This window comes from Lynx rufus, unplaced genomic scaffold (assembly GCF_022079265.1).
Source record: "Lynx rufus isolate CCGP_SWC_20201006 ecotype Redwood Valley unplaced genomic scaffold, mLynRuf1.p SCAF_5, whole genome shotgun sequence".
Lineage (NCBI taxonomy): Eukaryota > Metazoa > Chordata > Mammalia > Carnivora > Felidae > Lynx > Lynx rufus.
The window spans coordinates 62,016,876-62,088,964 of NW_025814867.1; the positions used below are offsets into that span (position 1 = coordinate 62,016,876).

The 72,089-nt window shown below is 37.1% G+C and overlaps 1 protein-coding gene across 5 annotated transcripts; it reads right to left on the reverse strand.

Annotated features, from left to right (window-relative positions):
• Nucleotides 1–12,385: 12,385 nt before the first annotated feature.
• Nucleotides 12,386–58,735, reverse strand: MECOM (MDS1 and EVI1 complex locus). 5 transcript variants are annotated; one of them, XM_047099729.1, is made up of 14 exons: nt 58,672–58,735; nt 55,071–55,287; nt 49,328–49,475; nt 47,858–48,011; nt 42,084–43,440; nt 39,552–39,639; nt 34,493–34,519; nt 28,652–28,818; nt 27,518–27,595; nt 23,441–23,610; nt 21,404–21,548; nt 17,196–17,432; nt 16,184–16,367; nt 12,386–12,575 (listed from the first exon to the last, which is right to left on the reverse strand). In XM_047099729.1, exons 1-14 carry the CDS (start codon nt 58,718–58,720, stop codon nt 12,441–12,443), a joined length of 3,156 nt encoding a protein of 1,051 aa, XP_046955685.1. In that variant the 5' UTR covers nt 58,721–58,735; the 3' UTR covers nt 12,386–12,440. The 5 variants fall into 5 exon arrangements, with proteins under 5 accessions (XP_046955685.1, XP_046955683.1, XP_046955687.1 ...); XM_047099727.1 differs by having other exon boundaries at nt 47,858–48,014; XM_047099731.1 differs by lacking the exon at nt 34,493–34,519 and having other exon boundaries at nt 42,084–42,468.
• Nucleotides 58,736–72,089: the final 13,354 nt, after the last annotated feature.

Sequence of the window (72,089 nt, forward strand, 5' to 3'; positions counted from 1 at the left end):
AACCTAGAGCCTGCTTCAGTTTCTGTGTCTCCGTCTCTCTCTTTGCTCCCCCCGCCCCGCTCTCTCTCCCTCTCTCAAAAATAAACAAACAATAAAAAAAATTAAAAATAAATAAATAAAAGCATTATCCTCAGTGCTAAATACATACTAAGGATTCAATAAATGATAATTATTATTTTAGGTAGTATTCGAATACTGTATAGGCAAAACCATCACTAAGCCTTAACTCTCCCTCTAAAACATAATCCAACCGAGACACTTCTTTACCTTTTCTACAACTTGTTCTCTGGTTTATCTGGTTTTCCTAATTTCATTCTTTTGTTGCTCATATCAGCGTGCCTGAAGATTTTTATACACTGATCCTTTTAACTACTACACAGTTCACCTAGACCATTCATGGAGGGCTTCTTTCCAATATTCATGTCTCCATATGAATGTCCCCAGCTAGAGAGGCTTGTCCCAGACAAGATATGTTTTGTTTCCTATGTCCCTTAGAGCCTAGAAGCATTCAAAATAAATATTTGCTATTCAAAATGTACATATGCTACATTGTATAATGTCATGTAACTTTATTTATTTTTAATTTATTTTTTTAATTAATTTATTTTATTGTTTTAAATTTAAATCCTAGTTAGTTAACATATAGTGTAAAAATGGTTTCAGGAATAGAATTTAGTGATTCGTCACCTACATATAACACCCAATGCTCATTCAACAAGTGCCCTTCTTAATGCCCATCACCCATTTAGCCCATCCCCCACCCAATACCCCTCCAGCAACCCTCAGTTTGTTCTCTGTTTTTAAGGGTCTCTTACGGTTTGTCTCCCTCTCTGTTTTTATATTATTTTTACTTCTCTTCCCCTATGTTCATTTGTTTGGTTTCTTAAATTCCACTATAAGTGAAATCATATGATATTTATCTTTCTCTGACTTACTTCACTTAGCATAACACACTGTAGTTCCATCCATGTTATTACAAATGGCAAAATTTCACTCTTTTTGACCACTGAGTAATATTTCATTGTATATATATACCATATCTTCTTTATCCATTCTTCAGTTGATGGACATTTGGACTGTTCCCATACTTTGGCTATTGTTGATAGTACCGCTATAAACATTGGAGTGCATGTGCCCCTTTGAATTAGCATTTTTGTATCCTTTGGATAAATACATAGTAGTGTAATTGTTGGCTCACGGAATAGTTCTATTTTTAATTTTTTGATGAACCTCCATACCGTTTTCCAGAGTGGCTGCCTCAGTTTGCATTCCCACTAGCAGTGCAAAAGGGTTCCCCTTTCTCCGCATCCTTGCCAACATCTGTTGTTTCCTGAGTTGTTAATGTTAGCCATTCTGACTGGTATGAGGCGGTATCTCATTGTGGTTTTGATTTGCATTTCCCTGATGATGAGTGATGTTGAGCATCTTTTCATGTGTCTGTTAGCCATCTGGATGTCTTCTTTGGAAAAGTGTCTATTCGTGTTCTTTTGCCCATTTCTTCACTGGATTATTTATTTTTTAATGTCATGTAACTTTAAAACAAAACCCACCAAAAATTTTTATTGTGTGCTAACTGCCATCTTTTCATGTATTTCTCTAATCAACAGAGAGTCAATTATTTTTCTATTATTTTCTTGATAAAGGATCCAAGGATCAATGAGTTTGCATATTTTGCCCAGTGTATTTCAAGGCATACAGACAGATTTGAAGTGCATGAAAGAAAATCGTTCTCATTTTAATTATTCTTAAATTTTTCATTATACTCAAGAAGAAAGTCTCAAATTAGAGCTAATATTTTTCTAACATCTATCATATTTCCAAATATCCCCCTTTTTGAATAAAGAGCAATTAGACAGAGAGACCATGGTCCTAGGCAGAGGCCACAGTGTTGTATTAATCAAAATAGGTTAAGCTTTGCTGTGGGCAAAAAAGACATCGACGTGTCTGGACTAATGAAAAGTATATTTCCTAATCAAAGTTTAGACCTTAATGGATATAATAGTGTTTGGAATGGAATCAGGTCTGTGACACCATTTCTCAGGAACCCGGGCTGAGGCTCTACTATCTTATGTCAGCAACATGTAGAACCTATAGCTTTCTTCTTTGCCACATCAGAGGAAGAAACTAGAGAGCGCTGCGTACTGTCATTAAATTATTTGGCCTAGAAGTGCCACGTGTACCTCCCTCACAATCCATTAGATAGAACTGGTCACATGGGCATCTCTAACAGGAATGTGTGCTTTTCAATATGTCCAGGAAGTAATATGTCAAACCCAAGGGTCTTGCTAGAGCCTAATAATATTGTAGTTTTTCATTGTGCTTATTTTTATGACAAAGTGATATTTGTGGAAAGTGGCTTTCTATGGATATGTTCTTTTAAAATCAAATGATCAACGTGTAAATAAATAAGTCAAGATGACAAAAATGCTAAGTAAACAATACTGATGGTATACAGATACAAGAAAAAGGAGTGATATATAAACGGTTATATATCGGGTTATATATCGGGAATATATATATCGGGAATCACTGTTCTTCCACGAGATCACACAGCTAGTTTGTGGCAAAGATGCTAAGACGTCAGATCTCTTTGACTCTACCTTTGAATGTTATCCATATTGCTGTTGCCTTTGCAAGAACTGTGGTAGCCAATTAAGCCTAGGAGATAGTCCTGAATATTTTCTGAACGCTAAAACATGAATGAAAAAGATCCCACTTTCTCTAATTATTCTTTAATTTTTATATCTTTGGATGGCATTTTAGGAAAAAAATTGAAAGGAGCTGGAAGCCACTTTTCAGTTGATTCTCCAGAATGTATTGGACTTTTCAGAAGAATATGAAGAGGAAAAGTATTGATTTTAAGTACATAAAAGAACAATAAGGAAAATGTCACCACTTAAATAACAGTGGGCTCTAAATTAGTAATGCTATGGGGGGGGGCTGCATACTTCTCTGAAAAGAACATGTTGAAATTCAGAGCTAAACAATGCAAGTCTTTATCCTTGTTGTTCAAAAGAGGTTTCCAAGGCCATAGAGCTAATTGAAGATTTCTGCTATCGCGATGAATTTATTTATCCAAAATTCTTCATTGAGGTTTCCAATGTATTCTTCTGTTATTTTTTCTTTCCAGTCTGTCAAATGGAAGACCTTAGTCCACACTTTTGTTTTCAGCAAGTGAATTTTGATGAAAGACTTGGTCCTTGACAAAAACACAGCAAAGAAAAACCAAACAAAAAAAGGCTGGACTCTCCTCTTGCTCTTCTCCCAGGTAAACAGAGCCCTCAGATTGCTGCTACCCTCCCTGCTTCAGATGTCCCAGCCTTGCCATTCAGAGAGGGACTCCAGTCTGTCCCCTTACATTCTGTTTTCACCAACTCTCACCTCTTCAGAAAATATCTCCTCTCCTTGCTACCACAGACAAAAGGATCAATTAACTAATTCACAATAATACAGACTGAAGTCACTTAATATGACCTTCCTCCTAGAAAAAAATCCATTATTATCTTAAGTGAAAAGAATGTGACTGTTACAGAGGGAGATGATTTCAATGGTGGCGGTGAGGAGATATTTTTTGACAAGGTCAGGACACCAGCTGGCCTCCTGCTGGCCTTGTTAACTTTGCTTCTTTGGGGAAATCTCTGATTCTTTGTTCTCCCAGTATATTTATCCTGACTTAAAGATGCTTTTGCCTAAAAGAGATGATTGGAAGAAGCCAACATTTTATCCCACAGAGCAATAATGTAGAGAAAGCATTAAAAGTCAATTTTGCCTTCTGTGATGTCAAATTGGAGCAGGGTTTTGACACAAGATGCCTTTGACCACTTCTTTCTTACATATATGAGCTCGACACCATTCAGCTAGTTAAAAGAGCCCATTTCTGATGAGTAGTTAGAGACTGAAATTGAAATGAAATAAATAGAGGTGCCTGGATGGCTCCGTTGGATAAGCATCCAACTTCGGCTCGGGTCATCATCTGACAGTTCGTGAGTTCGAGTCTCGCATTGGGTTCTGTGCTGACAGCTCAAAGCCTGGATCCTGCTTCAGATTCTGTGTATCCCACTCTCTCTCTCTCTGCCCCTCTCCCACTCATACTCTGTCTCTCTCTCTCTCAAAAATAAATAAACATTAAAAACATTTTTTATAAAGAATTGAAATAAATATAAATCAATATATAGGGAATGGGTACTGTAACTCTAATTTTTAACATGCACAATAACTTTATTGCCTTACAGACATAGTTTCTTTTTATTAATGATACGTAAAAAACAAGTTCAAATAGAGTCCAACATCTACAGCATGGTGTCAATTTGGGCATATTTGGAAATAATCTAACCCTTGAACCCATTGTAGAAATCCTTGACCCAAGCTCCCTTGTTGGACACGAAGATTTTACCCACTGTGCTCATAACCTATTCCTTACCGAGACATGGTTCCCACTGCAGTGTTCCAGAAAGCAGTGGGTTTGGACTTCGGATCAGCTATGTGACCTTGGATCTCGGATAAAACCATCATCGCTCTTTATAGATCTCTCTGTTGTCATTTGAGAGGGAGCAGGTTGGCGTCAACCAACACTCAGTTGGTATGAAAGCACCTGTGTCACTCTCTTAGAGAAGACCTCTTTTTTCTTCTCTTGGCACTATTTACTTAATTTGGAAGAAATTTTTTGCTTGTTTTTATAATAATGTTTTTCTTGTTTCAAAAGAAACACATGTTTATTTTTAGATAATGCAAAAATGGAAATAAGCAAAGTAAAAGACAAATAAAAATTCATGCATGATTCTACTAAGTAGTAAAATATTGCAGGATATAGCTTCAGCCAACTGTAACCTGATTGTTCATTTAAGATCTTAGGACTATCTGTCCATGTACTTAACTGTGGGCATGCAGACACAGCACAGTTTAGTTCAGTAAGTTTCTTTCATTTGCCTTCTATGCTGATAATAATTTTTGATTATTAATGTTTTAATGAATATCCATGTATACAAATATTAGTGTGCAGTGCTAACTAGTTTCTTAGGATGAATTCTTAGAATTGAGAGTCTCAATTCCAAAATGTGTGTTTTTTTAAACATAAAAGTAATTCTTTCCTGTTAAAAGCATTAAAACAAAAGTGTATATTATAAAAAGTTACTTTTTCCACTTGTCTTAGAGGTAGCCACTGACATTGGTTTGATGTACATCCTTTCAGGAAACTTATTTATTTATTCATTAATTTGATAAAAATGTATAGAGTAGTCACAGAGCGCCATACTCTGTATTAATCACTGGGAATATAACATTGATCAAAGTAGACATAGTACATTCGTGGATCTTAAGATTTTAGGAACAACCATCTTAAATTATTCATGCATTGGGGCGCCTGGGTGGCGCAGTCGGTTAAGCGTCCGACTTCAGCCAGGTCACGATCTCGTGGTCCGTGAGTTCGAGCCCCGCGTCAGGCTCTGGGCTGATGGCTCGGAGCCTGGAGCCTGTTTCCGATTCTGTGTCTCCCTCTCTCTCTGCCCCTCCCCCGTTCATGCTCTGTCTCTCTCTGTCCCAAAAATAAATAAACGTTGAAAAAAAAATTATTCATGCATATATATACAGTTACAAACTATAATAGGTACACCAAATATGTAACACATTCCTTGATGAGAGACTACAACAGGACTGTTCATTTACATTAATAGGTGGAGGAGAGTAGAATGTATCGAGAGAGGTTTTTCAGAAGTAGTAGATAACTTAAAATCTGAAGAGTAAGTTAGTTTAACCAACTAAGAATGTGGGGGGCTGGCTCTAGATTGAGAGAGAGACAAGAGGGCATGTTCTAAGTTCACAGAGTGCCCTGTGTGAAGTCCTTAAAAGTGAAGTTGAACTTGGTGACTGAAAGTCATTCAGCACCTTTGAGATAGGTCAGTGGGGCCAGACTAGAGAGGTAGCCAAAAACTAGGTCATGGGGGGGCTTGGAGGCCACGTTGATGTGTTGTGTCTATTCAAAACCCAGTGGGAAGCTGTCAGAGGATTTCTCCAGGAATCTAGAGCATGCGTTGGGTTTAGCCAGTCCTAGGTCAGATATGGTCTGTGGGTATTTAGCACCATTCCCACTGGTATTACTGGGGCCTGGATGTGGGAAAACCTCATTCCCCAGCTGGCTTCCAGTGAGGTGTGATGGAAACCACTGGTGGGAGGTGGGAAGGCAGCAAGAAGGGTGACTCCTCGAGTAGTAGCAGCTGGGGGTATAGACATGCAGAGGTGTCAGCAACAGCAGTGGAGGCAGGCACATTAGGAGATGCAGCAGCAGGAACAGCAGCCATGCTTTCATGACGCTGTGGGGGGGAGGGGGAGGGGCAGGCCACTTCGGGGTCTCTGGTTTACATTCTACCCTTTCGTTTTGCTCTTCCAGAGCTTCCAATGTTTTTATATGCAACCGTTTGCATTAAAATTTTAGAGTGGTTTCTGCTTTTCTTTCTAGACATTGATTTACTGTGCTTTTAATTCAAACACTTTCGTTTCTTACTGACCATGATTACTGCATGCATCCCATAGAAATGAGCAAATCCTTTTATGAATCAGTCTCTAATTACGGTTAACACATGGCTGCTTGACTACAATTTTATTGCCAATCTTGGTAGAACTGTCAGTAGGAACCATGATTGGATAAAACAAAACAGAAAAACACAGTAACAAAAATCCTTACTTTAAGAATTTTCTGGAAGAATTATTCCTGAGAGGATTGTAGGTCCTTTGGCTTCTGGAACAGTCCTAATTTTGCATGTGCTGTCAGGTTATCCCTCTGGTAACTCTTAAAATCACCAAATCCTACGTCCTTCCCTGAAATTATTGTTCCTTACATGTAGTTAGTTTCCCTATCATTAAGTAGTATGAATATATTTTTTTACATCCATCATTTTATTCCCACTTATTTGTGAGGAGCTTCTCAATTTAGCTTTATGGGAACTGGCTTTTTGTGTCCCATACCTTTAGATGCATTTAATGATGCTCTGGATCATGTAGGGTTATAAGTAGGGCCAATTTCAAGCTCTATCCCTGGAATTTTAATCTGGACCCAGAGTGACAAGAAAGACTGAACATAGTTGATTCATCTTGACGATGACAGCCTAAGAGGTGGCCCAGGGTTCTTGCTATTGCGTACCCATTGGTTCTGGATTATTTCCTAAACCTGATTCCCCAGCTTTCCCTGTAACTGTCACGAGCTCTTCCACATCCACTTCTCTGAAACTCTGTATCAATTAAACAACAATTCCCCATTCTTTCCTGGCACCAGCCTCTGGCAATCACCATTCTACTTTCTATCTCTATGAGTTTGAGTATTTTAGGTACTTTATATGAGTGGAATCATGCAGTATTTGTCTTTTTGCGACTAGCTTATTTACCTAGCATAATATCCTCAAAGTTTATCCATATGATAGCATATGTCAGAATTTCTTTCTTTTTTAAGACTGAACAATGTTCCATTATCTGTATATGCCACATTTTGTTTATTTATCCATCGATAGATACGTGGGTTGCTTCCAGTCTTCAGCTACTGTGAACAATGCTGCTGTGAACAGGAGTGTACAAATATCTCTTTGAGACCCTGCTTTGAATTCCTTTTGGGTATCTCTCCAGAAGTGGGATTGCTGGATCATATGGCAGTTCTATTTTTAATTGTTTGAGGAACCTCCATGTTGGTTTCCATAGTGCCTGCACCAATGTACATTCCCACCAGCAGTGCACAAGGGTTCCAATTGCTCCGCCCTTTCATGAGTCTTTGTTGTTTTCTGGAATTTTTTTATAGTAACCATCATACCTCCTTTTTCTAAATACATGCTGCCCAAGGACAGTCTCTTCTATTCAGAAATGAGTTGTGCGAAATATAACAGACAATTAAATCCTAGCCTAAATCTCTTGGGGAAGAGCTGGCTGGCTCTCCAAACTTCTTAACTGCACTTCTACATTTGCTTTCTCTCATGATGAGTCTGCTAACGATTTTAGAAAGGGCTTAATTCATTCCATGTTAATAATTTCAAAATGTAGGTTTGGGGTAAATCATTTTTTTTTTTTCCAAAAAGGGTAAGGAGGAAACTCAAGCCACCTGCTACGAATTTGCAAACAAGATTACTCAGGCTCTTCTCTTGCTAAGGAATCATTTAGGATCATTCAAAAAAGCACTGGTATTGCTGGTTTGACTTGAGATAACCTGAATAGAAAAAGCTTGGAACCTAGTGCTTGGCACTCACCTTCCAAACTCTTTACAGCCAAGACTCAGACGCCTAAATGTCTCCCGGGCACATTTGCATCTCTGACAGCTTTACTCTCTGTGGGCACATTTCTTTGATTTGGAACATTCCTTTTTGGATTTTTGTTAGCTGTGCTTCAATCAGGAGGTCTGAGACTCTTAGCTAAGAGTGGGATAAGGAGCCAGACACCCCTGGAACCTCAGCCAGCCAGTTCCCAGCCTATTAACTTTGAGCGAGGTCCTCGAACTCTCTGAGATCCAGTTTCCTCATCTGTGAAACAGGAGTAAGGCTGCCTGCTTCAGGCCTTCTGGGATGACTGAGGTAACGGATGTGCATATTTTCAGCGGGACATTGACATAACAGGCAGTTAAAAATGGATAACTCATTTATTCTGTACAGAAATAAAAGTGGTTGATGGTCATTATCTGAAAATAAAAAAACCATGAATGTGCCTATTCTTTTTATTTATTTATTTATTTATTTATCTTTGAGAGACAGAGTGCGTGAGCAGGGAGGGACAGAGATAGAGGGAGACAGAATCCCAAGCCGGGTCCACACAGCACAGAGTCCGACGTGGGGCTTGAACTCCCAAACCGTGGGGTCATGACCTGAGCTGAAATCAAGAGTCAGTACACTTAACCGACTGAGCCACCCAGGCAGCCTTCAATGTGCCTACTGTTCAAATGTGCTTTCTTAACTGTCCTTAAATTTTTTGAGAGCTCTCAACAATTGTACTGAATAGCTCGTATCTTCAAAGGGCTAAGCTTTATTTTTCAAAGATACGTATTTGTTCAGGAACTATCTATTAATATTTTTTTGTGGAAAATGTCCATGTCTACTTCTGTAAAGTCTAGAGTAGATTTCCGTTACATTCTAAAACTTTTCTCTTAGTATAATGTTTGTGTATGTGTGTCTGTAGATTCATATGTGTATACACATATACACATAGACACATGCATATATTGTGTTTCCTTAATTCCTACCATGAAATTTATAAATGCCTTGCAGGTGTCAAAGTTTTAGCAAAGATTTCCAAAACTGTATTTTGATTTTTGACAGTCACAGAAACCCAATGTGGCAGCAGCAGAAGCAAGTGTTATTACCCGGGTTTCATAGATGAGGTTTCGAGAGGTATGTGACTTGCCCGAGACCTCAAAGCCAGTGAAGCAGTGGACCCCAACCTCAAACCCAGGCCTTCAGTTTCCAAATCCAATATTGTCTCCACCATATCTCACCAGCCCCCACAGGGGCACGTGGTGCAGGACTGCTGGCGAAATAAATGGAGACAACAGCAGAAATGTAAGGCTTGAAAGCCTTTTTGGAATTTGGAGCCACTACGTATTAGCAAACAACTGAAATGTCATGCTCGAAGCCTAACAAAAATTTAGTAGCGTTGAGAATATTCAAATTGGTTCAGAATTTATAGGTATATTCTTTAGAACAAAGGAAAATGCACAGCATGTTCCAGATCTGTGCTTTTCTTATGTCCCAAGTACTAGATCCTTCTTTTCCTTTTTTTACAGACCAGATTTATAGCTTAAGTAGATTTCCTGAATGCTTTTTTGTATACATACTTTATATTTAAAAAATTAACATTTATACCCTATATATCTAATTCCTATGCTACTGACATTTAGAAAAGAACGTGATTCTCTTTGTATATGGCATTGCGGCTAAGAATGCGTAAATGAATGAAGAAATTAGTCTGTATCTATTTCCATGTGTCATACTTATTCTTCAAGCCTTGTTAAAACCTCTGCAGTGAGCCAAAAATGAAATTTCCATATTTTAAAACAATTGGCATTAGATTTAAGGAGCAAGACCAATTCATAATTGCTTCCCCCACTGGAGAATTTATCATATGGATATACCACTCTTCACATCCCAACCATATATGTACACATATGAACACACAAAAACCATTTTGTGCATGGAAATTAAAATACCATTGCTTACATTAGTGAAATGCAGGAAACCTAAATTTTCAACAAAATTGAAATGGTTGAAGAAATTATAGTATATCGAACTTGATGGACTATGGGGCAACTGTTTATTATTTTGAACTTGTAACAATACGTATTGACTTTTTTTTTTTTTTGCCACAGTAAAGAAAGAACATTATGCCTACACTCTTACTATAACTATAAAAAATGATATTTTGCATGCAAAGACTTAAAAGAAACATGGAAAAGTTAAAAGGTTTTTTTTTTCCATCTTGTGAATTAGTTAACAGTGTTTGTGTAATTAAAAACAAAATTTTAATTTTGAGCCTGAATGGCTCAGTCAGTTAAGTGTCTGACTTCGGCTCAGGTCATGATCTCACAGTCCGTGAGTTGGAGCCCCTCAACGGGCTCTGTGCTGACAGCTCAGAGCCTGAAGCCTGCTTCAGATTCTGTGTCTCCCATTCTCTCTCTGCCCCTCCCCCACTGTGTGTGTGTGTGTGTGTGTGTGTGTCTCAAATAAAAATAAACTTAAAAAAATTTAAAAAAATAAAAATAAAATGGGTGCTGTGGACATGTAGTAAAACCAGGACCGTGTGGTGTCGCACATGAACCCTGACTTTGCTCCACAAAGAGAAAGTTCGGAAGAATGAGTCAGCAATATCCCAATTCGTGGTGGGTCAAGGTCTATTCCTACATCATCTCGAAACAATACACACATGCTCTACACTCCATGTATCTACCAGGGCATCAAGTCCCCAGATATCTTTAAATCATTCGATCCCTAGAGAAACTACAATTGCACAAGGAGGGAAAATATCACACAGTGGGAAAAATAACCATTTTTGTAAGTCTTTATTTTTTAGTTGCTCCTCCCATAGTAATGCACTGAAAGGCATAACAGTTTATATTGTACAAAGCATTTGAAGAAAGTACCTCAACTTGCCGATTATTTCAAAATGAGATTACAAACAAACAAACAAACAAAAAAAAACAAATCTGGTTCTTCAATAAAGGGCAAAATAACTGAATACAGTCTGTTATTTACTTCTCTCTTTTAACATAAGGTCTGGAACACTTCATTTTACAAATAGGATTAACATGAACATAACATCGCACAAGCTTGCAGACAACCAGCATAAAATATGGGGTACAGTTTTTAATTAGAAGAATCATGCTTTCATGAAAGAAATTATAATCATTTATACAATTGAATCGATTTCAGTATTACAAAAACTAAGTTGCATCTATTCGTATTTAGCTCATTAAGAAGGAAAACAAAACAACGTCAAAAAAGGAATGTTAAGAAAAGCCAAACACCATTTGGCACTCCCACACACAGGTAGAGTCACCTTGGTCCTTGAATTCAGAAAGGGGTGTGCCTCAGACGTCAGAAAGTAGTGGCTGACTGGAACAGTGCTGTTGTAATCAACAAACAATAGTTTGCCAACAAATAAATACATGGTACACGCAACACACACAAAATTAAACATTAAAAAACAGTGACATGATTGTCTAAAATTAAGATGTTATTACAAGGATTTGGCAAACATTTTATTAGTGTAGTGGTACAGCGGTACTGGTGATGAACAGGTTACTTCACTGACTGAACCTTTATGAGTGCTGAACATCCATAGTTTACAATATACACATACCCTTTTTCCCTAGTTTTAAACAATGTACTTAAGAAGGCAAACGTTAATGGGGAACAAGTACTCCCTGTTATCAGTTTCTATAATTATCAAGTGTGCATTTTATCCAACTACTTCTGTCTTCAAAGGGTTAAATTACATAAAACTTTAACAAAGAAAAAAATTAAATCTGTCATTGAAAGCAACTGTTCCCAATCATGTGTCAGGTGATCTTGTACAAAAAAGAATTCAGTTTCTATGGAGTGTTCATTCGTGCCAATGCCGCCATCCCCACAGCCCTCACACCCACCCACAGCCCAGGGCAGGGCAGACGAAGATGCCTTCTGCCCAGCAAGTTGCTCATTCTCACTGAATCACGTTAAGTCGCATTGACCTTCCAGAAGTCAGCAGCTGCCTTTGCTGTGCAAAACAAAATATCGAGAATAAATAGTTTCTTTTTTTTTCTTTCTTTCTTTTCCTTTCTTTTTCTTTCTTTCTTTTTTTAAGCATTCAGTTTAAGGTCACCAGACTTTAAATGAGTGACCCTTCAGGTTTCTAAGGCATTCTGCTCAGCAGTCTTTTAAATAGTCCTAGATGAAAGAGCCATGCTACTGTTGGACTTGGTCCCACTCTGGTCGACCTTGGTAATGTCATACGTGGCTTATGGACTGGATGGCACTGGATTCCGCAGCAGCCCTTGCCATACTGTGCCACACGTTGGAAGAACTGTGGGATGTAGAATGGAGGGACTCCTTGTCGGACAATGACAACATCATAGCATATGCCTGGGGTGAAGAGGAGAGACTTGGTAAGTGGCATTGGAAAACATCACTTTCAGTTTGAAGAATATTGCTGGTGAGTGTTAGCAGAAGAAGGGACCCGGAGTAGGAGCACCCCTCATGGTATGTTTGGAAAAGTGTGGGGCGTTTTGTTCCTGTAATGATGTGGTGTTACTGCTGGCCTTCAGTGCCCAGGGGCCACAAAAGTATCTGCTCTCCAGGACAAAAAAAGTGAATTATCCTGCCTAAAATGTCAACAACGCCTCCACTGAGAAACATGAGTCATCCCCCCGCCCAACCATAGATACGGTCATCCATCCACTCTTCATGCCCATGTTCAACGCACCAAAAATATTATTGTGTGTCTATGACCGAAACCACAAATATGAGCAGGGCATAGACCTGCCTTGACAGCACTGGGGTCTAGTAGAAGACACGGTCCTACCAACTCCTGCATTTTATAACTGAGAGCACTGAGATGACATGACTCGCCCCAAGTCACTCAACTGGACCAGTCACTCAACTGAAGGAGGCATAACTACAATGGATTTCTGCCCAACTTTTAATCCAGTCCTTTGTCTGCTTTCCCTCCGTGTTTGATATATTCAAAGCCGACACCCAAAGACCTTGAAAGCTAAGGTGGATCAAGCCAGCCCTACCACAACCTAAAACAAAACACAAGACCCAACAACATTCTAACCAACCAGTGTCTACCGAGCATAAGGTGCATGGCGGTGTTCTGTGAAGAAGTGCTCTTTCTTCCTCATTATCATGTCAGTTCTAAATAACTGTTCAGAGAATCCCCCATTTGCTGCCAAGTAAAATATTCAAATGAAATGTTTGGTCTTGACTTGTGAGTGAACTTTTCACTGTTGATTTGCTATTGTTGGTCTCATCCATTGCTAAACTCGCTTGTCAAAATGCTGCTGAAGTGGAATCATTAATGTCCTGCCAAAGACATTCCACTGTCTGTAAACAAAGACAAAATGCCTCTGTTGTTAAGCAGAATTTCACCTCTGAGAGTCATGCTGAGACATGTGGCCAGTCTGTGGTTTCTTCCGTAATCATGGCAATCAGTTAGAAAATCTGCCCTCATAGGCTGATTCTCATTTGCTGGGTCATCGCTCTAAATGTACACATTTGACTTCTATGTATGCAATTTGCCTTCTAGACCTCTACAAAATCTCAACAGATATATAAGGAATATTTCCTAAGCATCTACTCTGTGCCAGGCACTGTGCTAGGTCCTAGGGAATCAATGATAAAGAATATATAGTCCTTGTCCTTAGAAGTGTTTAAAATATGTGTGAAGTGAGCATTGAACTTTATTTTTATAATATACCCACTTTTAGAGATCAACATAGAGAATACTCTGAAATGGTTTTAACAAAACCCATTCTAATATTTGGAAAAATGAAAGGGAACATACAGAAAATTTTGGACTTCTGGCTTCTAACCTGCCTCTCTTCAAATAGCTGTATGACCTTGGGCAAGTTGCTTAGCCTTTCAAGGTCACTTTCTTCATATCAAATGGGGATAATAATAATAAAAACTTGCCTCCAGGGGCTGCGAAGGAATTACAAGCACTACAGAACATAGAGTGCCTGAAATAAATAGTACCTATTATTATGAAATTAATCTTTAGGATAGGGTTTTTCAAAGAGGATTCTATGCAGAATGCAGCCACTGTCGTATTGGTCAACTCTCTTGGATTCAATCACTATCAAAATCACAGAGTAAATATATGAATGTTTTGAGTAAGTCATCTATCTCTATTCAGATTCTAGAAAATAATAAATATAGAATACTGTCTTTTATATAGAATATAGAATAAATACTGCCTTTTGGTAATCAAAGGAAATAAACATTTTCATGCACAAAGATCAGTGCCCTGCACATACCTGCTAGTTAATAACAACTGAATGAATGAATAAAAAGTTTCATGAAATAATGTTAGTATGCAAAAGGGACTGACCCTTTTTAAACTGATATATATGACATGATCAAGTAATACAAAAAATATGAGTTAGGATTGCAAAACACTAGTATTTCTTGTGATGGTAAGTCTTAGTCCAGTTGGGCAGGGACTTTATGTCAAAATGCTGGTACCAAAATATATCACCTCTTTTATCTCTAGATTCTCTGACCCTTCTGTTTTCAACCATTTCTGACTATTTCAGGAATTTTTAGGTATTGTGTCTTACAATTATACGTATTTTAGATGGAATAATTAAAAGAAATTTAAAAACAGAAAAGAAAGCCTGGATCCCCCAGTATCTCTCTGATCAATTAGGAAGGAAGAATGGGCTATCAAGTGTTCAAAAAAAATGCTAGCTACCTCTAATGGTTATCTGTAGGTAAAAATTAGATGTCTACTATGGCTGGTTTACTTCTAATGTTATAAATTAAAAAATATTTTTTTTTATCTCCACTTAATCATAGAGCAGGAAGAGATCTTAGATACCTCCTCGATTCACCCACTTTCCAATGAGGAAGTGGTACCTGCAGTCATGAAGTGATGTTCTCAAGTTCACATAGCCAGCAACTCCAGTGCTGAGGTGAGGTGTTTTCATTTCCAACTCAAAAAGAACATGGTATCTTAGATTTTTGCCGAATTGACTAATATTTAAAAATTTATATCATCCCACAAGCACAGTGCTTTTCCCAACCTTAGTTGAGATATGACCACATTTGCTGCTAAGACCAGCCCAAACATCTCAGCTAAATAGGAAATCATTTCCAAATGTACAAGCCAATAGGGTCACATGGTTTGACACGTCAGGTTTTGATACCTCCAAAATGGGCTCGAGATCAGTTAGGCCAAAATAACCAACAAATGTGGTAGGAACAGGAAATTTCTTTTCTTTTCTTTCTTTCTTTCTTTCTTTCTTTCTTTCTTTCTTTCTTTCTTTTCCTTTTTAATTGACCTAAATGAAATGAACAACCTGGTTGAGTGTGGATGTCAGGCAGAAAATACTGACTTCCTTTATTTTGTGATTAAATAATGAAGGCTATTTTAATTGGTATTTATGCATCCTTAAATGGATTTATTTTAGTTACCACAGTCCTGATTCACTCAATAAAAATTAATAGGCTTTATTTCCAAATCTGCCAGTAAGTTGCTGCAGACTTTTGGCAACTCATTTAATCTCTGATCCTTAGTCTACTCTTAAATGCTATTAATTAGATAACTTGTTAATTAACTACACATAGTAATGGACCAAAAAAAATTGAAGGCAGGATTCACTTTCCAGAAGTCTGAAAATATAATTAGGTTGACAAAAACTACAGATTCAAGCCAATTAGAAAACAATTCTGAGGTAGTATATAAACAGGTGCAAACATTATGAACTATCTATACAGAAGTAAGGGAACAGCCAAGTAAAAGAAAAATCACCATAGGATAAGATTTGCCACCGAAGTCTCTGTGTAGAGTGCAGCCACGTTAATTGGTTAACCATTTTGGATTTGGTCATTGAGGCAAGATGTGAACATTTTGAGTAAAGCCTCTGAACCTGTTCAGATTCTAGAATATTGCAAAGAGAGAAACTAGCTGCCTTTTGGCATCAAAGGCACAATGTCACCATGATGCTGTACTGCAGGAAAATATGTACCTGTGACTTGGACTTTCTGTGTAACGGCTGTTTAAGTTCCTCCGGCACATGGGAAGCACTAAAAGAAGACAGCTCAGCTTCAGTATATTGATTATCTTCCATTTTCCTCATTTTGAGGCTATCTGTGAAGTGCCTTATATGATCTAGAGCAGAAAGTCCAGTTTTATATTCTTCCTCTTTATACCTAAAATGAACCAATGGGAAAGCACAGAGGGTTTTTTTTTTTCTGTTTCCGTTTGTTATCCAACCAAATCACTTTTCATCTGAATCTATACAGCTGTCAAACTTCATATTATATTTGCAGTATAAAGAAGCATGCATCCGTTATCAGGTTCTTCAAAGTGTTTACAAATATTGTACCTTAAAAACATACTTGTTTCAAGATTTTTCATAACTAAAGCACGTGTGTATAAGAGGTAAAGAGTTAAAGTCAATGATGTGAAATCAGCAGTGCAGTGGAGACACAATTTATAGGCTTATAATTTCCACTTAAAATAAAGCCAGTTGTGATAATATTTAGTCAGCTCCCACTACCCAGACGAAAATATAATATTCCTAAAAATTTAACTATTCGGTTAATTTTTTTTCCATTTAAAAACCTACCTGTATAGAACACATATATATCAAATTAGGTGAAATTTACCTCAATATTAGTTGACACACCGGACTTTTGAATGAATTAGATAATGTTGATATCTCTATTTTACTTGGTGTTTTACAGGTAGGGTCTAAATAAATGACTGGGTACTCGTTTAATTTTCATTTATACATCTATCTCAGGTTAGAGTTTCCCAAACAGCAATGTATTTGCAGTCTTGTGGATTATGTTGATGGCCACCTTATTTTCATCTAATCAAAATGAATACAACAAACATGCCTTGTTAACTCAGCTTTGCTCTTATGATTCATTACTCATAAACTGCTAGCACCTGAAATGTTGTCCTCATGGAAAAGCAAAGCGGAAGGAATTGCTGCCATATATGCATCTGCTCTTGCTTATTTACTAACTCACCTCACTGGAGACGTTTTGCAACTCATCTCCAGGGCACTGGCTTCTTCATACTCATCCTCAGGATTTCCTTCATGTAAATTGCTTGTCACAGGTTCTTTTCCTGCTTTTCCAGTAATATCATTGTCTTCGTCCTCCTCATCTAACAACACCTCGTCTTCTACTTCTTCATCATCCAGTAAATCTGAATTTTGACTGGTCACCAAAGCTTTCTCATCCTTAAAATGACTGCCGTTCATTCTTTCAAAAGCATTAAAAAAAAGCAACAGGTCCAATTATTGGTTTCCTTTTTAAATGCGCAGCTAGCTTTCTTATCATGTCTTCCTAACTGTTTAGATTTCCAGCACTTCCACGAGAAATTTTTATTGTTTATGCTTTATGGCAACCATGGGAAAATAATGTAATTCGCAAATGAGAAAATGAAGAAAAAAATAATTGGGTGATTATTCAGAGGATAACGGAGCTTGTGGCAGAGCTGGAAAAACAATCTCAGATTCTTATTCCTTATCAGAGTGTTCCTGATAAATGATATTGTTATATATAATATAAAAAGCATATCAATGTTTGTTCTACAAAATGTCATCTAATTACCATAGAAGTGCCCACCAATTAAAATAATAGGTTTCTGGAAAACTCAGATCCCTGCAAAATAATGACCAATGCTTCAACATACATGCCTAAAATGAATCTAAGGGTTCAAAGAAAATGCTAAGATAGCTGCCAGGAACCAACCGGTATTTGTTATTTCTAGGTGATATTTGTGGTACATGCCACTTAGACATCCTGCTCAAACTTGGAAATGATTGAGAGCTCACTTATTTGTACTGTTTTCAAATTATCCTTGAAGGTCTGAATGTAAAAAGTTCCTTGTTTCCCAGAAGAACTTTGGGGTAGGAAATTATCTAAAAATGTAATTATGCAAATATCTTTTGAAGCTTACTTAGTATGCATGTCTAATATGATACGCAAGAATAATATTATCTTTTAAAAGTCATTTGTAATACTTTAGTTTGTGGTTGCAAGGACTGTATTATGTGATTCAAAAGTTTAATTATAAAAAAGAGTTTAATTACATAGAAGTCCCAGTTGAATACATTTGAGAGCATTTATAAAACGAAGACAAACTTCTCAGGCTTTAAAATAAACATGAAGAATGTAAAAATTGAATTTAAGTTTCACTGTCATATTTACAAGTCAAAATTAGGGGTGCCTGGACTGAGTCAGTTAAGCAACGGACTTTGGCTCAGGTCATGATCTCAGGGTTTGTGAGTTCGAGCCCTGCGTTGGGCTCTGTGCTGACAGCTCAGAGCCTGGAGCCTGCCTCAGATTCCGTGTCTCCCCCTCTCTCTGCCCCTCCCCCACTCACGCTCTGTCTCTTTCTTTCAAAAATAAATAAACATTAAAAATATATATATATAAATAAAAGTCAAACTTAACTTGGTTTCAAATTGATTACAAATGCTTTGAACTACAGAATATCTCTTCCTAACCTCCTCTTTTTAAAGATATATGACCAGGGAAGTTAAATTTTTTTTTTCAATGTTTATTCATTTTTGGGACAGAGAGAGACAGAGCATGAACGGGGGAGGGGCAGAGAGAGAGGGAGACACAGAATTGGAAACAGGCTCCAGGCTCTGAGCCATCAGCCCAGAGCCTGACGCGGGGCTCGAACTCACGGACCGCGAGATCGTGACCTGGCTGAAGTCGGACGCTTAACCGACTGCGCCACCCAGGCGCCCCTGACCAGGGAAGTTACAACACTTCCCCAAATTCAGAAAGTTTGTTGAAATTTAAGTTATTGCTACAGAAATGTATGATTTTCACACTTAATGGAACGATTTTTCAGATCATGGGAGATTAGGTATCAGCAATGTATCCATCACATTCCCACGTAACAAAAAGGAGTATAATTTAATATTTAGATTTTCCAGGGTAAATAAATAAACAAAACAATGTTGGGTGTGACAGATATACATAGTAAAAATCTTAAAAACAGTCATATTACCATTGCTAACCTTTTTATACAGCCAATCTCTTAACCTCTTTTATCAAAGAATGATGAAAACATGTTTTGCACAGACATAAATTATTAGTTTCCAGACATACTGCCAACTTGCTTGCTTGAATGGATTGAAACTGTTATTTTTTAAAAATGAAAGAAAAAGTAAAAGAACCAAAGAATGCATGGATGAAAACCAAAAGTAACAAAGCCAACATGATTAAAAAAAACTATTTGTTAATTATGCTTTCAAATGTGGCAATTTATGGGGGATAAATGATTCATCAAAAGTAGCCCCGATAGGAGTGGAGGGGGGTTAAATGACTCAATCTTCTTACTTCTGTGCTGTTTGGACATGTTGAAACCAGATGTCGCAGCTCTATGCAGGCTCACAAATTTCCAAGTAAGGGCTAGAAAGTCTGAAAAGGCATCTCAGAACCCAAATGGTGGTTTCTGTTCAACATTTCTTTTTGTATCATGTATATTTCATTATCAAAATGTAATTTGGTAACTCTCTTACCTACTTGTTCTTACTACTTTGTATTTCTGATCATCTGCCTCCTCTCCCTCCTTCCCTCCTCCCTCTCTCACACTCTCTGTCTCTCTTTTACACACACACACACACACACACAAATGGGCAAGCAGAGGGGAAGATATGTCCAACTGCACAAAGTCATAGCTCTTATCAGACTTCTTAGAAGCTGGGAAGGGTCATGTAATAGCAGATCTTCTCTCCTTTTTCCATACACATGCTTTATACAAGTTGAAGAACAGAATTGGTCATATAATTTTGTTATCTTGGGAAATGATGTTTGTTTGAAGCTTACCTTAATGTAAAAACTACCTAAAATAATTATTTGACTCTTCACAGCATCAAAAAATAGAGGACACAAACAATAATACTTGTTGGATGAAAAGTAATAGAACTTCATTAACTAATTCCATGTGACATTAAAATTGACTATGTAACATCCTAATCTAATAGGCTACTGGATAGTTATGTTCAGAAAAATCTAGCTCTCAATATCAGATACTTAATTATAACTTACAGAAAAGAAAAATTAAATCCTGGGGTTTTGGTAAAATAATGTTTCATTAACATCACATAAAATGGAAACACTAGATAAATGTTAATTATTATTATCAGCAGCATTAAAAATTTTCTTTTTGAATTAAGCCATACACGCTTGACATTGATGATAACAAGAGGTAGCCAGGGCACCAGGTCACTGAAAACAAGGATGATCACACCCAGTGAAACAAACATACTGAAATTAAATGAATATTCATTCACCTGAGAGCATACAGGTAGTGAGAGAATCTTATCAAGAAGTCTCACCTTATTTCTTTTTTTTTTTTTTTTTTTTTTTTTTTTAAATTTTTTTTTCAACGTTTTTTATTTATTTTTGGGACAGAGAGAGACAGAGCATGAACGGGGGAGGGGCAGAGAGAGAGGGAGACACAGAATCGGAAACAGGCTCCAGGCTCTGAGCCATCAGCCCAGAGCCCGACGCGGGGCTCGAACTCACGGACCGCGAGATCGTGACCTGGCTGATGTCGGACGCTTAACCGACTGCGCCACCCAGGCGCCCCCTCACCTTATTTCTATGTAAAAGCTATTTACATTATTTTCAATGGGTGTTTTATATATAGATATGTACACATGTATACACACACACAAATGTATATACAGATATATATATTACACATACTGATAGATACATATACATATATACACACTGATAGATATACTCACATATTATCTGTAATATACATATGATATGTAATAGTAACCACTACTGAATCAACTGAATCCCTGTGGTGGCCTTCCCTTCTGCTTGGCAAGTTTTGGTAAAATATTCTAATTAGTTATCAAGAGAAGCAGGGCAGAATAGTGGTAAAAGCATGGGCTCTGGAACCAGAGAGCCCAGGCTGAGTCCCAGTTGTTAATTACTTATGTGGCCTCTGGCAAGTTATCTAACCTTCAATATCTTCATTCCTTCACTGATAAAATTCCATAGTAATGGTTGCTACCTCATTGGGTTATCATGATAATTAAATTCATACATGTAAAATGATTAAAAGAGCATTTAGTATTTAACCTGCACTAAATAAATGCCAGCCATCGGTGGTGCTCACCAAAGTGAGCACAGCAAATCTATTTGGAACGTATTGATTTTATAGAGTTTAAAAAGGAAAAACCCCGCTTTACCTCTCCTCTGTGTTCCTGGGAGACTGGCTGCTGTGGTTGCTGTTCCCAATGAAATTGCGAATTTCTGTGAAGTAAGCATCTTCTTTGTCATCAAGAATCGCGCCTGTACTTTCCAGTTCGGAATGAGGCGACGATGTGGCCGTACCTGAGGGGAGAGAGCCTTTTGTCAAAAAGACTATTATCAACATGGCAACTTATTTTGAACCTTGTTTCTTCTTCATCTGATCAGTGTTTCCTAACACAGGTTCTTTTGAATATTAACAATGGTAACATTAGGAGGCCAAAGTCTTCCCCAGTTACCACATACATGCCCATGAAAGTCCCCGGGAGAATATTTTGAACCACTGAAATCATGAGGTACAGTCTCCCAAAGGTGCTTCTCCCACAGTTTCCTCTCATTCCCACCGTGACATGAGAACATTGACATTCATATTATGAGGAAACAGGGTGAGGCAAATTATAAAGAGGCCTTAAATAGATTCTGCCCGAAGAAACTGTATACTCAGTCCTGGTTGCAATCAATATGTATTTATTGCTCCTGTGTTAAAGTACGTTACCAAAGAAAGACTGAAAACATGCTAAAAACTCTATATTCTGATTTAGTGGATGAAGCAGTGAGTAAAACTTGACACGCCAGCCCAGAGACTGAGGTGATACAGCATTAAGGGGACAATAAGGGATCTGCTGTATGTAGGATGATCTTCAGCTTCCTTACCTATAAAATTAGAATCACAATACCTTAACAAAGGATGGTTGTAAGGTTTTTATCAACTTACACATTTATAAACACCTTATACGTGGCCCAATTTCTACCAACATTTGCTTCATGCTGTTTAGCTTTCGCACAAGATATCTACAACCCAGTAGTTCACCATAATAGTCTACACATTCACGATAAGAGGTGAGACCATCTCTCAGTTGAATAACGTTAGAATCTGGGCCCACAAATAAATATTGAACTTGGACATGTTACATTTTTAACTCATTTAGTTATTTTCTAAAATACTTTTGATTAGAAAATTATGGGAGTATTCTGGAAGGGTGCATGTGGTTGGAAAGTGTCACCAGTTTTCTACACTGAATTAGACTTTTGTCTCTAGAATCCAGTATCTTTAGACCACAATCATTTGACTTTTGGCTTAGAGGAAAGCACACAGCATATAGTTCTATGTAGTAGCCACCAAATATCGTAAGCAATGTGCCTGTACCGGGAAGGAAGGATTAATCATAAAACAATTTTCTTAGGTAAAGATTACTACTTTGAACAACTTCAACTTTTTTCTGTTTTTAAAATCTTTTCTTCTGAACCCCATGCTTGCTCCTTTCCTTGCCCCCAAGTAATTTTCCTGATTCTCTAGAAACTATCATTTCCCCTGCTAACTATGTGCTGGCAAGTCTGAGTTAAGGGAAGGCTAATTTTTTGATACTTTTAACTTAATTCTACATCAGAATTTGTAACCCAAACTGCACACCACTATCATTTGCTATGGGTTACTCTGATCATGTCAACAATCTTTTACCATTAATCCCTACAAAGTTACTCGAGGGATATTCTCTGAACTGTAGAACTCCTACAAAAGCAGCCACTGTTTCTCAGTTAATACTCAGAGCATGGTATTCTGGGATGCCACTTTGGAAATCCTGCCATGCCTGGAGTCCGCATTCTGTACAACAGGTGGAAAACTGCTCCCTGCAGTTTAGGAAATCTTGATTCATTCATCTCCTATGAGATTGGGTCATGGTTCTCTTTGTTTGCAATTAACAATTGAGACGAATCCAGAATAAAAAACCAATCCAAATAAGACCCCAAGTTACAGATTATTCAACAATCACATCATTCACATCATTCTATAATCTCAAGGGAAACATGTTGCAAATTTTAGGATCTGGTTCGGGTGTCAAAGTGGAAGGAGAGAAGAAAGATCACACTTATCTCTCTTTTTTTAAAGTATAGTGGACATACAATATTATTCACAATTATCTTTTAAAATGAGGAAATTAAGCCATCCTCTCCTCATAACACAATTGATTACCTACCCGACATGTTCCCATTCTCATGTTTCTTTAGGTGTCTGTCTAAGTTGGTTTGTTGACCAAAACACCTATCACATAAGTGACACTTAAAGGGCTTCTCCTTATTGTGGATGTTACGAACATGCCTTTGCAAGTTGGAAGAGATGCTAAATGATCTGTCACAGTATTTGCATCTGAAAAATAAACACAGAGAAAATATTCACAACTAAATCGAAAGGTATTTCTCAAGACTAGAAAGCCAGATATCCAAAGTTATCACCCATAAAACATTTTAGAGAAAAGGCACAGGCAAGAATCCTATTCACAGAGTCAAGATTTCAATTCCCATAGATTTTGATTCCTTTAAAGATTTTCATGACTTTATGAAAAACCATAAAATAATAATAAAATATTGGTGATTTGATTGCTCCAAAATGGATTAGAGTCATCAGTTTTCATATTTTAGATAAACCTCATGAAATTAAGGACATTAAGAAACAGTAGCATTATTTTATCTTCTGCTTAGAACAATACAAATAAATCCTTCCTAAACAAACATGAAACAATTCACGTAGTCTTCAAATAAAATACAAAAAGCATTCTTAAATTCAAAATTGCAGAGTCTGATTAAATAGTTTCTTAGTAAATTCACTTTTTAAATGGATAATCCTAAAGAAATTTCCATTATATACTCAAAAAGAGCAGCAACCCTTCCAAAGTTTTAAAACTGAGGCAATGTGAATAGCTTGTTCTGATACTAAAGACACTGATTTTCATAATCTGCAGCAATGACAAACCCACAGAGCCTTTACTCTAATAGACTTCAATCTGTTAAAAAAAAGAAAGTAAGAGTGGCACTAAATTCTCCTTTTGGAATAAAACAAAGGTCTTCATTAATCTCCGTTCTTCCTATTGCCCCCAGTTTTCCATTTCTATTTTTCTGAAAGAGTCTGTGGCATTTCTGAACCAGGTCAGTTTTCCAAGAAAGCACTTATTATTAGTTGGCTAATTGTTTTTGCCTTCTATGGGATTAAAAAAAAATTCATAAATTATTTTGAAGTTCTCTTTTAATCTAAATAAAAATGTAATGCCTCCCCCTCCCCACCCTCAACCCCCTAGCTCTTATGGATAAAGAAGAAAAGCGGCAATTTATGGGGTATTCTCCTTTGGCATTTTAAAGTAAATATTGCATGATTTGTTTGTGTGGGGTTTTGTGGGTGTGTGTGTTGCTTGGGGGAAAAAATTAGCTTTCTCCAGATGACTTCTAAGTGAAAATTTCTAACTTAGCAGCCAGAAAATCTTTAACTTATTCTTCCATATGCGAAGGGCCCTTGTCCTCCCACTTCTAAATGCAGACTCAGTGGTTCGAGTGCTCTACATCAGAAATCACCCCATTCCACTCGAAGTGTTTGGGTTTCCTCGGCTGTCTCTACGTGATGCCAGAAGTCTAGTCAGTTCAGTGAGGAAAATAAATCTGTTAAACTAGCTACTTTGGCATAGTATCAATAAACCAGCTCAACGACTGATTTAATTTTCCCCCTTAAACGCCCTGGCATGATGAGGTTCCCCAACTTTCTTCACTTATAATATTAATTTAAAAGTGTGTGAAACCCCACATTCAGTGTAGTTATAATATTTTAGCCTCTGCTTTTGAATATATATATATATATATATATATATATATGAGTCATGGGCTTCTCTGTAATAACTCTGTTGACTCCCAAAGCCCACTACAATGAGAATAATGATACAATAAGCACAACTGTGTTGTACCAAACAGAATAACCTAGAAAACACCGCTAGAGAAAACTTACACTCCCATCAAATGCTCTAAAATTTTTTCACTCAAAACATTTTCTTCATACATCATGAGTTGGACAGATTTTGTCTTTGACATGCTTCCAACTTTCTGCTCGTATGCAAAGGGGCTTTTCCAAATCTAATACACATCACCCACTCTAATATAAATAAAATCAGCCAATAAGAAAATTTTACACAGTAATCATCTGTTACTTTGTATTTTTCCTCTGCTAATGTCCTAGCCAAAGGTTTGAGTGCTCCCGAATAAAAAATCATTCCATTCTGCTCCAATAAATTAGTAGATGGTTAAGAGTCTAAGTTTCAAAAATTCCTAAAATGAATACATAACGCAGTCATGAACAATACACAATTCAGAATCTGGATGTAAACATGGGGATCATGGGAGCCTTTGAGATCATGGTGTAAGATAAAAACTCTGACATGGGAGCTCCATGACTGGGTTTTAATTCTGGATCTTTGAGTACCAGACTTTACAGAAGGCAGTTAACATCTATGCATCTGAATTTCTTCCCTTGTGGAACAGAGGAGCTACATAAGTAACTGCTTATGATCTCCAGCTATGCAAAAATTCTGGCTTGTTTTCTTTTAAATATACATACAATAATAGCACCATTTATGGGGAATAAAACCAGTAATTCAGGTACAAAGAAAGAGTAAAATGAGCATGATACAGTTGCACACCAGATCCCTGGCCATAACAAAATGTAAGTGTTGAAATCTTTCTTCCACTTAAGCAGAATTCCTAGAGTCTGAAAAATTTTCTCAAAAAGGGAAATCACCTACCACCTGCCATTTTTCTATCTCTCTGAAACTTTTTATTTTAAGTCCATTCTATCACATACAAATTAGAAATATCATATAAAGGCCATTGTATCACATATAAAGTAGAAATATGACTTGCCAATAGTAATTTATAAAACATGTAAGAAAGCAAAGAATTTAAGAAAACACTTTATTTTCTGAATTTAAGTCTCTCTAGTTTTCTCTTAAAATTTCAATCCTCTCCACATTAGCATTCACTGGCCTGATCCTTTGCTTATTCTTATATGTAAAAAAGTCTTTGGGGGCCTGAGTGGCTCAGTCGGTTAAGCATCTGACTTCAGCTCAGGTCGTGATCTCACAGTTCATGCATTTGAGCCCTCCATCAGGCTCTGTGCTGACAGCTCGGAGCCTGGAGCTTGCTTCAGATTCTGTGTCTCCCTCTCTCTCTGCCCTCCCCAACTGATATGCTCTCTCTCTCTCTCAAAAATGAATAAACATTAAAAAAAAATTTTAAATCTTTGAAACCTGAGAAATTATTTATTTTAATGTGAAAAGTGAGCATGCAGACAAAAATAATTTCACACATATGCAATGCATAAGAATTTCAAAGCAGAATCAAATTACAATATGACTTAAGATAAATAACATTTATCCTTTAACAAATATTCATGAGCATCTAACACTAGGCGCAAAGCATTGCACATAAAACAAGTAGATTATATCGTAAAAAGGAAGATGATGTTGATGATTTTAATTCTTTGGTAAATAATAATATTATAATTAGACACATGTCCCATGTGTCAGATCGCTGATCTTGACATTCAGCAGAATAAGCTAAGAGGTAGTTTAGAAATTGTTGGTAGAATTGCCCCTCTTCCTACAATATATTCTATTTGATCTTTTCTACTCCTAGTTCCACATCTTCTTCTTCCTCTCCAGGTTTAAAGTTTATTCCTTAAACCTCGTAATGGGACCTGGGGACACTGACTCAACTGTACTGGGGAAACAAAGTTATACATGGCTTCTCAACTCAGAGTAGAGATTTAAGGCTTGAAAAGGGAGGCTGCAGTGTTATGATTACTGTCAGTTAATACAGCACTAACTATTGAGAAGAGAGCACTAAAATAAATTTTTAAATAATTTTTAAAATGGCTAACATTTCTAAAATGCTTATTCTGTCCTAGTTACTGCTAGACCTTTTATTTTTATTTTTATTTTTTTTATATATATGAAATTTATTGACAAATTGGTTTCCATACAACACCCAGTGCTCATCCCAAAAGGTGCCTTCCTCAATACCCATCTGCTAGACCTTTTAAACTGAGATGTCGGAAGCCTTGATTTAAAACATTAGGACTCTTCCAATTTTTATCCTAACCACTCGCCAATTCTTCTTTGACTCAAAACTAAAAGGGCATACATTCAGGCATGCAAAAAAGTAGCCTCCAATTAGAGGGATGAATCCACTCTAACTGCTATAATATTTACGAAGATATTTAGTAAAAATCATTGTCAAACCTGTAAGGCTGCTCTCCTGTGTGGGTTCTCAGGTGCCGTGTTAAGTTCGCAGACCTTGGAAAAATCTTGCCACAGTATCTGTTATGAAACGTGTTTATAAGAGAAAGTCAGCACAATCGACTTTATTTCACTCAAGCTGCATAGAAGCCAGATGCGTATTCCTGATTTAATTAATCTTGCATGGGAATCACATGTCTTTGGTATTTAAAATTTGCAACAAAGCCATTCTACAGATATAAATAACTCCACAAATAAAGGCTGCATTATGAGATCTGGTTGAATTTGCTCATGCATAAGCAAGCAGTTTATGAAAATAGACTTTAGTTTTGATGACCCCCATACGCCTCTTTTATTAACTCTATATCTTTATAGTCACAAAACTGAACCAGACAAGGGGATAAAAAAATGACAAGAGTCTGTGATTCTGGGTTGATGTAAACAGATTTCAAATGTTTCAACTCATTTTATATGTTAGCCACAGTGACAACTCTGTACATTGAGTGGTATCAGATCAGACAAGATTCTAAGACCTCATCCATCAAGGTATGTTCCTATAAAAGCTTTTCTGGAAAGAAAGTGACACATTTTCCAAAGAGCAGATAAATTGATATGCCTGAGTCAGATGTCACAAATTTCTGAAGGCAATACAGAAATTATATGCACAATTTATTAAAGAAAAAACAAGCTTTACTGTAATAGTGATGGGTAACAAGAAACTTATTAACTAGCTTTCTTCACTTATCGACCTTATTCGTCCTTTGTTAATGGCCTTATTCTTCAATGCCATGACAATTAATAAATGTATGCTTGAAGACAGTAGTATTATACGTTTGCATGAAAATAATTAACTATGAAAGAAAATTCATAAATATCAAAGTGAAACAAGTATTTGGACTGTTTCCAACCTCATTTATCACACCCAAATGGCCTGTGTTAAAATTCTCATTTAATAATAATTTTTTTAAACCACCACTTTTATATCTCCCTAAATAAAGAGTACTTTGAAGTACTTGAGATCTATCATGGTCACTCTTAATCATCCAGTCACGAATAATTTCCCAAACAAATGGCGGGGTCTTTTGAAATCAGAGGGGAGACGTTTGGAAAGTCAGCCACAATTGTCTTAGCAGTTACCTGCAGGTGTAGCGTTCTTTTCCTTTCCGCAGGAGGTTCTCTGGCAGGGCATTGGGAGGCGCTCTGAAATTGAACATGGAGGGAACTGACTGCAGAAGTTCACTGGCCTCTGGTTTCAGGGCACTGAAGTTCTCGAGCTTCTCTGCCATGTTTTCAATAGCTGACATCTGCAAGGCAAGAGCATAAGACCATGAAGGACTAGTCTGACATCTTTTCTTCTGTAATCATCTCTAGCAAATCAAGAAATCATTAATAAAAGGGAAGCATCAAATCTGCTGAAGGCAGTAGACTGCAGAAAAAGGTTGTAGTGGCCCAATATTAGACAAACAACAAGAGGACTCGTGGATTTAGGAAATAACTAAGGTAGAATCATGCTTATACAATGCTCAGTGAACTTTTTCATAAGACCATGGTTAGGCCACTTTATGACCATTTGATATACAATTGAGCAATGAAACACATGAGCAATAATAAAGCCAAATTAGATGTTTATTACGTTAAGAGACAGCATTAGTATTGTGTTATGGATATCAACAGTAAAGTGGAAATTATAGGGAAAGGTCCTGCACGCCTTGCCTAGGTAATAAAAACCATAGGAAGCATGGCATTCCATGAAGAGAATTCACAGCATGGAAAACAAGTGTTCCAAAGTTACAGTTTAAGCCAGATGGGTGTACTGCAGAAAAAAAAAAAGAAATGTGTAAGAGGTGTTTTGCCTATGACTATGTTAACTTAATATCTGGATATACCAGATTTTTAAGTGTGATCATATACAAAGAATTTTGACGAAATATTAATTTGTTCTGGATTAAGATCAAGTTGAAATGACAGTTCATGATAGATCATGTCGTATAACTTGGCATGGGCATTAATAAGGGGAGTAGTTAGCGTAACCTCACTCTTAGAGAAATAATCTTGAAGAACTACCCTGCCTAATTCTTCCCCTCAAGCATCTTAACTTCTTTTCCTTATAATCCTCAAGTTTTTGTCCACTTGCATATGTATTTGACAGTCACAATCAGAGGGTGGCATTTACTTTGATCCTTACTGTCCTTAGTTAGAAGGACTCGCCCCTTTCCTTCAACTCTCCCCAAATGTTAAGTTTCCTTAGGGCTCATATTTTATTTGGAAGCTGCTTACTACTGAATTTTTAAGTAGAAAAGCAAACTCTCAGGCCATCCTGTTAAATCAACTCACCCATTATTTATTTGGTTCTCAGGCACTATGCCACCAGAGAGCTTGGAAAGCTGTTAAAAAGGTGTTTGCACTCTATATGCACTCTGTGTGTTTCTCAAAGAGCTGGGGTGTTAGACCAGGAGACTCCACACAAGGATAAAAATGGCAACAACCGCACATTCCAACAACTGTTCAATCCAAGAGGATGATTCTTTCCCTGATGAAATGGCAGGACACAATTGAAGGCCTAATTTATGAGCTCAGGTTCGAAAGAAAAGGTATCACTTCCTACTCAAAAGGAAAATTAACAAAATATGTATTCCATGGCTGGGCAGCTGGATGGAATACCACTGGCTCCTTACGGAGAAGCAACCTCTTAACAGAATGGCCTGACCATGATGCTCTTCTTACAAAGAATATAGTGCACGCCTGATTCTTCAAATGACTATTCATGTTGTAGTTAGCTCTCTTTTTTCCCTTTATCCTGGAGTCTGCCCTCTCATTTCATGCCCGGACTCCTAATGCTAGCTACAAATTGCAACGTACAGGGTACCACTGCCAATTTGCCAAATGTCTTTCATCAAACATGGTGCAAAAAATCTCAGAGGAAAGTCAAGATACATTTACTTGTCAGACGACAAATGTGAACGCGTTGGGAGGCGGTAGGGGCTATAAGCTCAGGGGTTTGATTCATAATCACTCAGCTGCTAAAACATTCTCCACAGATGCAAGTGGACAGCACATTTGTCACTATGAAGGATTTTGACACATACTGATCACAGGGCAGAGATATGGAATTGATGCCGCTGCTCAGAGAGGTTGGCGGAAATTCTGTCCCTACAGAATACGGTCATTATCCTCCTCCAGCCAGGGCATTAGCATTTTTGTCTTGCGTGGGGTTTTCCTTCTTAAAAATCAATCCAGAAATATTTTATGACACTATTTTATTTGCATTTATTCCTTCTAATTGTGTCTTGCAGAGAATCATTTGGATATTCCACCCTCCACGGAATAAACTGTCTGAGTGAAAAATGACCTCTGGCCTTCAAGCTGTTTAGCAGAAACAAGCAAGGGTAAGGGTCATGATCGCATATATTTATTGGGAAGAATAGCAAGTGCATGGGTGATGATTATTAATGTTTTATTTATGTACATTTAATATTGGAGTAAAGTTTCATTATCTAGTGGTTTTAAATCATTCGAGTGTCCGCCCCGCTGACACTGAGATTCCTGTGGCGATATATCTTCTAGAAACACTTTTCCTTTTATATGGAAAATAGTTTACTCATGACTATTATTCTCGGCTTTCATCTATAGCACATATAAACTACAAGCCCTTCAACTTATTTAAGAGCAATTGGCTGTTGAGAAATGTGTCTTGCTTTAGTAGCAGCAAATATCTCTTTTTGAAGAAAGATCATTGTGATTACATTACTTCAAACTATTTCAATTCGGGGAAACTATCAAGAAACAAGAAAATACACTATGGGCTTGATGACTAAACACTGGCATTCTTAAAGATAATAAGAAAAAGAATAGGAGTGACCCGAACGCTTCTCTTGAAAAGCCACCCCCACCTTTGGCTTCTGGTGTCAAATGAAAAGAAGATTGAACTGGAGTGGAGAAAAGGGAAAGAAGGAAGATGGAAAGTCAACTGAGGGTACTTATTGACACCACACACACACACACACACACACACACACACACCACTTTCTGTCCAGCTAGCAAACACTCCCACTAAAAGCCACCATGAATCCTCCCTTTCATCTTCATGATATTTGCTCTTATTGCACTTGACCTCAGTTGAAAAGAAGACGTTACCCCAATAGGACAGATAGAAGTGACTGAGATATCTGCCAGTCGGGTAGTTTAGCGATTCTGTGACCAACATCAGTCTGCCTATATCTTGGATTAAGGTGCTGGATTAAGATGAGCTAAGGGGCGTCTGGGTGGCTCAGTCAGTTAAGCGGCCGGCTTCGGCTCAGGTCATGATCTCACAGTTCGTGAGTTCAAGCCCAGTGTCGGGCTCTGTGCTGACAGGTCAGAGCCTGGAGCCTGCTTCGGATTCTGTGTCCCCCCTCTCTCTCTGCACCTCCCCTGCTAGTGCTCTGTCTCTCTCTGTCTCTTAAAAATAAACATTAAAAAACAAAAGTAAAAAAAAAAAAAAGATGAGCTTCATCTAGTGTACAGGTCAAAACTCTAACTTTTTCACTCTGTAAGCGACTCATGTGATGCTCCTCCTGAAATAACATGCATTTTACAAGAGAAGTAATATGTTTTGACATTCATTTGAAAGTCTGGTTTGGTATTTTAGAAGTGAAGGTGAATTGGGATAAATGGAACAGAATCTCGCTACATTTATATTTCAATTATGAACAATCCAACGAAGAGGGCAATGTGTACTACTATAAAAAAGAAATTTGCTGAGAATGGGGAAAATAAAGGAAGAAAAGTTAGATCATATATTTTAGAAATGCATTTCCCTGTGTCCTATTAATGTCATACGCTAATCTCTGATCAGTAAATGACAGGGCTTTTTTTTTCCTATGGAACAGTAATTTTTATTTATATATACAATAGTTGTTGATGGTATCTGCAGCCAGATGTCTGGAAAAGGAAGTCATTGCACCCCCTTTCAGTCCCCAAGAGACTATTAACTTTATATTGACGCAAACTAATATTTAGACACAATTCCCTAGATCCTACCAAAAAATGTAGTTATCTCTCTAGTCAAATAAAGTTAGTATTTTTAAAAACATTTCAGCAGGCAAGATATCATCAACTGGGTCCTAAGCACTTAGCCTAACATTTATTATCTGGCAGCCAACAATTGATGACATAAAGAAGTTTCTCATTAAAACCATTAAAGTGACAACCTGATGATATGAAATGATATGTCCAATGGCACCATGAATTATGTGACTTAATGTTTTACAAATTAGATTACACATGTCTTTATCATAAAACAACTAACTTTTCATAAATAACTTATGATGGGAAAGTTTGTAGATTTGGGAGTTTTCTATATTTATTCCCTTGATAATCTTAAGAAATCTCAAAATTGTGGCCATTTGGGGGAAATGTTAAGTATTCACATTTTACAATTATCTCACTCCACGTATCACATTCAGCAGTCATGATTATGAAACCCCTTAGAATTTGTTTACCACTCAGAATGATATACTTTAATATTTTAGTAGTTCCCACTAATATCTATGTTTTATAATAAGACTATAAATCATGGCTCTGAAAACCCTATGATTCAGGGAATGGATGTGTTTCCAAAGCACTGAAATGGCAGTTGCTACCATTGCATCACCAGGAAAGGGGGTCTAACTTAAAATCTGGATTGGCTTTGTATAATTGGTAGAACCATTGGGCGTGCTATGTAGGAGATAGCATATGACAAATAAAGCAGCCAATGACATAGATATTGTCAAGTAATATGCCACCTTATAAAGGATGGGGACCCTGAGGCATGATACTCAGGATGGATCTCTGCCAGGAAAGGCAGAAGAGAAACACTGGAAATACAGGTCATGGTCATCAAAGCCCAAGCCCATCAACTGCACAACTTTGTCTAAGGAAGTCTTAGTCTCTCTCTCTCTACCCCTGCCTCCTTCCCTGTTCCTCTTTCTCTCTTCTTTTTAAATAAATGGACTTTTGAAATAAATGGACTTAATCCCTGTCTATCAAAATGAGAAAAATCACAACTCATCCCATATTCCACAGAAGAAATAAAATGGAGGAATGTCTGGTAAAGAAAATCTAATGTCAGAGAAAATAGGCAAGTGCTAAAGTGTTCCAACTTGAACTGACTGATACATTTCTATATGGTGACCAAAAAAATTGACCCATATTCCAGGACTTTACTCATATCTCAGAATCAGAATAATTTTGAGTAAAGAAGAGAATGAAGGTGTAGAATTGCATATGATTAGAAGAAATTCTGTAATATGTGTTATTTATATGTATTTCCATTGACCCAAGGTTTATTTGGGAGTGAAAAGTAAACAAGCAGTATTCTTTGCATTTTGGACAAAAAAGAAAGCTAATACCTAGCATCACTACCTGACAACTGACTGTATCTGGAAATAGAAACAAATTTGAGGAAGTGAGACCCAAGGCTAAAAGATCCATTTCCTCGTTAGACATGGATTTCTAAACATTTAGTCTTATTATTCCAAATAACCAGAACCAAGTTCTGCCCTGGGATATACGGATGTGGATTCCAATGTCAGCTTGTGTCTACATGTAGGTTCAGGTTTTAACCTTTTGAAGGCTTTATCAAAAGCATCTTTAACATGCTGATATAGGCTCCCCCAAATAATGGTTGTTTCCACTTAGTGACCCATTTCGAAGGCTCTTTTAACAACATGCTCCCAAGTGCCGAGAAGGAGTTCTACATCAAGGTGTAATTACATGGAATGGGTCACATTTATAAAATAAACTTCTTTCTGTAAACAATTTCTAGCACACTAAATGCCCAATTAAAACGGAAGGTATTTTGCAGCTTGACAAAGCGGGAAAACTATCCGCTGAAGCCATATCATTTAATGGAAAGTGGCTCAGAATCCTTTATCATCTGTACAGCACTTTATAATATAAGTTGTTTTCCTTTTAATGCTACATTATTTGAGTCAAAAATATAAGTAGGAAACTTACCCAAGTTCTCTGATCAGGCAGTTGGAACTGGGAGCAAAATTGAAACAAAAACAAAAAATTACTTCTGTATCAGTATCTTTATTGCAATCTATCCTTTGAGAAATTAACATTTATACGGACTTTGTAATTTTTGCTTATCATGTAACTGTACCTTGAGTAAAGGCTTTGGAAATGAAACTTAAATGTTTTTATAACACTGCTGGATTTCCTCTATTTACCTAAATTAAATTTTAGAATCAAGGTTATAAACCAGACTGTTCTTTCTTCCAAGAAAGCCAAACACTACCTACTACCACCAAATCTTAAATAGCAAAGTAGATACTTCCTTATGTGTTTTTACTCACTGTAAAACAAGACTCCTAAACTTTAATAAATAAAACTTAAGCAATTTCCTGAAAAAAAATCTAGTCTCTTGCATTTTTATAATGTTAATAAGAAAGAAAATAAGATATTTACTCGAACGTGAATTATTAAGTAACAACAAGGTAATGTGCTGGGAAATGCACTGCCTGACTTTTACAAGCATGGGACTCAGACTATTAGCAGTCAGAACACATAAGGATATTAATTAAAAGTTACCTATGTCAACTTATGACAAGAATCACTTGGGAAAACTTCAGTGAGCTGGGAGCTCTTCCAGGAAACACAAACGTTATATCCTTAAAGTTATCATTTTGCTTGGGTAAAGGAGCTATATCTTGCTTTTATAAGTTAGGGTGTCTTTAATAAGGAAGATACATAGTTTTTTAAGGGTAAAAGATTTATTGCAGAGGAAATCTAACAATAAGAAACACTTTGTCAAAAGCAAAATAGAAGAAGGGCAGAAGACTTAAGTAATTTTCACATCAATATATAAAAGATAACTTGGAAAAAGACTAGCTTTTTCCCAGTTCTTTGGGATACAGTAACAGGGTAGTCAGACACTTTAAAAAGAAGAGAATAAAAATGAAGGCATAAAGGACAGAAACAGAGTTTCTGTTGCAGATATACACAAAGCCAAACATCTGGAAATAAAATGTATTAATAACAAAAAATATATTTAAAATATAGGCAAATCAAGGAATAGCCAGTTTTACAGTAACACAATTACCAAATGATTTCTATGGCAATTTGAAAAAGCTAGCAATGTAAATGCCAAGTACCTAAAACACAAAGTAGCCAATGAAATGGACTTTCCAGAGATCGCACAATAATCCCATCCCCTCCATCTCACCCACTTGTGGCTGTCATTCTTTTTCAAAATTATAATCTAGACTAAGACTCCCCAAACAATTTTCAACCACATTTCTAGGAAGAACGTCTATAGTACATATTTGTACCTTACATTTAACTTATTTCTAAAAGAAAAACAGAAATATGAATAGTCCTCTAGTGGCCTGACACAGCAAACATACTTCTTAGAATGAAGTGAGTGAGGAATTTAGACCCTGAAAATGAAAACAAAAAACAAAACAAAATAGCAATTATCTTTTAATTTTGGTGTATGTGTTCTTATATCTTATAGACATTTTTGACAAGATTTTTAAAAATATGTATTATTATTCCAAAAGTCAGTGAGATGGCCTAATAATCTTTTAATAAAATTCAATAAAATATCAATAACGAATTAAAATATCTATTGAGGTGTTCACCTTTCATTGATTAGGAATTGTGCCCTGGGGAGGAATATGCTGGGTAGAATACAAAGACATACAATAGTTATAAAATCAGACTTGCCCAGAGAATACCCCTACCAAGAATTTATATATATATATATATATATATATATATATATATATTTCTATGTTTTCTCTAAAGCATTAAGAGTATGTGTTCCCCTTGAGGCACCTGGGTGGCTCAGTTGATTAAGCATCCAACTTTGGCTCAGGTCATCTCACAGCTCATGACTTTGAGCCCCGCGTCAGGCTCTGTGCTGACAGTGCAGAGCCTGCTTGGAATTCTCTCTCTCTCCCTCTCTCTCTGCTTCTCCCTTACTCATACATGATGATGATATTATTATTATTACCCTGAGAAATACATAGGGAATGCATTATTCTCATTTGGAAGACAAACATACAGAAGCCCCAGAGGGACCATGTGATTTGCTCCAGTGTACTTTAAATTGGAAACTGAAGTAATGAATAGTCTTCCCCGAGCATTTATTTAGCTATAAAATAAAGGCAAGGCCTGGGAGCAGAGGCAAAGCCTTCCATTTTGGCCTTCTGCTCTGTGCCACCCTTACTGCTGCCCAATGAGGCAGTACCAAGAACACATTAAGCATCTTTCCAAGTACTTCTAGACACATCAGAGCTCCCCTAAAGAAAGTGGGCTCAGGGGATGGCAGGAGGTCATTTTACTAACGGTTCTTTACATTCGAAATGGGATACTTCCGCATTCACTAATAATGAGAGCTTTTCCTCATTTAGGTCCTTCCACTTGCCAGGCACGATGTGTACCATGTTATGTACGTTAACACGAACCCATACAGCCACCCAGGTAAAGCTGGTAGGGTGTGCCCATTACGCTGATAGAGAGGCTCAGAGAGATGAACTGCGTTGGTCCAAACCTGAGCGTTTTTGCTAATAAGCAGCCACAAAGCAGTCATTTTTGCCCCCAAATCCTGGCAGGTGGTCTTTGTTTTGTTTGCGTTCATTTATGGGAAAGGAGATCTTGAGGCTAGGATGGAATTGATAGAGTACTAGAAAGAACAGAAGAATTCTGCTGAAACTTCAGGACATTTGAGGCAGATTTTCTGAAAGAGCAGACTATTTGGTCTGAAGGCTTGATGAAAATAGGGTGACCCAAGCTTCTCCCAGGTGACAGTCTTTATTCCACCTGTAGCCCAGTGATATACGGCCATTACACATGAAAACAGCTACAATGTTTATAAAAATAATAAAATATTTCTGTAATAGTTGGTAAACAGCCTCTGCTCCAAGAACCCTGACTTGCCCCCCTACCGTCCTGGCCTCATCTCAAAAGACCCTTCAGACAGCCCGCCAGCCAACAACTGCGGCATTAACATTGGTGCAGCAAGGACTTCCAAGATCCTGCTCCAGAATTCCAGGAGTCCATTCCGATTGGTCAGTATTCATGACATATGAGGTGTTAAATATGTTGATTATCACTCATGGGTCCTGTTCTAATAGCAGCAATAGGCAGTCACTTCCACCAAGACTTGACATTCTGGAAACACACACTGCCACTGTGCTCCTACAGGCATGTTTGCGAGGCTCTGAGGGAATGACTGCTGTTCTCCAAGTATTGCACATACATCTCATCATTTGTGATCTTTCACTCACTTTGGAAATAATAAAAGATAGCACATTTTCTTATATTATGTGATTAAAATATGCACATACTGTAACACTTGTATGCACATGTAGAGTTATTGGTAGGCAAAATTGTTCATCTTATGAACTAGGAAATTTACTTTGGCTAGTTAAAAATCTGAATTTCAGAGAGAATAGGGACTTTACACCCAACTCCTTCATCCTACAGATAAGGAACTAAGAGCCAGATAGACTGTCACTCAAGGACCCTGATTCCCATCTTTTTTCCATCCGTTACACCATGTACCCATAGCACTTCATTTTGAAGTGATTAGTTACTAAATTTTAAAGATAATTAGAATATGAAAACAATTTGATTCTTATAACTAAACATATATAACTATAATATCCCTGTGAGCGTTTAGTTATGATCAGAAAGTAACTATCAAAAAGATACACTTTTCGTACAATATCTGACACAAAATGCATGCAATGTTCATCTTCCTTAGCCCATGAGGCCTAAAAGTGCAATTTAAATCAAGCTAAATGTAAAATATAAATACCTGATAAACATTTATTATTTTATAACTCTTTTCTTTTCCATAAGGCAATTATAAAAATCATATCATTCCTTAGCCTTTCCACATAAAATGAATAGTGACTGGAATATTTCTAACCCTTTTACTACTAAATCATGAATTTCCTCACTTTGAAATAGAGAGAATTTTTGAACAATGATAGATTTCTCCAGCTAACCAGAAGATGGTACTTCAGTTCTCATACTCTGTTATTCAGGACGCTGGGAAAGTACTTGAAAAATTGACGAAAAGGTAGCAGAGGAGGAGGGGGTAGAAGGGCAGGGAGAGTCACATTCCAAGATAATTTAATTACCTCACAACTTTCTATAAGACATCTTGCATAAAATTCCACCAGTTTTATTAGAGGAGCACAATTTTTAGTTTGAATATGTTGAAACGCAATAAATTAGTTCACTGATTTTAAGCATTTTCATAAAAATTTTGCTTACCATCTATAAAGACCAGAGCTTATAACCTTTAAAATCAGAAATAAGGAAAACAAAATATCAGGTTAAAAAAAAAAAAAACTTTTAAGATGTTTGTATATTTGTTCTTTCAATACAATTCTCTACATTTTGATTGATAGGTAAACCAGTTTTTAAAAATAACCAAATACGTAAGGAGATAGAAATGAGCCAATTAGATGGCACTGCTTTGTATTCTTCTTGTGATGAGAAACTGTATATATTTTGATAAATGGACACAGCCCCATTCAGCAAATAGCTCTGTGTATTGTGGTAAATTCTTGTGCAATTACAGAACTTCGCTGGAATGCCCAGTGGTCTCTAGATAAATTCCTTCACCCTCTATGGTAACAACTTGTCAGGTAGACTCATTTCCTGTTTTTTATCTAAGCACTAAAGGACTTCAAGGACTTTCATGAGTTTGGGACGAGTCACAGTCTGACCCATCTCTTATTAAACACACAAAAAAAACTTCAATATTTATTTTCTTAACTGAATTTTGTTCACTCCAAAATATACTTTGGATCGGTAAGTAGTTAGCAGGAGACAATAATTTGACACCCCAAAACATGTTATTTTTCCACATATATTAATTTTTTTCTTTAAAGAGTTTGGGTTTTAATTCTGCTAGAATTTCCTGTGTTCTTCCACACCAGCGTCATAGGAAATCCTAATGTTCTCAAGATTTCTTTCATTTCATTGCACCTGCTTTTCAGGATCAACAAGTTAGTTTACAAGCTTGAAGTCTCAAATTCAAAATACTTACTTGTGGGTGAAATAAGAATCCTGGCGAAGGTCTCAAGTATTTCTCTTTTAAAGCTTCAAGTGGGTCAGTTAGTTTTCTTTTCTCTACTCTGAAAGGTTAAAATTAGTTTTTGAAGATGAATCAGTCTCATATATCAATCGCTACATAATTACTGACATTTAAACAGCTAACAATAAAACAAATGGTAGATTTCTGGGAAGCACACTAATAAAAATATAAAGACATCTGTTCAGCTCTTGAAGAATACTCATGGCACTTCTAGGCGCTCATAGAAAGAAGGTCCTATTCACAATGGTAAAATCCTATTGGGTGACTAGTAACAATAATAATGAGGAAATATAAAAACTGAAGAGTCATGAAACCGGAGGCTTGGTTACAGATTTGTACCTTTCCATTTCAAATGCAGACAAGAAGGCTTGATGATTTTGAAATCATGAGGACAGAGCTCATTCTGAAAATTAAAGTCATTTTCTGCCAAGAAAGTGTTCCCCTAGACATTTGTTATATTTCCCCCATACTTGCCAATGAGGGCAGGAGAGTTTCTAAGCACCTATGCATTCTGCTCCCCTCTCTTTGAGGTCCCTCTTTTGGATACCACGCTGATAAAGAGGGCAGGCAAAAGGGGGTGGAGGGAAAAGGAAGAGGAACTTTTTGAAGATAGAGAAATATAAAAATTATCGGCATATCCCTTCTGCTTTCTAAATGTTTGTTATTCTATTTTCTATTAAGTATGCAGGAAGTGACATCATGGATTAAATTAATTTCTTTTACCAACTGTTGATACATTTCTTTTTAAGAACCGTTGAATAAGCACACTTCTAAAATAGAATCAAAATTAATAAAAACAGCTACCACTTCTTGAAAGTTTATAGATGCTATGTTTTGCATACACTAGGTCACTTACTGAAACAGGTCCTCTTATACCCATTTTATGAATAAAAAAAAAAAAGAACAACTTTAAGACATGGGAAAGCTGAGATTTCAACTCAGGTCTTGCACTAAAACAGGTGTTTAGGCATTTCATGACTTGGGTAGAATGACAGGCCTAGGTCCCTTATTCGGATTGAAACACCAGGGAGAAGACTGAGTTTTGAGTAAGCAAGGGGCAGAGAGGGTTAGGATATGATGGAGAAGAGTGTAATGGGTGTGTGGAGGAATTGGAAACCTATTGCCACTGGGAGGGTCTGAGGAAAAAAAAAAAAAAAGTCTAAGGGATTATCTTCACAAAGGGCTGAGATGTATCACTGAGTTGGAAATACAACCTCACTGGCAATGGGTAACACACAATCTACACCCCAAATATGGAAGTTCTGTTTTCCCTTCTTTTACCTCTCTTATGGAGACTGCCACAAGAATTAAGACATAATAATTGGGAAAAGTGCACAGGCATGGTACTGATGGCTCGGAAAATATTTTTGCACTGTCCTTTTCAATCCCCTTCAAGCTGGGGGGGGGCGGGGAGGTGGGATAGCGCTCAACATACCGGCAATATTTCTTAGTTAATGTATTATAGATAATACAGGTAGAAAAGGAATCTTTGGTGAAAAGAGTTTGCGGCTCTAGTACTTATTAAGTAATAGGAACTCAATGAGTATTGTTGAATGAAAGAGTAGCACAAACTTGTTCGTGAAAGAGAATCAGGCAAAAATACGAAAATAGTCTCATCTTACACAAGTCCAATAAGCAATTATCCATGCCTTCCATTAATTCTTGACATTGTTCAAGACTCGAATGAGAAAGTAGATGTGAAAATGCTTGGTAATATTTAAAATACACAATAAGCATAATTACTATTATTCATACTTTTAAAGAAAGCTGGTATTTAAAAAATAAATAAATCATTCTGAATGTCAAGTGAGTGTTAACAGAATACTGTCTATGAGGCTTTTTATTAAGCATATATGTTTCCCCCCCCAAAGCACTTTTGGATGCATCAAAGAAAACTGGATAACGAAGGTATTAAACAGTGACATGTCTTTCAAAACCAGCCACTCACATGATACACAAAACATTTTTGTGATTAATATTTCACTTACTTTGGCTTCCTAGGAGATTTATTTAGAAACAGAATCTGAGCGGTACTTATTAAGGATGTGTTGGTCGGTCAACAAAGAGAAAACGCATGCTGTTCTGCATCCCACCTCATTCCAAATATCCTGACCCGCTTGAGTACCCACACATATTTGCATTAATCCTTCAGGAGCCTCATTCTTCTGCCACTTGACAGCTTGCTTTAAATATGGCTTTCCCATATTTTCCACTTAAAAAATGTGTTCAAAAATAAATTTATTGTCAGGGGAAAGAACTCTGTGGGCCTCATCCAAAACCCCAAATTCAGAGACATCCAAAAATAAGTCCAAACTTAATGAGTTGACCGTCTGAATAAAAAATGAATTCACTAGATCAAACAACTTTACTCTCTGCCTTGTAATAATAACAAAAATGGTTTGTTAAAAGCCATGGCTTTCAACTGCAAACCCTGCCCTTTGTACACACGTCGTCCACATTTAATCGTCTCCTGTCCACCCTTACCTGTAAATAGGGTCCATAAAGAAAGGAGTGGGTCTAGCATGCTGCAAGGAACCATCTGATGCTGGTCTTGGTTCAATGCTGCTTCCTTTCTTTTCCCCAAACACGTGGTTTTTACGAGGCTCGGTCAGCTTTGTCCCACTGGCTCTACTCCTACTGCCCATGCTTAGATCCAGGGGTTGGTCTTGGCTTGTAGCAGGTGTTGCTGGAGGCTTGGAGGGGACTGGAGTCAAGGGCTTCTCGTCCTTTCGCTTAGTGGTGAGATCAAAGGGAGACTCAGAGCTTCCCTTCTGCAGTTTCTTTACTTCACTTGGTGATTGGGGTTCCATTTTCAAAGGTAACGATCTCAAGTCTCTATCAGGAAATGGGTACATTGATTGAGAGAATGCTGGAAAAAACGGGAGGGGAAACATGGAAGGGTAAGGTAAAGCTCCAACTTTTTTGTCTTGCAGCCCCACCAGTCCTGTTGAACCAAAGTATTTTTCAGCAATAGAAGCAATAGCTTTTATAGAATCATTCACAGCTCCTGACACCGCAGTTTGCTCCTCTAAAGATGGTGAGAAAATGGAATGATTGCTGTATTCTTTCTTATTATGTATTGAAGCCAGATTCTGAAGCGGGCTTACTTTGTCTTTGAACATTTTACCATTTTCTTTAAATTTCTCTTTATCACTTTCAATGTCACTTTCCAGATCAGAGCCCGAGGTTGTTTCCAGGTCACTGCCACTTGGCGTACTGACATCATCAAGGTCACTACTCTCTGACTGGTCACTGATTTTCTCAAGGGGCCTCTCTTCAGAGGACCTCTCGGGCTGGAGCTCCACTGGCTTATTGTCCCCTACAGGTGGGTGTTTAGATAGTGCCTTCAAAATATCCTGTGTAGCTGGCAGTATCTGAGGATGTGTCATGAGGGGACTTTGACTTTTGTTTGTCTGTTCAGTACTTGATAGTCCTTTAACAGGAGAACTAGCAGGTATCAAAGGAGGCCTGTGGTACAAGCCGGAAGGAAACAGACCAGGGAAGCTAAAAGAAAATCCAGGAGCTGTTGGAAAGGTAAGACCAGCAGGATGCCTATTGGCACCAAAATAGTCAGCAAGGCCCGGGTTGGCATGACTCATATTAACCATGGACGTTTTATCCATAGCTGGGGTTCCAGGAAGTGAAATGCCTTGGCCAAAAAATCCACCTGCCGCAAAATGGTTCTTGCCCTCACAAAACCTCCTGTGTTTATTTAAGGAAGACGTAGTGCTGAACATTTGTCCACAGTCTTTGCACTTGATTTGGGTTCTGCAATCAGCATGCATGCGCTTATGACGACAAAGGTTTGAAAACTGAGTATAGGATTTATGGCAGACCTCACCTGTGTGCAAACAACAAAAGAGAATCTCAGGCTTTATGGCAATTGCTTCTGAATTTAGCAAATATCACAATTGGTTTACCCAAAATTGCAATTAGGAAGCCAGGAAAAGTTGTTGGAGGTACGAATCTGGGTACTCCCAACACAGAAAACCCCATGTCACTAGATTCCAAAGCAAGGCATCCAACCTGACAAATGTCTTGAGGCAGCACAAATATTTCATATATAAATATATTTAAATATTTTGTCATCCCCATTGCAAAATATTTTTTCACCATATTTGTGTATTTAAATATTTATAGCAAAGTCCAATTCCAGCATGCATTGACTTCCCACCCCATTGCTACCCTCATAGAATCTTACAAATTCAAGTCTCAAGGCGTACTGAACATAAAACATAACAGGAACCCCTTTAAAATTTTAGACCACTTAAAGACTTCTAAGTCGTAGGCACCAAAACAAAATAAAACAGCCTTTCCCTCGACCAGAAACTTTACCTTCATTCCCTCTCCCCCTGGGGAAAAAGCCTGTGACTGCCCTACCATTATTTAATTTGTATTATATCATATGCTCTCATCATTCACACATCAAAGCCACACAACAATGCACATTGTGTATTCTGAGACATTTTTAACAATCATTTTCATGATTTGAGAAAGACTGACATAATTTACAATGGCTCTATTTTAAGCCTGCAAAGGAAGCTAAATTGAATGTGGTCCATCCTGCATTGCTGGTTCCCATGAACTATGATCACGTCCTCTGACTTCCCCTCACACCAGTGGTTGTGCTAACCTTCCTGCATTTATGAAACCCCCGTCCTTGGGAAATACGTCCACTTGTTGTCATATCTTCGCCGGTTATCTCAGGGCTTGACTTCTATGTGGGTTAGCCAACTATGGTAAGCAGGGAGAGTGTTCTGAGTGCTCTAATCCAGAAAGAACACGGCAGGGCACGGCTGGGAAAGAACCCTCTTCGCGGAAAATTTGCCAAAAAAGTAGAACATCTTCCTCCTCACAGATGAGAGAACAGATCTAAGTGTATTTTAAGACCAAACTTCGTAACCTTTAAAAACTCCTTTGCTGGGTAAGAATTCCCCTCACTTCGCAGGCCGGCAGGATTATAGTATCCATTTCCTAAGCATCACATTTTTTTTTATCTGACTTTAGTAGAGGTGAATCCGCTTTATGTGTGAGCTTACTTTAACAATCCCGTGCACGTTTGATACATGCAGAAACATGATATGCCTTGTTGGTGATTACTGAAACAAATTTATATAAGAAATTAAATTGAAGACAAAATATGACATTTATTGCTTTCATGTGATGGCTGCCTTTGAGCGCCGAGTGGTTGAGCTCCTAAGTTAAAGCAGTAATAGTTGAAAAAAAAAAAAACTCGAAGGAGATTTTATAGATGTTCAATCATGCAAAACTCACCCAAAAGTTGGATTATCCCACACACCACCAAACAGGAAGTACCAAGTGATTCCATAATATTTCTTTTACTACTAATGATTAAAATGCATTGCTACATATATCACTGCACTTAGTAATAGTTAAGGAGCTTTCAACTGTGGGATGATTCATGACATTATAGAGGCTGTAACATGCATTTTAATGGGAAGAGAAGATGTGAGTGATTTCTTTTCAAATTATTCTACTGGAATATATTGACCAGAGACTACTTTAAAAGTATATACTAGTAACCATATACAATAAATACACATGCTATTTAAATTCTTTGATACACTAATTAAAACCATATGATGTAGAGGGTAGAAACATGAGGCTTTTGCTGGTTATACTAATTCAGCTATGAGCAATAACAAGAAATAGTAAATAAAATGTCGTTGGAATTATAAAAGTTCACTCATCAAGAAAGTAACACCTCTCCTCTGGGCATTAAAAGGCGTTGAGAAAACGTCTTGATGGGTATTCAACCACGGCATAAACTTTTGAAAGGTTTGCAAGTGTTTGGCAAAGAAATGTTGCTCTCTCTATTCCTTTCTTATACCTGGATGGATTGAAGAAAATCAGGAGCTTCTCTACATCGGAGTAACAGAAGGTGCATTAGACTTTCCTGGTTGCCACCCCGTGTTACACAGATGAGCGATGTCTGTGTCAGGTCTTAAGAACAGAGAATCTGGGATGTTTCCTTAGGCGGAGGCTTTGTTTTCCTCACTTGAATGTCTGGCCTGGCCCACCACTAACCACCAGGCCTCCAGGTAAACGGCTCAATTGATGTTGAAGTCTATACTGTACTGTAATTTTCTCAGTAATAGGAATTAGCCAGCAGTTAACATTGCATTTTTCTACTTATTAAACAAATTAAGAGGTATTTTGAATATGTTCAGCCTATTAGAGCATGTGGTTTCTATTTGGGAAGGCTGGAGGTTTCTGCAAAGGCAGTGAGTAATTACCTTAGCACTGGTGACTTTGGGCTCAAGCTTGGCGGTACACTGTAATAAGAGACAGTTGCCATAAACACACCAGTGGGGGTAAATCGTGGTGTGTGGCCTTCTGGTGAGAAACAGATATCAACTCTAGGTGAACCTCCTCCACTCCCAATCTCCACACCAACTCTCCTCTTTTGTTCTGAAATTACATGGCTATTATTCATAATTACCCCATGGTTCTCTGTCAGATTTTACATTTGAAGAATTCCATCTGCTATTTAAATTTACCAATAATTACTGAAAATCCATTTGTGGCAAATAGTTGTGCAAGCTGATTGGAAAGGGACACCCTATAGTGCTTTAAAATGAAACACTTGATTTCAACACAATTAAAATTCCAGATCCCAGAACCTTAGATAATAGGAATCTATATTTTCCAACTTTTAGCTTAAATAATAGAGAAATCATTAAGTCATTAAATAGAGAATCCGTTCAGTCTATTTTTTCCCACCAAGACACAATAAACGTACCAAAATTTGTTTCTGAGGAATCAGAAATACATGAGTTATTTATGCCTGTAACAGTATGAAGTACATCAGTACAACAGTACGTACAACAGTACGAAGGGCGTCACAACCTAGAGTCCGAAATGCCTTTATGAGACAAGAAGTCTAAAATTTCTATTGTATACTTTATTTCCTGTGATTTCTAACAGAGCTCCCCCCAAGGGAGACTAGAGCACCCTTTTGTTTATCAGCTGGTCATCTTCACTCCACCCAGGGTACAGGAGAACCCTGTAGGAGCAAAACAAGACTCTAGTTTAAGCTGGAAAGGGGAAAAAAAAGCTCTCCTGTTGCTTGGAAGCACAAAAGAGGACTGTGTCGAGCTAAAAATGAGGAGAGTTAGTCTCTGGCATCTGTGTGTTGGCACCAAAAATTATGTTTTTGCCCATCAGGTCCTGTAGTAGTGTCTCATATACCTACTACAAATTATTGAGTATTTGTCAGAAAAAAAAAATGTTTTCTAAGAGTTCCCACGTCAGAGGTTTTGCCAACTACTGAGTATGCCTCGATCATTTCCATGCTCATCTGCATACAAAATCAGTCTTAAAGTTTGCAGCGCAACTCAGTGAGTCAGTATTTATAAGCCCAGCTGAGCAATGGATCAAAAGAAGTCCAGAGTCATTGCTCAGATCGACTGAAAACAACTGATTTGCTTTATGAAGTATTTCAGCACAATACAGGGAACAGGAGTGGGTGGACGGAAGAAGCAAATGAGCACGGAGTTTTACTTTATGTGGAGTGTGTTACTAAAGTGCTCTGTACAGGGACCTTCTAGGTAGGTGGTCAGATTGGATGTCTTCTGAACACACACTGCCAGTAAATTTGCTTTAGTGTAGTGGCTTATAGAAGCAGCGTGTCCACCATCAAAGTGAAAATGTTCTGCTTTTCAAGTAACTGGTAGTTCTTACCAACCTGCAGCCGGTGATTGGTAACAATGTGTAGATTAAGGGGAGTCTTATTCCCCCCTCCCTCTCCACACACACACACACACACACACACACACACACACATACACACACACTCACTCACAGTCACAGCCTACTTGACAAGTGGGGTTCTTCCAGCCTTTCTGATCCAGAATAGGTTTTTATCACTTCATCTTATTTATGGCATTTGCCTTTGCTGTTTTACAAAGCCATGACCATTTTCAGTGGAAGACAAATCTGGTTCTCTCTATTAAACCCTACAACCTGGAGAGGCTTCCCTTTCATTATTTAATGACTTCTCTTTTCTCTACTTGTTATTGATTTCATCTAATAGAAAACACCCCAGGAATTATAAGCAAGATACCATGGATCTGGGTGTAAAAGATGTTCTTGTAATAGAAAAATAGCCCAACTGGATTGGACCATAAATAGCTAATGCAGAGACCCTTCTATGACCATGCGGCCATCTCCTGATCACAGTGCCTTTCGGATGAGAGACAGATGCAGGAAGGAGGGCTGGAGTGTTAAAAACTTACAGATAAAGGGCTTCACACTGCTGTGGATGTGCTTGTGTTGTTTGAGGCCCGACGAAGTGGCAAACGTTTTGCCACACTCCGGGCATGCGTGGGCCCGGGCACCAACATGCTGAGAGCGAATGTGCCGCTGGAGGTTGCTAGGGTCCGTGAAAACCTGCTAGGAAATGAGTACTGATTAATCAAGAAACTTAATTCAAGGACACAATAACGAAGACCAGGAATGACTCAAGAAGGAATTTTATTTATTTTGTTTTTGTTTATTTGTTTTCCCCAAAGACCAAAAGAAAGTCATATTCCCAAAGCATGAGCTCCTCTTGGAGAGGGACTGTAAATTATTCAGATCTATATCCTTAGCAGGAAATGTCCATCGGTATCAGTTGAACGAAATAATTAATGGCATGACAGACCACAGTCAAGATCTTCTTGATCCCATTTAGAGTGATTAGGGTTGAAAAATAAAATGCCAGCCAAGACATTATTTAAAATGGTATGTTACTTCCATCCTTTAAACCAAAACACACTATGTACGAAATTGGGGGGATTTTTACGAAAGTATCTCAAATCTATTCAAGGAGTTCTCCCAGGGATAATGCTAACACTGTTTGAAGCAAGGTACCATTAAGCTAAAACCATTCCTTTAAACATTATACTAAAAAAAGAAGAGAAGAGAAGAGAAGAGAAGAGAAGAGAAGAGAAGAGAAGAGAAAAAGTCCCCCACACTTCTGGGAGCAAAGCATCTCTAAAGATAATTTCAAATATCACAATTTCCACTGGCATGAAGAAAGATATTCAAATGCTATAAAAAGGTTTTGGAAATAGAAATCAACTTCAATAACATCAGCGCACCTTTTAGTTAATTGAGAGCCATGAACATTCAATGATGTGAACTACTGTTTCCATGTTTCAGAGTCATGGTCAAGGTAGAGTGCTTCACTGCACCCTTATGCTGCTCAGCAGTGGCCACTAAGGCAGGCCACTAAGGCCCTGTGCTCTTAATTAGAACCAAGTCATGATTTATGGTGGGGACTTGGGTGGAAAAATCTGCAAATGTAGGAGTCTCCTATTCTTTCTGAATAGGCATTCAGAAACTTTATGTGACTTCCTCGCAAACTGCTATTAAAAGAAATCAGTAATGTGCATTGGATACAATTTTCATTCTCCATAAGGCTATAAAACAACCCCACACTGGCAAGCCAGTAGCGGAACCAGGAATTTACCAAGGATGTCTGACACCTAGTTCTGGAACTCACCATTAAGCCTCACTTCCTCCCTTACAAAAATAAAAGGGTACCCACTAAGTGTTTTTATACACTGTACTAATGCCTTTTAGCATACAACACTCAGTCTACTTTTCTCAAGATATTTATAGTTTCCCCTCTCAAGGGTTGTTTTTATATATCATAGCAAGTGATGGATTAAGAGAGAGCAGGATGACAGAGAGAGGCCAAGTAGTCTACAAATTCACTGTACCTTGGCACAGTTTTCACATTCATAGTGCTTTCCACTGTCATGTGACATCTGGTGGCGAATTAAATTGGACTTCCAGTTAAATGCCTTGGGACACTGATCGCACTTGTATTCCCTCTCTTCAGTATGTGACAACATGTGTTTCTCCAGGCTGTTAAGAGAACAATTGGTTGAGTAAGACACGGTGACAAAGAATACATTCATAAACAGAATGTCATTTTATTGCTAATCCAACTGGCAATTAAAGAAATGAGAAGGAAAAGGAGTTGAGGTGAGAGAAGAGAAGAAACAAAGAGAAGAAACAGGCTCACAACAGATGAAAGAATATTTACTCTTCCTAGACTGTGTCCTTCACTAACACAGAGAAGTACCCCTGTTGTTTGAAAATAAATCTGATATAGCTATCAGGGATTAGTTGCCAAGTTAGAGGCACGATAAACGAGTAGCTAATTGCCCAGTTCTGGATTCACCACACCATTCTAAGGGCAACACACATTGCTAATACCCACTTAATTCAAACACAAACACTGAAACTGAAGATCTTCAAAACATGCTTAAGAACATGCAGGCAGGTATCCTTTCTAATATATAACCTCTAGATTCAAAAAGGTACTTTTGTTTCTACCCGTATCTCCAAGTGGAAAAGTGAGTTGCAACCTAACTATTCAACAAGCAACTTCCCAAAATAACCCTGAGACGGATGGATGAATGGATGGCCCTGCAGATGAGCGATGAATGGATATGTGTATACATAGATATAGAAGCATATGTATATAGCGCCTATGAATTAGGGAGGAAAGAAAATGTGTAATAATATAAGTGGATGCACTATTAAAGCCCTTCAAAAGAAAAACAGAGTTAGAAGTTTCTCACAAGGATAATTTTTCTGTTTTCAAGCTTAGAATATTTTTGCTTCTTAAATATTTCCATCTCTTTTCTAAAACTTGTATATGAAATCTGCATGGATTTAATGAAAATCAAATATTATAGATAATGGATTGCTGTGATAGTCAGATATTTTAACATATTTGTTAATTAAATATGCACAGATAACACACGGGGATACTACCCCTAAAGTAACCAGAGCTTCTTGGAGAAATAGCCTGTTTCAAACTAGAAGCCCAAGATACACGATAGGCCTTGAACATCTTGTTACGGCAAAAAGCAAGAAAGTTATAGAGCATGTCAAAAGAATTAAGGTACCAACGTGAAAAAACAACCACTGACCAAAGATGAGGAAATTTAAGCATCAATAAAAATAATAATTTCATCTTTTAACAAAAACAATATTCAAAATCGCACAAACAAAAACTCACGGGTCACCCTTGGAAGATTCTGAGAAGCAAAATCATTACTCTGAAAACTAGTAAGTAAAGAGAAAACTCACCCACATGTCCTGCCCTTCCTATATGAACTGTACTTCAGGGTGAGCAAATAAACAATGAGGGGAAGTTTCTCTGCGTAGAATTAACAGAGATAATAAATAATGAAATAATGATAGAAGTAGAAAACATCCATTTTACAGCATGTAAGCAATTAATAAATGTAGGCAAGTCAGAAATAAATCTTGTGCCTCCTGAAGGAAATAAACCATAGCATCAGTGAGGTATTATTCTTAAAACAATGAACCTAAATCTGATCAAGGCTTGGGATGTAACTGTGAGTTGACAGGAAGTAAAGAAGATGGAGAAAGATGTTAACACCAAGGGGACATGATCAGTAGAATCCAGACTAGAGGAAATGCTACAGGAAAAAACAGTTTCTTCTATAAATAAATTTCAGTGAGGGAAGGAGGGAGGAAGGGAGGGAGAGAAAGAAAGACTGACTTTGACTGAAGGAACTTATAAATTAAAAGAGACATAAGAGGGGAACCTGGGTGGCTGTCGGTTAAGCGTCCGACTTCAGCTCAGGTCATGATCTCATGGTTTGCAAGTTTGAGCCCCGTGTCGGCCTCTGTGCTGACAACTCAGAGCCTGGAGCCTGCTTCAGATTCTGTGTCTCCCTCCCTCTCTCTCTGCTCCTCCCCCGCTCACACTCTCTCTTTCTCTCTCTCTCTCAAAAATAATAAACACTAAAAAATTTTTTAATAAAAAAATTTTAAAGAGACATGCCAACAAATTGCAATGGCAGATCTTATTACGATCGTAATTCAAACATAAAACTAAAAATAATGAGATAACTGGGGGAAATTGAACACTGACTTTATATTTGGTAATATTAAGGAATCATTATTTTTAAAGTGTGGTGCAGAAATTTGTGTTCTAAAGAGTCCTTTTTTCGACAGATACATACTGAGCTATTTATGAATAAAATGACATAATGTCCAGGATTTGTTTCAATAATCTGAACAAGTATAGCTGAGACAAGACTCGCCTTGTATGATAATTACTGAAACTGAGCATATGGGGGTTTGTTACACCATCCCTCTCTAGTTTTGTATACTTTGAAACTTTCCACAGTACAAAGATATTAAGAAAAACAACAACAACAACTACCAATCCTGCAAGCACTCTTTCTTTGCCATGTTCTATTTTTCTGTGAGATAAATACTCTAAAGTTGAGTACGAGTAAGACCCTGCGCACCATTCTATATCCAGCAGTCACGTACGCTGTGTGAATGGCAGGGTGCGTGACAAAATGAAGTACCCTTTCTCCTATCTTGATAAATCAGAAATGTCTTTCCCATATTTTTTCTCCTCCACAGCTTCCCCTCTACAACTCCATTCATATTGGCATATGAACTTATTTTTCCTGCCCCGTGAGTCAGTCGACTTTGTAATGCTATTCTGTTTGAGCACAAATGGTGATATCTCTGTGAACAAAAGGTACCAGGAGAGTACAGGTGTGTGGAGTCACAAGAACAGCCCTACCTTTATCTACAATATGCAATCCTCTGTTTGTTACACGAGTTGAAATGTTATTAATAGAGTTAAGAGAGAGATATCATCAACTGCGGTTAACATTGAACTGAGTCAGGGACATCTTCCGAAATCATGGCACAGATTCATATACTCACTGTCATCCTCAGCCACTCAGGAGGGCATGCCATTTGATGACATATATTCCAATATGTACGTCAAATCATAAACTCTGAAATCTAATGGGAGAGACAGGCCTGTACATTGAGTCTTATTCCTGTGCCCTTACTCCAAGGATATGATAAGGTTTCAAGAATATAGTACATGGCATACAGGGGGAAAAATAACTAGCAGCGTAAGAGGAATTCTCCTTTCTTTTTCTTCTAATCTAGCATAAAATCCATATTGTTCTATCACTCAGTGATAGAATCAAAAGACAACTGGTTCCTACAAAACCAAATGTGTATTTCTTTCACAGACACAGAAGCCATCCCGTCAGCTGTTAGGGAGGCTTCTCCACTTCTCATAGAACTTCATCCTATTTTATAGAGCTTTGCCTAGCCTTCTGGGTTCTTTGCAATTTTTGCATATTAACCTTTGGTCCTTGCCCTTTTGGGGGGCGAGAGGGTATTTTTTCTCAACATTTGACAGAAAAGATACAGAAGAGAATAATTATCATGTCAAAAAATTTTCTCATTTGTTTAAAGTATAAAGCAACAAAATAGGATTAAATAAAGTGGAAAATATTTGGGGAATGTAAGTTCTGCACATGAATAAATTATATAACCAAAAATACCACTTATATGGTCGACCTCAGGTTGCATAGTGACATGCTATATCCGTCTGGCTGAGCTACCAAAAAGAAAGTTCTGAGGGTTCATCCAATACCAGATAATTAGGTTTCCTTATTGTTTCCCACTGAATGTTTTTGACTGAAGGAACCAAACTGGCAGTTGGTTTTGGCATTAAGTAGAGTTGACTCAGCCTCAATCCCAGAGCCAGTAAGAAAAGAAACTCTCTCTACCTAGGTGTCACCATGCCTTCTAGTGGGCAGTAGGAATTACATTTTAGTGTCTAATCCACCATTTTTTGTCTTATAATGCTGCCCATTATTTTTGATAGCAAAATTGAAGGAAATAATACTGAATCTCTGGCATCAGAGATACTGCTTTACGGTAATAAATACTTTCCTTACCCACAGGTATTTATTCGTTTCATTTTATTTTTTAATTTGAGCACAATTACATTTATGAGATATGCTCTGACTTTTTTATAATACAAATCTAAGTGTTACCAAACATTTATAACAGATTGATTCTCTACGTGGATTTATATTAAATGGTAAAGATGAGTTTAAAGGGTACCAGGAAAGCCCTCTTATTCCCCACAATGTTTTCCCTCTAAAAGCTCAATCTTTCCAGCCTAGAAATTTTCAAGCTTAGAAATTTATCCTTTTGACTCAGTCTCCTGAAGGAATGGGTTATCCTTGGTGCTTTTTTAAGTTATTTATCCATTAAAATCAATGACTACTGTATGAAATCCTTTCCTGTAAGAAGCCTAGACAGAGAAGAGGATGCAGGGCCATCAATGGAGAGAGAAGAAGAGACACTAAAGAAAGAAAGGAAATAAAATGATAAACTGAAATAGGTGGACTGTCCAAGGTAAACCATGAGTAACTCACACTCTTAAGGCAGCAGATACACTACCATAGCCATTTAAATACAGGGTTATGTTCACTTGAAGTTCTGATTATAGATTCCAAGGATCATTTCTGGATTTAAAAGCAAAGAAATGAGGGGCGCCTGGGTGGCTCAGTCTGACTTCGGCTCGGGTCATGATCTCGCGGTTCGTGAGTTCAAGCCCCGCATCAGGCTCTGTGCTGACAGCTCAGAGCCTGGAGCCTGCTTCAGATTCTGTGTCTCCCTCCCTCTGCCCCTTCCCCACTCGTGCTCTGTCTCTGTCTGTCAAAAATGAACAAAAGTTAAAAAAATAAACTAAATAAAAGCAAAGAAACAAATACAATTGTTAAAATTGTCTGTGGGCCACGGCAAAAACCATTAGGTAGAAGCACACGGAAAACCTATTAGCTGGTTCTGTATCTCTGATCAGAAGAACTATTTTATAGCATAATAATCAGTGTAGTTCTCAAAGGGGAGGTTCCAGGGTGGCTGTTTGCTTTAATAGAAGTTCAAAAAAAAAAAAAAGTTCTTGAATGAAGTTCAAAAGCCTATAAAAAGTTACCATATTGCTGATACATGATTTTCACTTTGTTAAAAGTAAGTATTAAAGAATAATTTCATTTAGATCATGTTTATTCTTTCCCTTTTGGGAAATAAAACATTTTCTTCATTGGGCATGATTTTCTTATTCTTTTATATATGTGCCGTTTTAATAGTTGAAATTAAATCCATGGGTTACACTGATCTACCAAAAGGTCATCGATCTTTCATAAAGTGTACACCAGAATCAATCTTTTTTTTTTTTTTTTTTTTTTGGTCATCTAGGTGTTTCTGGAACCAGCTTTACTGTTTGGCACATGATTAGTTTAATTGGCATCAGTGTTGCTCCGGCATTCTTGATTCTTCCTCTAAGTCATAGTTTGTGCTGTCATGCTACGCTTTCTTTCAGTTGCCAATAATACTACTTAAATAAATATAAACATATTATTTTCCATCTAGCATCAAAATAACTAATTCCAACTTGCTTGTAAACATTTTACAGATAAGAATTTCCAAGGAAAACTGATTTATGAACATGTCACTAACACACTTGTCAGGTTCATCACAGTTCCAGATTTTCCATGTGCATAAATTCTGAAAGTTCAGCATAACCACACTTCACTGCAGAGTAAATAAACACGTCTCGTAGTGCAACATGCCATTTCTAACCTTTGCAAATCGGGGAACACTTGGTCACATTCCTTACACTCCTGGATCGCATGTATCTCTCGGAGATCGTTCTCACTTTCGAGTTTTTGTTGGAAGTCCTCTTCCACCATCGAAAATGCTGAGTGAGGGGTGCTGCACGGGAATTTTTGGTGATCTGCTAGCTCTGCCTTGGACTCGAAGAGCTGGTCACAGTCCTCACAGCGATACTGCCGTTCTTCTGTGAAAATAATTCAGGTGTTACCAGGACTGGGCGATCAGAAGTGTCACCACAAACCGGCAATTTTTATGGAAGACATAATGGAAACTATTTAGTTGTTATTTCTACCACTTTAATTTTAATAGGAATTAAAACTAATACACGTACAGGACAGAGCCTAGCACCATAACGTGGTGTCTGCGGCTACAGTATAGCCTTCTTACCAGATAACACGTTACGGCTTAAACCCTTCCTGGGTTTAATATTCACAAGACACTAAAAGTAAGAATGACCACTTACTGTGCATGATATAGTCCCTCCACCCTGTTCACGGATGATTGATATTTCTCATAACCTGATCATGAGAAATTACATGTCATATTTTCATTCCATCTTCAGATGAAGCTATTAAAGCTCAGGGAAGTTCAGAAACCAGTCAGGGGTTATAGAGCCAAGTGGTTGTGCCAGGATTTGAACCCATCTCTGTCTCTCTCATACACGTCTCACTGTGCCATGTGACCCGGAGGGCACATGGGACACAGAGTCCCTATCTGAGTCATGCTTACACTGGTTAGCATCAGTAAATGTGGATGTTTCCTTACATTCGTCATTACCACCTAATGGACACAAGATGTTTTTAGTACCCTTCTAGACTAATTTATGCTACCCTAGGGTCAGGGCTAATTGGCAGGGCCTTGTTAAACAGCCAACATATCATGATTTTGCCCTTTGCATCAGTAAGATAAATAAATGGTAATAGTGGGGAGTAGAGATAACAAGGTTATAAGGTGCCAGGCAGTGATGGTATTGTTCCTATTCTTTCCATCTCAATAGCTTTTTGCCTGCTCATGAGGCTGTACGATGCACACATCACACAGACACAATCACAGAAGTCTTAAAAACAGCTCAGAATGCTGAAAAGACACCCGGGCAGCATGATACATAATCCCTGTTTTATAGAGCTACAGCCAGGACCTATAGCCAGTTTTTCATTGACTGAATGTTTTGGGGGGAATATTTTAGTCAACAACAAATGCTAGGCATTTTGCTAGGGAATGACTATATAAGAAACTCAAGGGGATACACATGTGAACAAATAGAGTGTGATATATTTTATGACAGATGCATGCATGGGGCCTAAAGGAGCCCAGAGGAACATGTCTAATCCATCTAATCTGAAGGAGAGAGGTTCAGAAAAGGATTTGTAATGAGCAAGCATCAGCCAGGTGAAGTGGGATGAAGGAGGATGTTCCAGGCAGTGGGAACAGTGTGGACCAATGATAAAGGCCAGGAAGAACATGGCAGCTGGTGGAAAAGCAAAACTGTAGTAAAATACGGCGAGTTGATAGGGTACATGTAGAGCAGCTAGGGGAAGTGAAGTCAGAGAAGGTAGCAGGTCCCTAGGGGCCTTGGGGGGGTCCATGCTGAGAAGGGAACTGAAAGCCGCTGAAAATCAGAAAGCCTAGCTGTGATGTGAGAAGTGAAGGAGAGGTCAGAGGAGACACCACTGCTAAAATCCACATACAAGACAGGTTTCATTTCAATTAAACCAGTAACAGCGGGGCCAGAACAGTAAAGAAAGCAGTATGTAGATTATTTAATAGAGTGTGTCAACTTTGGACCGTAGAGGGTTAAGGAAGGTAGGGGTATTCTAAAATAAATCACCTCAGCTCTAAAGGCACGTTTCTCGATGACATTAACCAGGTAATGAAACCATGTAATATAATCTGTTATACTCTTCACAATATTTAAGATCTACGTTTAGGATCTCACGAGCAGGCTGAACACAAACAGAATCTCCAAGCCACAGAATGGATGGGAAAGGCCTAGGGTTTACAGACAACAAGACCTCGGTTTTAAAGTTAACTACCACTCTCTAGTCATGTGATCTTGGCCAATTTACCTAGACCTAAGGTAAATTTATCTAAGTCCTTAGATAGCCTCAGTTTCTCTGTCTGTATAATAAATATGATTCCTCTCTTATAGCTTTGATCAATGTGTAAGACTAAATGAGATAATAAATGGAGAGCATATAGTATCTGGTATAGTGTGTGTGTGTGTGTGTGTGTGTGTGTGTGTGTGTGTGTGTGTGACACAATGAAAATAAAAAGCAGCTGATGGGTTCAAGGGTGTTGTGAAGGCAGGTAATTTATGAATCGTAGCCCTAAAAGAAGAAGAATCACTTCCACTCAGGCTTTTAAGAATAGTAAGCTAATCACTCATATTTCTAAAAGAATTGCTTGAAAACCTTTTTTTAGGTCTAACACTGGTGAATACCAGTGAAAGTTGCCTTGCACTAGAGAAAGCTAGATTACGTTTCGTATCCTATGCCCTCATGCTTCGTCTGTCCCAGACCCCATTGGGTAAGATTCCTTATTCAGGCTTAAGCTCTACCAGGTTGGTTGAGAACACTGGGTTTCTGAGAAGAAAACAATTTCCAAAAGGTTCCCCAAAATATAACTGGTATAATCTACAAAGAGGCAGAATGCAGCTCAGCCAAAGGAAAAAAATGTTCAAGTAAAGACCCAGCCAAGACTGGTAGCTTCCTTCGCAAAAGCTACATAGAGCAGAGGCTGAGGTTTTCCCATCCGAAATGCCAAAGGGATGGGAGGTGGCTCCGTCCCCACCTGTCAGCTAAGCTGGGGTGAGTAACCCTTCCCAGTGGTCCTTCCAACTATAAAACATTCTAAAGACACCACTAGATTATGTTTAACCAAATCATGTTACATTAGGAGAAAGAAATAGGAAAGAGAAAGGAAAAAGTACTAAATTCTCATCCCAATGGTAACACTTCAATACGAATAGAATTATCTCTTCATCTGTTCTATACATGCATAACTAATAATTATAATTCTTTTGATATCCCCTTCATTTGATTTAGAATAGGCCTCTGGCAAATAAAAACTCCGGCTGTAAAGTTTCCTCATGTGTATTTTTCTCCTAAACCCCTTCCCCCCAGCCCTCTCCCATCTTGTCATGCCAACTAGGATTTTACTCAAGGAGACATACTTTTTCCAGGAATAGAACATTAGATGGGAAGAAACACCCACCAGATTGATGAAAGCCCAAAGTGAGCTTTCTGAAATGACTTTTGTATAGTGAAAGGATTCTCACCATAGTCTAAGGTATTGACAAAAAAGTTTCAACGGTGGGATATCTCAGTTGATATATTCAGAATTCGTTTGGCCTCCACTTGAGGGAAGACCTCTGCTTACTCAAGATTCACAGTAACATTAGCCAGATGTCAAGCCAAGAAAAGAGCCACTCAGAAGAGAAGGAATTTTGTGAAAACGACACTGAAGAGCTAGGAAAACTGACAAATGCCATGTGTGATGGCCCCACACAGATGCTCCGTCACGGCGACCAGATGAGGACGCGGAGGATGGGGGTGTGAACAGTACTAACCGTGGATATCCGGCGCCATAGTTTCATGGGGATAGTCTTCACTCTTCATGAACAGCAGGAGCTCCTCTCCTGGTGCAATGTCTGTGACTACTCTATAAAATATCTTCAAAACACCAGAAAGGGTTGGGTGGGAAGAGAGAAAGAAGTGAACATTAAGAAAGGGCAAGATATGCACTAATATCTGTACATTTTCTCATAGCATAAACAAATATTTCCTTTTATTTTTGTCAAAAGAAGTGTGACTTCCTGTTTTATGTCCTGAAAATTGGCCTTCTATTGACAAATGGAAAGCTGTGATTCTCATGCCAGTTCACAAATCTTTTCTAAATCCTACCTCACCAATCAAATTGTCTTAAGACAAGGCTTACCGTGTTGCATACACCTCTGTGTAATGTTTAGCAAAGAACTTTCCCTTCTCTGAATTCCTCACTCTAGGGAACCACACACGTATTCACAGAGCTGAATGCGTCTGGCATTATCCAGCAGTAGCCTCGCTAAGGGTGGCAGGGCACAATTGCCTCCCTCAGCATGTTCTCAAAAGCAGCACCTTCTCAACAAGGTGTTTTTTAGGGAATAGGTTAGAAGGACATGACATAAAGAACCGGTCTGTAGAGCACATAGTCAAAGGAGATTATTTTGTTTTTAAAAAACTTAATCCCTCTCTCACCAATCATCAGTACTCCCAGATCCAGGACTTGACCTCATGCCTCAGCTCCTGATTCCCACTCTCTGAAAGCAGGCAGTATGCCTTTAATTGATTCATTTAGCAGGGTAGTAGGGGGAGGTGTTTATTCCCCTGCTTTCTAGAAAAATTCTGAGGAGAGAAAGAATTGAATCAATCTGTTAATGACTGACTAAACAACTGTGGGGCAAGCGTGGACCTATAATTTCCTAGAGCTGCCTACTTTTACCCCCACCTTGACCAGCTCTGTGACCTTAGGCAAGTCATTGTCCAACTTACTTGTCCAGGCTTCAGGGTTTTTCCACTTATAAAAGCATTTAATTCACACAAAAAAATACAAATATCTAATTCATTACGTTACACACCTGAAACTAATATAATGTTATATGTCAATGATATCTCAATAAAAAAGCACTTAATCATGAAAATGTTTAAGGTGCTTATTCATCTTATCACAAAAATGTTCATAGTTTTTAAATTTTATTATAAGATTATTTGTTACATAACGACCAGATAGAGGTTGTCAAAGAAAGAATGACGTTATACAATTAACTGGTGAAAATGAGACCAATAACAGTCACACGTGCACATACACACACACACACACCAACAGAAGCAACAAAGACAGCAAGTAAACTAGGGATTCGATTCTGCTGTCTCAATCCAAGGGGGAGAAAACTCACATCACACAAATTATTAAGAGAACTTATGAGAACATATTTTTAGAAGACATTGTTGGTTTCTTACAGGATATTTGATATTTCAAACTGAGAAAAATTGAGTAGGTTAATATTTTAAAAGATCAACAGAAGTGTGCATAACTTTAATTGTATTTATCTATTTGTTTATCTTCTGAAAAGCAGAGGACATCAAACGTAAGTATGTGCCTCTTTATTCCAGTAGGTGGCTCTAAAGTCCAATTGTTTATTTTTTTCTATAAAAACATCACAGCACAAAATTGTGCTAAATTTAAAAAATAACTCAATGAGGAATGTTTTCTGTTTAGTTTCTTTCCTGTCAAAATAAAATCATCCTTTTTCATTCAACAGTAATTTAACCAGGTGAAATTGGTTTACAGAAAATAATGCCAAACATAAAATGTTGCTAGAATATGTTAGAATATAACCTAGGATGCTTTCTATCCACCCAGAGATAGACTCCAGACTATCTTAAGAAAATTATTCCGTGTTATGTGCTATTTCTACAAAAACCAGAGAATTTGCAGTTTGTATCTTATTAACCCTAGCCTTCACATTTGCCTGTTTCTGGAAGTACACTGAAAGGAATAGTTCTGTTCAAAAAGTTATCAGATTGAAAAAAAAAATGATTGTGCATTTGCTCTTTTCCCCTAAACTTTCCAATTAAATGCTTGTAAGTACCCTATTTCATTCTGGAGTTCTATTTCCCCTTAGAAAACAATGGACTTCTCTCAACAGCTTGAATCACCTCTTTTTTTGGCATCTCTCAAAGGTTTAACTTATTAGCTTCCTTTCCAACAACATGTTGACATTTGAATTGTGACATATTAGAACTTTTCGGTGGCTTCTCGGAAATAGTGAGGTTAAAGAGACAATACCCTGCAAGACCGTAAAACAGTGCAATTGTCTCTGTTGGGGAATGCTGCTTAGACACACATGCCAGATCATTTCAAGAAAGTATCATGATATCATCATTTCTTTGTAGTCCACTATTAATCATGTCTCTTTTAATTCCATTTTAGATTTACTCGATCCAATGTGAACAGCCCAAGAAACAAAAGAAAATGATAGGTACGTTGTAACTATATATTATAAAGACAATTCTCTTTGCAGCGACATAGATCACTACTGTAATTTCCCTTTAAGTGTACAGATCGTCATGTGAAGAATATTGAGTGCATAAAAAATAAAAGACACGGAAGAGTGTTGATGTTGGCTTTATTTACTGGAGGTAAAAGGTGACATTCCAGGCCATGAAAGGCAAAGCAAAGCAGAGTGGGTTTTAACTTCAGGGTGTTCTTTTCGATTTTAAGTGAATTTTTATGGTGCTCATGAAACTGAGGTTTGAAAAGAACTGGCAAGCGCCAGACGTAATGAGGGCAGATTCTGGGCACGCTTCCTCACACAGCAATAAGAATGTGCCTCAAAGTCCCATCTACCACACCCTTAGAATTCTAGAGCTTTCTTTCAAGGTGTTGCTACCACTTGCGATCCTCTTTATATCTCATCTCTTCGGAACTTAGATTCGGCAAAATTCTGCTTTTCCACCTATGATTACAATGGCCCCCAAATCTAACTTGAATACTCGAATCCAGAGCTGTCGACATCTAAAGTTAATTTATGTTCTAGCAATACTAATACACAGGCAGGCCTTTGAGAGGTGAGAGGGGTGGTTTAAACAAAAACATAATGACAATTTGTTGCCTCAAAAAAAGTTGCGTGGAGGAATGATGGAAAGGAATCTTGGAGGAATCAAGCCTTTCGAAAGTAAGATATCACATCTACACTTTTGTATTACAAAACAGGTCTTTCAGCAAATAAAAATAAAATAAATAACAGAAGTGATTTATGTAGTTTTTCCCACAGGTTTGTATCTTAAGTATTCTTGGCCATGCTCTTAAAAAATATAACCATAATGTCTTTAAACCCGGTATATTCTCAAAATCTCAGTTCTATTGCAGTCCTATGAATTATATGTCATCTGAGTTACGTACCAGAAGCAGAGATCCTACCAATATAACCTCTCTGGTTTTTGTGTTGGAGAAAAAGAGAAGGGAATCAATTACTCTGTTAAATTCCATAAAAGAAATGATCTCTTCTCCCATCAGGGGGTTTTATGGAAAAAGTTATCTGGATCCAAAATAAAAATGTCCTGGGGTCTGGGATTTTGTGATGAATTCAACTCAAGTATATAAAGGGGGACCCCAAAGTCTCAAACACTTAGAAAAAGTTCAAATTGATATAAAAGGGTTGTTGATTTATTATTTTGTTGTGTCTCTCTCGGAATGCTTTATTAGAGGGAAAAATCTCAATTCCTCACAATATAAGTTGAAAGATAAGAGGAACAGGGCCTTAGAGTATAAGAAAATAGGAATATATAAAAATTCCATTCTTTTAAAAGTCATGATAAATATTTTTAAAATGTGTTAACTCCTCCAGAATTTTCTCTTTGGTAGCTAATAACAAATTCCAGAAATAAAACATGTTATGACCATGATCTAACTGTCCATACATTTGACACATTTGAAAGTTAAGGTGGTTTTTTCATTTTATCATATAAAAAATTTTAATTTCCCAATATCTTCATGGGCTCTTTTTATTTTTCCAGAAAGCTATATTTCTACCTTGGTAAGTGTGGATAAAGATCTAGATCTCTGGATGCCTCAATTTATAAGAACAAATATTTATAGTCACTATCTTAATAGATCAATTTGTATTTTTTTTATTTTTTAAGTTTGTTAAAATAACACAGTAGTGAAATTTCTGAAAATGTTTTTTAATGCTAAATCTTTCGAGTATTTAAAAATAAAACTAGAATTGCCCCAAATTACTCACTTTTACTAGTGGTAAAATTCACGATCTAAGGCATAAATATAATACCACACATGTATATAGGAATTACTCTAAACATAATTATTATACTTAATGTATTTTAATCAAACCTTGAAACCAGTTCCAAATGCCAAAAGAATATCCATTCACTTAATGTTCACAAGGCAGAGCTAGGGACAAAAGGCAGTGATGATTGGATTTATTTAACAAATTTTAGATTTCCAAAAATATATTTCCATACAGTGTTATATATAAGTATATATGTGCCCAAGCACATATATTTTATATGTGATGTATAAACGTGGCAAATTATACACCTTGGAGAAATTTTAAATTTGCATAAAATATGAGTAATCTCATATTTTAGGTATTAATATAAATAAATGTTTAATAGAATACACTTAATTCATGTTATACATCATGTAAGTGATATGTAATTATATGGTATATTTTATATAGTATATTGTATATAATATATGTTATATAGAGTTATATATTATATGTAGTTGGAATTGGAATTAATCATATTTTATTAAACATTTATCTTGCTTTGTTATTTAAGTCCAAGAGCACAAGCACTAAAAAAAGTATGGATGCTTATAGGCATTCCATTAGGAAAGTTAATAGGCTATAAAAGACTTTAGACGAATTCTGTTTTATACTGTCAAGGCCTGTGTTCAACCTAATCCTCCATCAAATAGACAATGCTACTATTTGTATTTGTAAATGGTAATAATATGGGTCCTTGTTTATTATCCTATAAAATAGAAAAATCTAGAATCTGTCAGACCAGACTTACAGTCTAGTTTGCTATGCTTGGATCAATTTAAAGTATTGTGCTTGTACCATTGAGACAGAAGAGAAATTCAGTGCACAGGGGGAAAACAAAAAAAAAAGAAAACACATCATTTACTTTTAAAAAGATGAACAAGGCCTCATTGTTATGAATCCCCGTTTATTTTTCCTGGTCAAGCACTGAAGTTTTATTTATGCTTAATAGACTGCATTTGGCATGTCTAAAAATGACACAAGTGTGAATTATGAATGACCTTCAACCTATTCAGGAAGTTGTAATAATTGAAATAATAGAGAAATATACTCCCTACAGAATCTGTACTGAGAGACAACTTTTTCAGACTATTGCTGTCCTTCTCACTTTGAAGTTGACAGTTGATTTCTTCCTCTTCCAGCTCCCAAAATTTACCCTGAATGCTTTATTTTCTATAACTTCATGCAATTTACCAGTCAGAAGACTAGAAAAAGCTGAATGGAACTTTAACATTTGGAAGGTAGGTAGGAGGGGAGGAGGTGACAGTTTGCGTATCTGAACAAAGTCAACATTAGATATGAACACATCTGTCAGCCTTGGTGCTGCAGAGAGGTCACATCAGGTCCACAAAGACAAAGTGTGCATATGGGCTGGCTTTAGAAAACACAGTCTGGACCCCTGATCTACCCATAGTAATGTGGGAAACTGCAATGTTCAGGAGGACAGGAGTAAAGCCAAGTTTTTAGCCTCTATAAGAAGGACTCTTATCATACTTTCTCAGCCATATTGGTAAGAGATAACAAGAAGTGTCTTCAGGAGACAAAGAAATTGATGACAGAATGGAAAGATATTTGTCCAACAGAATAGATCCTTTACCATGGCCAAGTTCTACCAAAGCAAACCAACCATAGTTTCCTTAATTTGTCCAAAGAGATAGTATACTATATTTGTCTTTAGGATGACAGTCTAAAGACTAAAAGATATTTTCAGAAATATAAGGTACTATCTCCCTATATCGAAAAATATGTATCCACTGGTTATTTTCAGGACAGAAATATTGTTGGAGGAGAAGCTTCCCCCCTACTTTTATCTCTTTGTTGATAACATGAAGAGAAATCCACGTATAATTTATTGGAATGACACGTAACAGAGAACTGACCGTTGGTTTTAGTTTGTGTAAGTAGAACAAATGATAAAGATCCACCTGCTATTATACCTGGAGCCTACAGTGTACCCAGCCTGGAAGTCTTGCAAATTTCAGTTAAATGACCTCTAAGGATCACTCTACAGACTCCACAAGAAATATCCACTAGCCACCTGTCTTTAATGTGGCCATTTCATCCGATTCTATGAAAACTGGTCATTCTGCATGATTTCACAATGCCTGGGAAGAGTTCCATCACTACATGATGAGGAAGCTAAAGATCATCTTTGGGTTTTTTTTACTAGGCTGGAGGCTTTTCTTGTGTCTTTGACCAACATGTTTTCCTCCTTGATAGATTGTAATGCACTCTGATGACTATCTTTTTGGCATCATTCCAGAAACAGCAGAGTCTCGTATGGATGTGATGTTTTGAGATCTTCCTGAATGAAAGGTGTTGTATACATGCAAACACTAATTACTCAAAATGTGCACAGAATACTGCAGGTCATCCACTTATTGAACTTCTGTGATTTGTTACTCTTCATAAAATTCCTAGTCTGCGTGGTGCTATGGCTGTCTTGTGTCCTGAGTGTCATTACACAAGGGAAACTTTTTCTGGGTGGAGGGAGGGCAGTGCTGTTTGTTTTATCATGTGAATATCAAATGGAAAACTATGTCTGAGACAGTTTCATCTTCGGGTGAAGGAAGTAACTTATCAGCCAGACAACATCCCCACCCCCCTAAGTCAGCTTAGGCACCGTTCACAAGGCCAGTCTCTGGGTATTGCCAGCTGGCATTCATCTTAAAACAGCAGAGCATAACTTTGGTATAAAAGTGGAACTTGACTTAAAAGGAAAGCAAAGAAAATGCCCAAAGCCAATAATAATTTTAACATCAAAAGAGGTCATAGAAAATGTGGACAGAAATCCTTGTAAAGGAAGAACAAATTAACAAATTACCTGACAGTTGATGCAAACATTTTTAAAAAGTGGAAAGAGGCGAACAAATTACATTTTACTTTTTACATAGCTGGTCTTCCCTGCTTTTTTTGCACAAATTACATTAATTGAATAATTCAGGAAAACATTTTTTTCTCAGTAAAAAGCCAAAGAAAATAACTTGATAATTGAGCCCATAATAAGCTTGCAGTTATAGTACTGTTCTAGTGTCACAGCCGTCTGATTGAACCATTGACGTGGACGTAAGGAGAGGGAAAGTGGGTGTGCCAATTCAGCCATGATCGTCCTGGAAGCAGTTAAAACTTTATAAGGTAAAGCACAAACGAGAACAATGCCTGTTCCAACTGAAAACACTGTAGAATCTTGCTGCCGTTCATTAACCACAAGAGAGCTGGCAGAATCTCCTAAGTGAATGCTGACCTTGATTTCTCTGAGGGGCGCTCGTTCTTCTATATCTTATTTCTTCAAAATATACATCAGGCATTGGATAATCTCTTATTGACACATTTCTTTTTACTCAAAGTGAACAGCAGACTTCTCTTATTCTACTTACTAAATACCAGCTGTCAAGGGCCTGTTTAAAAATGAAAGGACTTATCACCTTGTGTAAATGACAAGATTAATAATGTCTTGGGTTTCTGAGAACTTTATTCCAGTTATAGACCATGTTAAGGGAAGGCCAGGAGTTTGAATGAAACCGTGTTCCTTTCCATGACGCAGAATACATACACACGTATAAAATGTTACCCCAAAGCACACACCCAGCTCATTCTAATTATCATGAGTGGAAAGGCAGGTCTTAAGTCTAAAAAGTCAACTTACACAACTTGTGCCTTGGTGACCTGTCTGATTACAACCAGTATGGTTTCACCATGAGGTAGAAGAGGAAAACCTGTGTCCAAAGAGCTATTGCATAAGTGCCTCAAATTTATGAACATATCATAGATGAAAACTGGCCTTGTTTGAGGTGGATAGGGGGGTCTATGGGTCATCTTGTCTTTGATCAAGGTGAAAATACAGAAATGTGGAGGTCTGAGGAAACTTCTTAAAGGATGGAGGGAAAGGCAGGAGTGGGTGGGACCAAATCTAAAGCAAAGTGCTACACTCACCCAGCAGAATGGTCTGTAAAGAGATCTACAAGACATCAAAGGAAAGGACATCAAAATATCCAAAATAAAAAAGAAAGAAAGAAAACCTAAGCAAGCCGTCTAGATGTTTGCTTCCTTAACATTAGACACATGGGTGAGTCTAGATGTAAATGAAACTCAAAGTAATTAACTGTTTTCATGCTTCCTCTACATATGTGGTCCTCCTGAGGACCTATTCTGGAAAGAGCTGTCATTATCCAACTCTCTGCTTTTGCTCCTGCCCTGCTCTACCTCTCAGGGCCAGTTCTTGCTCCTGAAAACAACTAGGGACAATTTCAGACTGTTAAAATGTAAAAATATTGAAGCATTGTCTGTCTCAATAAAAATATGCGGCTAAATGTTGTACCACAACAGTGTGGCTATGTAACATTGTACAGAAACTTTACGGAATATGGGGAAAATAATTAGGACTTCAAGGATAAAGAACCTTTGATATTATAATGGATCTTCTATTTTATGACCTGAATGTGTTCAGAGCTTAATTTACTAGTGTCTTTGGTGTGGCCTTCTTCTACAAAGATAAATTACTATAGTTAATATAATATTTTCAGGGAGCTGGTAAAGGATATCAGCCAGAAGCTGCAGCTAGTTAGAAATTATGATTAAACGCTCATGCCAGTATTTCCGAACTCCTATCTCCGAAAGCATCACTGCAATAATTTTGAAAACATGAAGAGACATCTAAAAACAACAAACGTGAGTCTTTCTAGGAAGCAGTAAGAAAGAAAACTGCCACAAAGCTCACTCTGGCCTGGAAAAAAAAAAAAAACCTGAAATAAAATAATTCACAGAAATCTACTGGAGAATTTAAATTTAAAAATTAAAATCCCCTCAAATAAAATGCTTGTACAGAGGTATTAGAAAAATGTTAATCAAACAGCCAGATGAACCAGATTACATCCTTTTCCAACTTTACTTGAAAATCAAAATCCATGCTGTTTCTAAGTACTTCTTCACCCAAACAAACCAAATATGGGTTTTATTCAGTACACGTTTTGACTGTCTCACTATCATCAACTGTATTATCATCTTAGCAAGAACATTTATTCACTTTTATACCACTCCTCTACATCATTATAAAACTGATCCACATTGATTAAGTTTGGTCTTTAATGTCAGAATTTCTAAAAATATCTACCTTTCCAAAAATAAACTATAATTTCTACACCCTTGTTTTGTTCTGGGCCATCTTTTCCCTTCTTTGTTAGATATAATAATTATTACAATGACCAGGCTACAGTGGAAAGATCCATCTGACATTCTTCCTCTTTATAGTCCAAGACTTAATACCTGTCGTGGTATTAAAATTCGTTTTCTAAACTTGAGTTCTATCTCAGAATTGGAGTGAAGAGAAACACCTTTTTGTTTTGTTTTGTTTTGTTTTTTACAATTTCTCGATAGTGCTTCATTTACTTTTGTGTTGTGCAGGTGAGTTGTTGTTTGTGTTTAATAATTGCCCCTGATCCAGAGTCTCTCTCTTTATGGACATTAAATATATCTCACACAATGGGAGTGTTCTTATGTGATGAGTTGTGCTTGCTCACCACTTGTCAGCTCTTACTCCTCATGGAAAAGAGAGCGAAAAAACAGACCTACAGAATCTCTTTAGTCAGCTCTTTTTTTCATTGTACCTAGTCCAGCATTCACATTTCAAAGCTGTCTGAAATTGCAGTCTTAATTAACTTTTAGAACTATGCATACAAGCTTACAGATGAATACGTTTATAACATATGCATACATTATCTGAGTGTCTGTTCTCTTTTGTCTTGTCAACTGGGCTAAGCAGGATTGTATGCATATATTGCCTATCACACAAATCTGACTTTTACCTCTCACTTTCCTGTCTCCTTGTTTATGGGTGAACTTACTTGACCATGTAATGTCAATTTCACAATGATGTTATTTGATATGCACTCTGTTACCATCTTAGATGTCTGCCAGTACAACACATATACTTAAAATGAGTGCTTACAGAAATAATAGGTATGTGTCTAATATTGACCTTTTACGTTTTTCCTGATTAACTATTTTCCCTGATTCTTCCATTAAAATAAGTAAACATGCTATTCATTATATGCTGGTATGAAACCAGCATATTTTCTTTGGAAAGCAATATACCTTAAACATATACCTCAAAAGTAACTGCGTTAAAATTATAAATGCCTACCTTAATAAGCAAGCTAATTCAGAGTCAGCAATAGAAAAATAGTTTTGCTTTTTCAATGTAATTAATATTCCCAATGACGAGTGTATTTACTATAAAATATTAGACACCTAAATATTAAATGAAAAACGTATTGGCCAAGAGTCCCATTCTTACCATCCTTTCACTGATCCTACAACAGTTTGATCTGTCCAATGAGATAGCTCTTATTGTCAGTAAATATGAATAGCAAATAATTATTATGATATAAATACATTATTTCATCTTACAGCTCTCTTTTGAGGTCCATCAACTCCTTTATTTTAAGAAACATAGCATGAAAAATCCATTCATTTATATAACACCTATGTATTTCCCACATCTACAAATAGTGTGCGCTCAAAAAGTGTTGTTGATGTGACAGTAACTCATATGACGGACTTAGGATATTTTCTGCTCTCAATCAATAGCTAATTTAATAATGTTTTCTTTTGTCAATAATGCCTCTTGTTTTCTTACAGCAAAGACAAAAAAACCCATTGATTGGTTTATTATTTTTGATATATGTTGAAGATTTTTAAATGATTCCCATTTAAACCTAATTTTACAATTTACTACCTCATACAGTTTAGTCAGTAAAAATTATCTGGTAGCTGGTAAAATGCCAAAGAATAATCTCATAATGATGATTGAAACAGAGTCTTTGACCATATGACGCTAGCATTACTTAACAGCTTTCAATTGGAAACATCTAATTTAAACTTTTCTTTTCCTTGGTGGTGATTTTCACAGTAAATTTGCCAAACAACCATTTTAATATGGTCTTTGAAACATATTTAATTTAGGTAACCATTGGGTTAAAAGAAATAAATGATAGGTAACATAATTAAATTCTAACCCAGTAGTGTTTATAAAACAAAAAATTAACAGGCTAAACCTCTCGTTGTTTCAGGTATTGTCATACAAAGTTACAAGATTCATAACCTAACTTTATTGAGTGCAAAATATGCTTCATGATATTTTCATGATCTTATTTCATAGCTATTGTTATTACAGTTAACCTCACTACATGGGCCTCCATAAAGCAATTTCCAGCAGTGATATTTTTCTACTTTTCACATATACAAAAAAAAGAAGTATTTTGATTAATCTAAAAGTGTTTCTCATTTATAATCAGGCAAGTCAATATAAAATGCATAGTCAGGTAAGTCCACATATAGATCATCCATATATATATCTACCTACTACTTCAAGTAAGATCTATATAATATTTCAAGTGTATCACTTCCATTTTCTGCACAAATTCATAAAGTGTTATTGAGTACCTCAATACTTTCTATGAATGTTTCCCTATTATGATGGTAAAGAAAAAAAGGTAAAGAACATCTAGCAATAAATAGTGCTCAGTGTTTAAATCATCCAATCACATTCAGAAAACTCGAACATTTATGAAGTTTACTGTTACAAAGTGAGTAAACCACCCAAAAAAGTAGCACTGAAAGAAAGCAGTGCTGCAAATAACTTTATTCTGCATCTTACTTATATTTGTGCATTACCTTTCACCCTATCAACAAACAGGCCACAAGGGTCTACTGCAACTCACTGTTATTTTTATTCTTCAGGCTTCACTGATACTTTAGTGCTCTCAAAGAAAAGACAAGAAAATCTTTACAACGTACCTGATCATTTATCTGGCATGCAACGAGGTTGTGCTGATCATAACAGCCAGCGAACCTGATGTACTTGAGCCAGCTTCCTACATCTGGTTGACTAGCATCTACGCAGAACTTCACATTGCAAAACTCATCTAAGATCTGGAAGGAAGAAGATGAGAACAATCAGTTTCCATATCAGTTCATTCATTAGAATAGTGAATTGCTTGAAAATATTTTACTCGTGTGTAGTCCTCCTTTAAATCCTTTTTTAAAAAGTCAGACAGCATGCATATTAATAAAGGAGGTATGATAATAAGTTATCTTAGAAGCAGCAATGTACTGTTTTTTAAAAGAACAAAGCGATTGTAAATTATTGCAAAAACTGATCAATTGATTTCAAAAAATGCTTGTTTCCTTGTTATGCATGAATGAGTGCTATTGACTTAGTTCTAGTCAATGTGATTTTTATGAAAAAATAATATTGAATAGTACATATTAACATAATATTTCTAAACTAAGTAGTCAATGTTCAAGGTTCAGATTGTCTTCCCATGAAAGTGTATACTTTCACATTTTTGTCCTTTAAATTCATTCAATTAAAAAAACTTTAAATATTATTAAATTCCTTTTCACTCTGCATTTCACTACCATGAAACAACTAAATCATACCCTGAATTGAAAAAGATAATAAAATTTGTCTCATAGATGTTTCTGACAAAACTTAAGAAAAACAAATGAAAACAAACGATTGATGCACACTCAGGCAAAATATGGCAACCTAACACATGTCAATGCATGTTTCAATTTTATGTTTAGTAAGCAAAATAACAAAATTGGCTTGTGAACAAGTAAAAATATATATAATAATACTGTAACAAATTGCCATCATTAAATACGTTTGTGTATTGTTATTTTTCGTATGATTTTACATTTGGCCTATCCTGAATATTAATCATTACTTAGGACACCTATTAAACAAAAATCTAAATGGGAAACATCTATTTTTGAGGTTTTGCATACTTAAACAAAGCTATTCTGATTCACTAGCAGCAATAATGTTTTAAACATCAATATTAAAAGCTGCAGAGTCGTTGACCTAATGGGGAGTAACTAGAAAGGCTGGTAATGTTAATGTCAATCAGTTAATGCAAACTTGAGGAAGTTTCCTATCACAGACTAAATAAGACACTCTAGAACAAAAAAAATCATTAAATAACTCCCAGAGAACCTTGCTGTATCTACACCTATCTAAAAGTAAAAACTAAACTCTTGGGTCCATAGACCAAAAGCAATCTTGCATAGAATTCAGGTATTCACCTAGTTGCAGATTCAACTCATTAACTCACCACAAACTTCAAGAAGAAGCCCAGGGCTCTGAGAGCTCTAGT

Coding starts and splice junctions, on each gene's coding strand:
- MECOM (XM_047099727.1), bottom strand. CDS start 58,720: ATGAAGAGTGAAGACTATCCCCATGAAACTATGGCGCCGGATATCCAC. Junction 34,520..39,551: donor GATTCTTATTTCACCCACAA/GTAAGTATTTTG, acceptor TTTTGCTCCCAG/TTCCAACTGCCTGATCAGAG. Junction 12,576..16,183: donor ACAGAAAGTCCAAGTCACAG/GTACATATTTTC, acceptor TCTTCACCCCAG/GCATATGCTATGATGTTGTC.